This window comes from Bos javanicus, chromosome 5 (genome assembly GCF_032452875.1).
Source record: "Bos javanicus breed banteng chromosome 5, ARS-OSU_banteng_1.0, whole genome shotgun sequence".
NCBI classification, from domain to species: Eukaryota; Metazoa; Chordata; class Mammalia; order Artiodactyla; family Bovidae; genus Bos; species Bos javanicus.
The window spans coordinates 45,866,441-45,938,529 of record NC_083872.1 but is presented as its reverse complement, the minus strand read 5'-3'; the positions used below and the strand labels follow the sequence as shown (position 1 = coordinate 45,938,529).

Below are 72,089 nucleotides of genomic sequence, written 5' to 3'. Positions count from 1 at the left end.
CCGTAATGGTTGGTGGTTATGGTCCATAAAGTCTCCATGAACACTGAATTGGCAAATACGGAGCAATTGCTCTCAGGGAAAATACAGGGTTAGGTTCCTGCAAGTCTCTGGTCACAGCATTTTTATCAACATATCAATTATAACCATTTTTTAAACATGTGTTTCTGTTTAAAAACACCTTTTTTCATATATATATATAGTCGATTCATTAGCATTGAACTTGGAACCAATAACACTATAGCTCATGCTTAAATGAAACTTATCTAACTCACATATTTCACATCACATGTATTTTCTCTGTAAGGCACATCACATCAACCTTTATCTGTAAGGTCTGTAAGGTGTCTTGCACTTAGGATCCCTAGACAGGACTTTAGCACTATGCTGGGTGAGTAAGGGGCGTGTGGCGGGGCAGGCATTTTAAACTGCAAAGTTGTTAGTGTGAAGCATAAAAATTTAAAAAAAAAAAGTGGTACTAAATAGGAAAAGGAAACAAGTATATAGCACGAGAGCTTAAACAAGAAAGCAGAGCATCCCCTTGTTCTACAGTGGCTGAGAAGAAGCAAGGGGGGCAACTCATATTTTTCACTGTTCTGCGCACATTTGCAAATGACTTCAAAAGCACCATGGATTTTGGTTTAGGGGTTACAAATAACTTTTAAAGTATGTGAATTCACAGGTATGGAATCTTCAAATTATGAGGATTGACTATATATTCAGAAGAAGAAGTAGTTATTTTCAAAAGAAAGTGTGCTGTGGAAGACTGCTGATAAAAGAAGAAAATTATAACGGTGCTACCTTCCACATAGAGCTCAGGTAAAATGAAGACCGAATAAAAATCTGTTGGATGTTGTGAACATAAGGTAATTGCTGGCGTTTGTTAGAGTTCTTTCTTGGGAGTGGTTGAAGCAAGAACATGATTGCCAAGGGTTGGAGAATAATTGGAGGGTGAAGAAATGGAGAGAGTGGAGATAGAATTGTTTGAGGAAGCTTGGGTGTGTTCTTCAGAGGCTGGGGGCGGGGGGGCGGGGGGGGGGGGCGACATTCAACACTGAAATGGAAGCTTCTGAAGGTAGGGATTTTCTTGTGTTCATGGATGCTTCCTCAGCACCTGGACAGAGTCTCAGGCATGGATAGGTGCTCATTGCATCTCTGTTTCCAAGAGGGCTGGTCTGATAGAGCTGAGATCACGTGCCCACCCCCCTAACTTTACAAAGAAAACTAAAACCAAAGAGGCCTAATAATTTTTCAGTAGTCCCCCAGCAAGCTAGTGGGAGAACTATGTCTAGAAACCCAAGACTCCTCACTCTTCAGTGTACTTTTTTCCCACAGCATACAGCCCCAGATAAGAGAAGGACTGGGGTGAGTATTCTGTATCATCACCACAACAGAGATTTAAGCAAATGAAGAGGCTGGGAGGACTTCATAGGTGAAGAAAGCAAACTGCGAAACAGTGTGCATAACATGACTCTACCGTTTTAGATTAATAAAACAAAAACAATCTAGCCAGCATACCTTTGAAAAAAATTGGTTTCCTCTATAAAGTGGCATTACAAAGGACCTTCACTTCTCGCAGTATGTATTTCTGCAGTGTTTGGATATTTCTAAGAGTACATATTACTTTAGTTAAGAGAAAACTAAAACAAAAAAAAGTTTAATGCCTGTAGAGAAAAGTCCACCACTGTTAACAATGGCTAAATGTTGTCTAAGTAGATGAGTGGATCTTTAGTCAAAACACAGAGCAAGTTTTGGGAAGATACCAACCACAGCCTGGAACAACCATTGAAGTTTTCTTTAAACACCAGAGGGATCTAGGAGAATGAGAGATGACAAAAGTATTATTGCAAAGTGGGAGAAAGAGAAGGTATGGGGAGAAATATGGAGGCATTCCCACGATGGGGTGTGGTGAAGTCACCCTGAAACAAACCACAGATAATCTAGGGATTGATAACATGGGCATCTACTGAGAAAATGACTCAGAAGTTGGCAGCATTCAGAGCAGAGGGCTTCCTGCCCACTCCCACTCCCACCTCCTCAGCCAGCTCACATTCATCCACGCACGCACAACTCTGCCAGGCTCCTGCTTGAGCACAGTTCGTAAGTTACTAAACCGCTCAGAGCTAACTTCATCAAGCTATTGGAGGATCCAATGCAGTGATGCATGCAAAGAGAAAAGCGCAGCAGCAAACCCATAATAAGCTATTTTCACAGCGGCTGAATGAGAAGCAATCTTCATATTGCATATTACCTTGGGGAAACTCACAGGATTTGTTTTATGTTACAGGTACACTTTCTCTTAAGAAAATTCTGTTCTACAGCATTGTCTGGAAGTGGGAAGTGCTGGGTGTACACAGGTCCTACATAAAGATGGTGCTGGAGACTCCCATATGGTGGTTCTGCTTTATTTTTTTTTTTAAGAACATAGTGGACAAGAAATGGTTTAGGAGTCTTATTTGTTGAAGTTCAAGGGGGCATTCCCTTTTCTTTTCCAGGCTCTAAAGTAACAGGATATTTTTGAAAGTCAATGAGCAAAAGATTTAGAACTCTGAGAGACATGCCTCAAGCATAATACTTTCAACCTAGATTCTGTCTGGTAGTAATTAGATATTTCCTGTATTAGTTTCTCAGAACTCCTCCAATGAAGTTCCATAGTTGGAATTGTTTCAAACATCTGAATACACTCCACTCTTACCCCTAACCCCCTCACACTTCTCATGCCCCTCTGCAAATTAGGAGCATCATCCATTATCTAGCTCATACATAACTGCCCACTGCTGCTTCCCTTGCTAGGAGGCTAGTGATGGAAGCAACTTTGGTGCTAAGGTATGCTGCTGCTAAGTTGCTTCAGTCGTGTCCGACTCTGTGCGACCCCATAGACGGCAGCCCACCAGGCTCCCCCGTCCCTGGGATTCTCCAGGCAAGAACACTGGAGTGGGTTGCCATTTCCTTCTCCAGTGCATGAAAGTGAAAAGTGAAAGTGAAGTTGCTCAGTCGTGTCCAACTCTTAGCGACCCCATGGACTGCAGCCTACCAGGCTCCTCCGTCCTTGGGATTTTCCAGGCAAGAGTACTGGACTGGGGTGCCATTGCCTTCGACCTGTAAAAAGGTGAGACTTTCAGACTCAATATAATTAACAGGAGTGACTTTCTCATTTGAAGCACTAAGAGAAGGTCTTTCTCTCACCCCCTAAAAGAAATATTATAAATTAATATTCATATTAATTAATATAATAGAAATATTATAAATTAATAAAATGTTGTATATAAGCATAATGGAATACTATTAAGCCATAAAAAAGAATAATGCCATTTGAAACAACGTGGATGGATCTAAAGATTATCATACTAAGTGAAAAATATCAGAAAGAAAAAGACAAATATCATATGATACCACTTATCAGTGGAATCTAAAATATGATGCAAATGAATTTATTTATAAAACAGAAACAGATTCACAGACAGAGAAAAAAACTTACTGTTATCAAAGGGGATGGGGGAGATAAATTAGGAGTTTGGGATTAGCCTATACACACTGATATATATAAAACAGGCGAACAAGGACCTACTATATAGCACAGGGAACTATACTCAATAATTTGTAATAATTTATGGCAATAATATACCAAGAGTAAAGTCAAAAGATAAGTGAAACAGGGAAAGATACTTGTAACTCATTTCAGGCAATGTAATCCCTCACTCCCTTTTCAAAGAAAAGGAATATAAATGTCTTTAAACATATGAAAAGATTCTCAATTTCAGTCATAAAAATACAACTGTAAATCAAAACTGTAGTAGGAAATTATTTCTTGCTTTTCAGATTGGCAAAAATCCAAGAGTGTGACAACACATTCTACTGTCAGGGCAGAGGAGAGAGAGGCTCTTATCTAATGCTGGTGGGAGAATCCTTTGAAGGCTAATTTGACAATAACCATCAAAAGGGCATTTACCCATCAACCTAGTGATCCTACTTCTGGAAATTTATTCTACAGACACAGATGTGTAAGAGAAAAGGTCATTCATGTAGGTTTATTCTTGCAAGGTTGTTTATAATTACAAGATTTCAAACAATCTGAATATCCATTAAGTTTACCTTAATGCCCAGTTCAGTTCAGTTCAGTTCAGTCACTCAGTCATGTCCAACTCTTTGCGACCCCATGAATCGCAGCACGCCAGGCCTCCCTGTCCATCACCAATTCCCAGAGTTCACTCAGACTTACATCCATCGAGTCAGTGATGCCATCCAGCCATCTCATCCTCTGTCATCCCCTTCTCCTCCTGCCCCCAATCCCTCCCAGCATCAGAGTCTTTTCCAATGAGTCATCTCTTCACATGAGGTGCCCAAAGTACTGGAGTTTCAGCTTCAGCATCATTCCCTCCAAAGAAATCCCAGGGCTGATCTACTACTGCAGGCAGGAATCCCTTAGAAGACATGCAGTAGCCATCATGGTCAACAAAAGAGTCCAAAATGCAGTACTTGGATGCAGTCTCAAAAACGACAGAATGATCTCTGTTCGTTTCCAAGGCAAACCATTCAATATCACAGTAATCCAAGTCTATGCCCCAACCAGTAATGCTGAAGAAGCTGAAGTTGAACAGTGTACAACTTCTATGAAGACCTACAAGACCTTTTAGAACTAACACCCCACCCCCCCAAAAAAAAGATATCCTTAATGCCCTACACGCAAATTAATGGGGACTAGTTAAATAAACTATGGTATAGCCACACAGTAGAATACTGTGCTGTGCTTAGTTACTCAGTCGTGTCCAACTCTTTGTGACCCTATGGACTGTAGCCCACCAGGCTCCTCTGTCCATGGATTTCTCCAGGCAACAATACTGGAATGGGTAGCCATTCCCTTCTCCAAGGGATCTCTCTGACCTAGGGATCGAACCCAGGTCTCCCACACTGCAGGCTGATTATTCACCATCTAAGCCACCAGGGAAGCTACACAGATGTAAATAGTAAAAAGTGAATGACTTCTACATGTTAATATGGAAAGATCATCAATTCTGATATTGTTACATAAAAATAAATATGTTTTGTTCCTGCTTCCTTGTACAGAGCTCCTAAAACCCTTATAATTTCCTGGGTAGTGAGGGTGACAGGAACACCTTTTGTTATATTATTTGTTTTTTTCTGTCCCAGGTTCTTAACACAAGGGCTTTTAAGATCCTTGAGATCTCAGACTGACAAGTTATTTTTCTAAGCTGATGAAATGCCTCTTGGCTTCCCTGGTGGCTCAGTGGTAAAGAATCCACCAGCCAATGCAGGAGGGTTCTACCTCGAGTTCTACCTCAGGTTCAAACCTTTAAGATGGACTGGTTGGATCTCCTTACAGTCTGAGGGACTCTTAAGAGTCTTTTCCAACACCGCAGTTCAAAATCAATTCTCTAGCACTCAGCTTTCTTTCTAGTCCAACTCTCACATCCATACATGACTACTGAAAAAACCATAGCTTTGACTATACTTGTTGGCAAGGTGAAGTCTCTGCTTTTTAATATGCTCTCTAGGTTGGTCATAACTTTCCTTCTAAGGAGTGTCTTTTAATTTCATGGCTCCAGTCACCATCTGCAGTGATTTTGGAGACCCCCAAAATAAAGTCAGCCACTGTTTCCACTGTTTCCCCATCTATTTGGCATGAAGTGGTGGGACCAGATGCCATGATCTTAGTTTTCTGAATGTTGAGCTTTAAGCCAACTTTTTCCACTCTTCTCTTTCACTTTCATCAAGAGGCTCTTTAGTTCTTTGCCTTCTGCCAGAAGGGTGGTATCGTCTGCATATCTGAGGTTATTGATATTTCTCCCAGCAATCTTGATTCCAGCTTGTGCTTCATCCAGCCCAGAGTTTCTCATAATGTACTCTGCATATAAGTTAAATAAGCACGGTGACAATATACAGCCTTGACATACTCCTATCCCTATTTGGAGCCAGTCTGTTGTTGCATGTCCAGTTCTGACTGTTGCTTTCTGACCTGCATTCAGATTTCTCAAGAGTCAGGTCAGGTGGTCTGGTATACCCATCTCTTTAAGAATTTTCCACAGTTTGTTGTGATCCACACAATCAATGGCTTTGGCATAGTCAATAAAGCATAAATATATGCTTTTCTGGAACTCTCTTTTTTTTCTATGATCCAGCAGATGTTGGCAATTTGATCCCTGGTTCCTCTGCCTTTTCTAAAACCAGCCTGAACATCTGGAAGTTCACGGTTCATGTATTGCTAAAGCCTGGCTTGGAGAATTTTGAGCATTACTTTACTAGCATGTGAGATGAGTGCAACTGTGCAGTAATTGGAGCATTTTTTGGCAATGCCTTTCTTTGGGATTGGAATGAAAACAGACATTTTCCAATCCTGTGGCCACTGCTGAGTTTTCCAAATTTGCTGGCACATTGAGTGCAGCATTTTCACAGCATCATCTTTCAGGATTTGAAATAGCGCAACTGGAATTCCATCACGTCCACTAGCTTTGTTTGTAGTGATACTTCCCTAACCCTAACCTCCTTTCCCTCATGTAACCACCTTTTTTGTGTGTGATGAGGACATTTAAGATCTATTCTCTTAATAGCTTTCAAATCTCCTTTCTCCATTTTCCCCATGCCTCAGACCACCCTGCTGCTTTTACTGCTCATCTTATAAATTCCCCTAGCTCCTCACCTCGAGGGTGTTGAGTGGAGGGCTTGTTCTCCTGTCTTCTCTCAACTCTCTCTTTGCTGCAGACCTCAGTTTCTTAGCAATTTTTTACTTGCCATGCTTCAGGACAAGACAAACCTGATTTGTTATCTCCTGCTGTACCTTATATTGTGCAGATCTTATTCATCTTATAGCTAGAAGTGTGGCCCCTTCAATCAACATCTCCCCATTTCTCCTACTCCCCCCTGCCCTTGGTAACCACCACTCTACTTTCTATTTCTATAATTTCAGCTTTTTAAAATTCCACATATAATTCAGATCATATGGCATGTATTTTTCTGATTTCACTTAAAATGGATGGACTTTGAGGGCATTATGCTATCACAAAAGGCAAAATTTTCTTTTCATGGCTAAATAAGATTCAATCAACAATGGAATCAAACTGGAATCAAGATTGCCAGGGGAAATATGAATCACCTCAGATATGCAGATGACACTACCCTCATGGCAGAAAGTGAAGAAGAACTAAAGAGCCTCTTGACGAAAGTGAAAGAGGAGAGTGAAAAAGCTGGCTTAAAACTCAGCATTCAGAAAACTAAGATCATGGCATCTGGTCCCATCACTTCATGGGAAATAGATGGGGAAACAATGGAAACAGTGACAGACTTTATTTCTGGGGACTCCAAAATCACTGCAGATGGTGACTGAAGCCATGAAATTAAAAGACACTTGTTCCTTGGAAGAAAAGCTATGACCAACCTAGACAGCATATGAAAAAGCAGAGACTTCACTTTGCCAACAAAGGTCTGTGTAGTCAAAGCTATGGTTTTTCCAGTAGTCATGTATGAATATGAGAGTTGAACTATAAAGAAAGCTGAGCACCAAAGAACTGATGCTTTTAAACTGTGGTGTTAGAGAAGACTCTTAAGAGTCCTTCAGACTGCAAGGAGATCATACTGGTCAATCCTAAAGGAAATCAGTCCTGAATATTCATTGGAAGGACCTATGCTGAAGCTAAAACTCCAATACTTTGACCACCTAATGAGAAGAACTGACTCATTGGAAAAGTCCCTGACGCGGGGAAAGATTGAAGGCGGGGAGAGAAGGGGTTGACAGAGGATGAGATGGTTGGATGGTATCACCAATTCAATGGACATGAGTTTGAGTAAGCTCCGATGGTGATGGACACGGAAGCCTGGCATGCCGCAGTCCATGAGGTCGCAAAGAGTCAGACACAACTGAGCGACTGAACTGAACCGAATATTCCACTGTGTCTATATACCACATTTTCTTTATGCATTATTCCTCCATGGACACTTAGCTTGCTTGCATGTCTTGGCTATTGTGAGTGATGTCACTATGTACATGGGAATGCAGATACCTCTTCAAGACAGTGCTTTTGTTTCAATCAGATAAATACCCAGAAGTAGCATTACTAGGTTTTTTCCAGAATTTTGACAGCAATACCATAGACATGAATACCGCTTCTACAAGACTCTTAGGCAAGCAAAGCTTTTTATTAAAAGAGGTTGTGCACGAGGGAGAAGGAAGGAAAATGCCAGCTCCCTGAGTGGGAAGGGGTGAGTCACTTTTCTAACAAAAGGTAGAGTTTGTCTCAAGACCACTGATTTCCAGAAATCAAACATCTTTGATCAGCAGCAGGTGGCTATCAGAAACAAGTAGTACTTTTGTGAAGAAAAAGGAATGCATGAAAATTCTATTCAGGAATGCACCAGAACAGATAAGGTTAAAATAACTGAGCTTGTTGTCTTGTGGTAACTAGATACACTTGTTAGTGAAATAAAGTTAATCTTTTATTCCTGCAGGCTTTTTTGTTTCCCCCTCTGGGACTCAGGCCCCCAGGGCCTGTTTTAGCTTGTGAGACCTGTTTTGTCCAAGGCTGTTCCACAGCCCTTTTCCAAGAGGGCTGTACTCTTGTCTTCTGGTCTAAGACTGCTGGATCGTCCTCTGTGTGTGTGCTCGGCTGTGTCTGATTCTGCAATTCTCTACTGCTGAGCCACCAGGAAAGTCCTGCAGGCCATATGGTAGTTCTATTTTTAACTTTTTGAGGAACCTCCTTGCTTTTTTTCCATAACAACTGCACCAATTTGCATTCCCACCAACAGAGCAGGGGGATTCCCTGTTCTCCACGCCCTTGCCAACACTTGATAAGTGCTCTTTGACAGGGTGTAAGCAGTTTGGTTCCGCTGCTGCTGCTAAGTCACTTCAGTTGTGTCCGACTCTGTGTGACCCCATAGATGGAAGCCCACCAGGCTCCCCCGTCCCTGGGATTCTCCAGGCAAGAACACTGGAGTGGGTTGCCATTTCCTTCTCCAATAGTTTGGCTCTAGCTGCTGTATAATCCTCTTGGTTGCATCCTCTCATTCCCTTGTTCACAGTAACAGTAATATCTGTACCCTAGAGGAGACACAGTAAATGCTGTACTTGGTGACTAAGAACTGAGCCACTGCCCAGAGAAATCACTGCCTTGGCACCTTGGTGCAGGGGCATTTATCTGTTACCCGCTGAGACATCTCAAGTTCTAAGAGCCTGGTGCTTATCTTGGAATCTCGTTTAGAGAAATCCAGCCTACTTAATTCCAATGGTATTTTTATGACAATTTTGCAATTTTTCAAAGGGGAATCAAATTTAGTAAGACCTTTATTGGAATCAATGCACTTGACTGGCCTACTTTTGAAAGCAGTTTGGCAATGATGCCTTTCCAAAAAAAATAAGCATTTGCAATCAATGTGCATACAAGGATGTTTAACAAGTCCTTAATGAGACTGAAGTATCAGAAGAGGGGGAGGCTGCTTTGATCTGGAGAGGCAGAACAGAAAAAGCAATGGAGTTGAAAGAGTAACTTCGTGGTTTCACACTGAAGCCCAGAACTGGATCAACCTCACTTTAAATTCCTCCTCTACCCCTGACTAGTTCTGAGGACCTCAGAAATCTACTGCAGTTGGTTAACTCTCAGCTTGAGGGAAGGCTGTAGGTACCCTTTCCATTGCTCCATGGCAGTGGAGAGGAACATATAGGCTTTAGAGTTAAGAGCTGGGTTCAGATTCCAATTTAACCTCCATTTTCTTAAAGGCAGATGGGAGCTAAAGTCATAAGATCATTCTGAATATTTAATTAAATAATATAAACAAAGAACAAGTCACATAAAATCCATTGATTATGTTGCAGAGAAGCCAATTCTGACTCCATGTTAGAAACTGTTTCTTTGACTAGAACAATTGCTTTGTTGCTATGCTGCTGCTGCTGCTGCGTCGCTTCAGTCGTGTCCGACTCTGTGCAACCCCATAGACGGCAGCCGGCCAGGCTCCCTTGTCCCTGGGATTCTCCAGGCAAGAACACTGGAGTGGGTTGCCATTTCCCTCTCCAATGCATGAAAGTGAAAAGTGAAAGTGAAGTCGCTCAGTCGTGTCCGACTCTTAGCGACCCCATGGACTGTAGCCTACCAGGCTCCTCCGTCCATGGGATTTTTCCAAGCAAGAGTACTGGAGTGGGGTGCCATTGCCTTCTCCAATACATAATAACCTGCCTCAGAGGACCCAGACCCTCTGTTTTTGTTCAGTGGCTCAGTCATGTCCGACTCTTTGCAACCCCATGGACTGCAGCATGCCAGGCTTTCCTGTTCTTCACCATCTCCTGGAGCTTACTCAAACCCATGTCCATTGAGTCAGTGATGTCATCCAACTATCTTATCCTCTGTCATCCCCTTCTCCTCCTGCCTTCAATCTTTCCCAACATCAGGGTCTTTTCTAATGATTCGTTTGTTCGTATCAGGGGGCCAAGGTACTGGAGATTGAGCTTCAGCATCCTCTACCTGATTGTCAACGAAAGTGCTTTTGTTCCACTCATAGAGAGATAATCTGACCCTGCCTACCTGTGAATAACTACAACAAAAACAGATAAACACACCTCTTTCAAAGGCTGGCCATTCCCAGAGAGGTTTTGCAAGACTGAAGACCCTTTCCCTTTCCTTCCCCACTGCCTCTCCCTCTCTGTGCTGCCTTTAGACATTAGTTCCTCATTACTCTCTGACTCTATAAAAGAATCTGGCATCCAGACCTTGCAAGATGGTTCCTCAGTAAGGATGTAACCTTATGTAACTCTGAATGGCTTACAATTAAATAAGTTGGCAGTTAGAATCACTTTGCAAAGGAGAGGAACACTCTGATAATGAAGAAGCCTGGTGACTCCCTTGAACTTGAGGCATCTGATTCTAAATTTTCCTGCAAGAGCCCTGGGTAACTTTGATAGTGGGAAGCTTCAGCTCCAGTTTGGGAAGCTTCCCATAGAAGAAAAACTCCAACCTTTTGGAGAAAGGCTGCAGGTTTAATGGGACTGGGAAGTCACATTAATGTGACTTACACGCTGGCTAGGTTTTGGTTTATTCTGGTTACTTTGGTAACAGGCAGACATCTGGTACTCTTTCCTCTAAGGTTGCCTCTATGTTTTCTTGCTTCTTTCTTCTCTGTGAACAGGCAAGAGGTTGTGGAAGCAACTCGCTCCACGTCAACACCGTGTCTCTTGAATCCATTGGCCTCTCATGCGGTGAGCACATGAGTTTGGACTTGGTGACAAATTCTGTCATTTCCCTTCTAGTAATGGCTAGTGTTTGCTGTCTGTTTGCTGTGTACACAGTGCTGTGTAGGAATCCTCTGTGGATCTGAAACAGAGCAGGACCCTCTGTGGTCCCGATCCCCCCCACCATGTTCTCAGCCTGCCTTTTGTCTGCGGAAAACTTTAGGCAAAGAGTAAGTTTAATCCGAGAAGTGGGAAAATGTAGAAACAAAGGAAAAGAATCAAAGGAGACAGAATAATAATCATATAGTCGTTAAGCATAGCCAAGGACCTTTAGTTCCTTCTCAAAGGCCATAGATAATATCCTGAGCCATACTCTGTGAGCCGTCTTGCTGCTGCTGCTGCTAAGTCGTTTCAGTCATGTCTGACTCTGTGTGACCCCATAGACGGCAGCCCACCAAGCTCCCCTGTCCCTGGGATTTTCCAGGCAAGAGTACTGGAGTGGGGTGCCATTGCCTTCTCCAGTGAGCCGTCTTACAGATATTGAAAACCCAGGTAAAGTTAACAACATGATAACCAGACTATAGCCATGACATAAGCTGCCACAATTCTGAGAACTGGCCTCAAGAAATGAAAACAAACTGACTTTGGAACTGAAGATTAACTGTACCTAAAACAATCAAGATGTTGCTGATCAGACCACCGGTGACCGATTTTAAAGATAACCGTCAGAGCTGACTGTGCTGTTTTTGCATATAGCTCTGTCCCTCTGTCTATAAAAGCTCTTACCCTCTGCTCATCAGCTGGGAAACTTGGCCTTTGGACAGACATCTGCCCTCTCCCTCGGTTGCCAACATCCAAAATAAAGCAACCTTTCCTTTCGGCCAACATACTGTCTTTAAAGTCTTCTGAGCAGCGAGCAGCCAGACCCCGGTTTTGGTAACAGACCTACTCAATTAATCCTTTACTTTTAATGACTACATATTGAAATTAAGTCAAATAATCTTATATAAAAAACTGAAAATGTGTGTAACCAGTGGTTTCTTTTGTTAACAAAGTCTTCAAATCTAAAACAAAAATAAAACTTTTGGCAAACAAGCGAACAGAAGAACACAGCGTTGCAGCAAACACAGGCGCTCCTGTGTACCTGCCTCTCCATCTCTTTGCTGTACACCGGCTGCCTTCCAACTGCAGCACCTGCTCTCCTTGGCCTGAGGGCTTTCTTGTCTATGCAGGAGTCACAAGAATGTTGATGCTACTGATGCTTATTCACTTTCTCTCCATCCTGCATCCTTCAGTCAGTGACTGATGGGAGCTCCCTCAACCCTCAGTGCTCAGATATGAGCTCCCAGAGTTTTCCCAGCTGTGCCAAGCTCCAGTTATCTAGCCCGGTAACTGGTTTAGCAATACATTCATTTACTGGATGTTTCTCTGAATCTCCAGGGTAGGTGCATTGCTGTAGTGGCAGGCTTCAATGTGAACAGCACCCTATCTCTTCTCTTAAACTTCTCTTTCTAGTTCCATTTGGGTGGGTGGTAGAAAAGAGTCAGAGAAGAGACAGTATTCAGGGTTAAGACAAAAAAGAGGCCCATAAGTGTACTGTGCCTCTTAGGACTGACCCTCATTGGTCCTTAGGCCACTGCTCTAACTTCCTGTCTCACTTACTAATTAGAAATGTTTTAAATGCTAAATTGAAATAACTTTCATTTCACCCAACTTCCCTCATTTCCAATAAAATTGAGCAATTTTATGAAATAAAATAGAAAATATTAACATTTTTGAATTCTAACTATGTGGCAGCATTAGTGCTTCAGGTGCATGGAATTCTTTAATTCTCACAATAACCATTAAAAACTACTTATGCTTCTTACCCTACTTAATATACTCATTGACTGGAGCTCAGAAGATAGGTCACTTGTCAGGATCACACAACAAACAAGAGGCAGAACCAATATTTAAACATCCTTTTATCTGGTCCAAGAGCATAGGTCTGCTTAAAATGAATATTCAAGGGTGTTTGTTTTTTTCCAGCTTCATTGTATTCTTAATATTGTTAAAGAAAATCTATTGTAGGAAGACTTATGGAGATTGTACCATTCACCCAGAGGAAAATATGGTAATATACTCTAACACATCTGACCTTGAATCCTTGTCAAGTCTTGATTTGAGATGGCCTCAGAGGCCAAAGGAAATGTGAGTTCTAGAGAAACTGGCATCTTGGAGCCCAGGAAAACCAGTAGGCAGAGACAGGGCAAATGTTCTTTAAAGCAGCTTGATTTGGTAGAGAAAAAGCATGCAAGATTTGTTTATATTTCTTACTTATTTAGTGCACATCAAGGAACAGTAGTGTTCTAGTATCATCAGTAACACACATGCAAACATCCACGCACACACACACAACCATGTAGACCTGAACTGTTATTAGTGACTAGGAAACAGAGTTTAACAAAGGGAACGTGATGCAGAAGAAAGGAAGACTAGCTGGCTGGCTTGGAGAAGGCCACGGCACCCCACTCCAGCGCTCTTGCTTGGAAAATCCCATGGACGGAGGAGCCTGGTAGGCTGCAGTCCATGGGGTCGCTAAGAGTCGGATACGACTGAAGCGACTTAGCAGCAGCAGCAGCAGCAGCTGGCTGGCTACAATGCCTTTCAAAGAGAAGGCAATGGAAATTAGTTGTTTCAGAAAATTTGAAAATCCATAAATCATGAGTGGAAAGTGATTTTTCTCCAACTATGGAATTAAGAAAAAAACTAAATGAATAGCAAATTATTTTGTAATTTGCAATAGTGACTTATTTAATCCTAAAGAGACACCAGGATTAATATTGTGCATGGCAGAAAATTTCTGTGGAATTTTTGCATGCTGTTTAATGAATAAATAAATGAACATAATCACTAAACTTATAGGGATTGTCAGATTTTTAGGAGCTTCTCTAATCAAAAGTGTTCTGCTTCTAAGTTTTTTTTTTTAACATATTATTTAAGTAATTAAAGAACTGTACATGTTGCTATATTAATCTTTACTAATCTTTTAACTATTCAAACTATAAACACAAATCCAAATTTTAAAAATTACAAAATTTTTTCTTGGTCCCCACAGCTTCATTCTGAATGATGAAAAAAACTGATATGTTCTTAAGGCCTTGACCTGTGATGCTTTTAAAGTCTTGGCAGCTACAATTCACTGTAATTAAGTGATCAAGCTGCAGTGTTTAATGCTGGGTTATACTCTCCAATTAGTACAGTACTTTGGATGTTTCATCTTTGCAAAATTACAAGTTAAAATTATTACTGGTTCTTTACGGAACAAAAGTGTGAGCACTGTCATACAAACCTATTTTCAATTTTCTTAGGTTTTTTCCAGAACCTTAGATGTTTTGACCTGAATACAGTAATTTTTAACGGGAACCTTAACTGCTAAGGTACTCACTATGGGCAGAATTTTCCTGGATGATATGTTCAGCCTCTGACTGCAATTGAATTTACGAGTGTGGTGCTTCTACATTTTCCCATAGTGTGTGGCATTTAGGTTAGTTTATATTTCCTTCTAAAAGTTAACAAAACTGAGTTTTTAGTTAATTCATCTCTTAAAAAAAAAAGCTTGTAGCAAATGTAGAAAATCCTTATTGACTGTGCGTTCATTCAGGGACCAAGTTCACCTATCTTTCCTTTCATCAGTAATTATCATGAGTCCTCTATCTCTGCATTGTCTGACTCATACCTGATAACATCTCCAATTCATGGTTCCTCTAATACAGTTTGCATGTATCAGGTAATTGATTCCACCTTCTAGAATCGCTGAGTCACAACACTAGAGTCACAGTCTTCTTTGCTTTACCACATAACGGAAACAGACAAATCATTTCAGCACCCCTGCCCCAAACTGCCGCTGTGTGAGCTGAATGTAGGTCATGGCAGACAGTGCTGCGATAGGAGATGCCACGAAGTCAGAATACATTGTCTCTGGTTTTAAATTTAAATTCAGCTTCTCCCTTTGCATTGTTTTATATCTATATATATTATGTATATTAAGTATATATATAATACATATATACACATATTGCTGTGCAGGCTTTTCTCTAGTTGAGGCTAGCAGGGGCTACTCTCTAATTGTCTTGTGCAGGCCTCTCACTGTGGTGGCTTCTCTTGTTGCTGAGCACAGCCTCTGGAGTGTCTGGGCTTCAGTAGCTACTGCGGATGGGCTCAGTCGTTGTGCCTCTCAGGCTCCATCGCACAGGCTCAATAGTTGTGGAGCATGGGCTTTAGTTGCTCTGAGACATGTGGGATCCTCCCCGATTAGGGGTCAAACCCGTGTCTCCTGCATTGGCAAGTGGATTCCTTACCACTGAGCCACCAGAGAAGCCCCCATTCTCCCATTGTTTTAATAAAAATTGCCTTCAAAATAACAGAAGTAACATTTTCAATTGAATTGTAACTGAACCCAGGTTTGGCTGCTCGGTGCTCATAAACCAATAATTCGAGAGGCAAGTGTAGTAGAAAGGAAAGTCACTTTAAACAGAAAAGCCAGCAGTCTGGGGAGAAGGTAGACTCATGTCCTGAGACCAACTCCAAAGATTCTGCTCAGCCATGACAGTTTTTAAAGGAAAAAATGGTAGGTGGGGGGTGGGGAGAGAATCTCAGGGAATCACTGAGGCAGGAGGTTGAGTTCTGCCTCCTTCTTTGTTGAGTACAGACTGGCTGACTCTATCTTCAGACGTCTTGTCTGGATGATCTGCCTGCAGAATAGCTTAGGGGGCTGCTGTGGGTACACTCTATTGTCCTAATCATTAACTGCTTGGTTCTGTACTTGGGGGAGAGGGGCTTTTGCTTGGTTGCAGAATGACATTTGGGCAACATACATAAAATATCCTTACAGACTTTAAGTCATTTAATTGTTAAGTCTTATAGGTGAGAAGCAGACTCAAAGGAGTTTAACCAGCTTGTTCAAGGTTGAGTTAGGACTCCACTGTAACCCCAAAACCAGTGGTTCCCAAACTACCTGAATATCAAAATCACCCAAGGAAGACATATACAGATTCCCAGGCCCCATCTCTGGGTAGTCTTATGGGTGGATCATGGATAGTGTCCCTTTACATTCTAGTATCTGCGATTTGTGGCTTATTTTTATTTTCTAGGTAGACTTCAGCCAAGAAAGGAAACTAAACCACTTTATTTTTATAAGCCAAGGAAGATGTGAAAGGTTTAGTAAATCTTATAGCAGCTTATCTTGAGCTGCTCTTTTCTCCTTCCTGAAGTGGATTGTTTTCTCTATCAGGCAAATTATATGGGAAAAAAAAAAAACACAGAGATTTGTGTAGTGGCTGCCGTGGTAAGTTTATAAACTGCCTTTGGGGGTAATGGGGAGGAAACCCTAGCCCACCATTTTCAAATGGTCAATTTCAAGCTACTGATGGTTTAACAACCTGCTTACGAAAGTTCTGAATATTTAGCAATTGACCCAAAAGTCAGCTTCACTATACTACTTGGTGTAAAATATATAGTCAGAAACTGAAAAATTTCCCAAGATTATCGAAATTGTCCATTATGTGGCTCAAATTGGTTGTGTGGTTCGAATTCCCCAAACATCATTATGTCTGTTAGCTTCCTGCTCTGACTTCCAGAAGAACCCAGGTGACCCCATGCCTCTCTCAATTGCCAAGAACACACTTCAATATGGTCCTGAGGAGTAATGGGTAAGGAGCATTTAGTGGAAGAGAAGCAGATTCCATTTTTATATATAGTCATTTTTAAAAAGAATTCTTATTTAGTTAATTTAGAACTGTGCCGGGTCTTCGTTGTTTGTGTGGGCTTTCTCTAGTTGCCGTGAGAAGGGCCCACTTTTGGTTGAGGTGCTCAGGCTTCTCATTGCGATGGCTTCTCTTGTTGTGGAGCACAGGCTCTGGGCACTCAGGTTTCCGTAGTTACAGCTCGTGGGCTCAGTAGTTGTGGAGCTTAGGTGCTTCCCAGCATGTGGACCAGGTCCACATCCCTGGACTAGGGATGGAAACTGTGACCCCTGCATTGACAGGCAGATTCTTATCTACTGCACCACCAGGGAATGGATGCCAGGTTTAGGATGACTACTCTTTCTTCTTACCTGTATTATAGCAGGTGTAGTATAGCAGGAGAGCTGTCCTCTGTTTGAGAGAGGCTGCTACCCTTAGCAGGACTTGTAGGATCAGGTGGAAATGAAATATGAAACAGAGTTTAAGACAGTTTGAATCTGGAAGGAACAAAAAAGGCCGGAGCTTTCTATGCCTCCATTCACCATAGGAGAAAGATGCATAAGGTCAACTCAGATTACAGGATCACCATTAGTGAAGATACCACTGGCTTGCTTTTAATTCGATTGGCTAGACTGCAGGCTCTTTTCTCAGGCAGGGCACAACCCTAGCTCATCCAATGACAGGGACTGTTCTGCCTGTGGTAGCCTTTGCACCACTGACTCATTTTGAAAGAGCGATGATGGCAGCGATGACAAAGACTGTGCCCTGAGCACGCCATCATGACTAATGCCACCACATGTAAAGGTCCTAAAACATATTCCAAAACCAAACATAAATGATTCTAGGATCATTCACCATTTTAGAGTATTTGTTCCCTTGGTAAACTTCTAGAAGTTGTGATAAATATTTTGGGGGTGTCTGCAACTGCAATAGAGGTACATAATCCATCCTGAGCTCCCTGAGTAACCAGCTGCAACACTACTTATATGAGAACTAGTTTGTTTTGAATGTTAACTCACTTTTATTCTGATTGATTCTACCAGTACAATAACTTGTTTCCCATATACTTTTTTATCTGACTAGAAAGAAAAATGTTTATCTTCTAAGATGATGAAGTAAAAAAAAAAAAAAAAAAAAAAATTGACTTCCAAATGAATCAACCAGGGAAAACTGAATCACAGTAGGACTCACAATTTTAGTATAAACACTCCAGAGTAGGCAGTGTGGATAGATCGAATAAGAAGACCTAGATCGAACCCACCAGCTATCAGGTTTTAGTCCAGCCACTTAAGAGGGTTTTCCCATCTGTAAAATGATAATATATATACTTAAATCTCGAGGTAATACATTCCAAGTACTAAGCATGTTTTGTTGTTGTTATTTATTCACTAAGTCATGTCCAACTTTTTGTGACCCCATGGACTGTAGCTCACCGGGCTCCTCTGTTCATGGCATTTCTCAGGCAAGAATACTGGAGTGGATTGCCATCTCCTCCTCCACGGGATCTTCTCAACCCAGGGATCAAACCCAGGTCTCCTGCTTGGCAGGCAGATTCTTTACCACTGAGCCACCTGGGAAGCCCCACTAAGCGTGTTTATCATGTTTTACCCTTAATCCTCAAAAATCATCCTTGAAGAGTTCTTAACTTGGGAGTTCAGACTCCCACAAGATTGAGATGAGATTCAACATGAATATCCATTCCCATACATGTATACAAAATTTGAATTATATGTATGTGCACTTGTGTCTGAGCTCTCAACCAGGGACATATGAGCATCTCAGCATCTGGGGTGAAGATAGGGTCAAAGAACAGAGGCAATTGGTGTGCTACTTCCGTTGTGATCCTGATGTTTGTTCCCCTGTCTAGTTTGAGATACCAATTTCAACAAAAAAACCAAATCACCAGTTTATAATAGGGTGTACCATATACTTGAAGTTAAAGATAAAAAAAATTGAATTACCTAGGATTTTCCAGAGAAATGAAAAATCTTATGTCTATACAAAGATTTGCACAGTAGACTTGATTCATTATAGTCCCAAGCTGCAAATAACCCAAAAGTCCACCATAAGTGAGTGGATTAAAAGGGAACATAGAAAAATAAATAAATAAAAGGGAACATAGGTGCCCAACACATAGATGACCCAAAAACATGCTGAGTGAAAGTCAGATAAAAAAGATGGTTCCATGTATATAAAATTATTATAAACTGACAGAAAGCAGATTAGTGATCTCCTTTGAGGACTGGGGTGGGAGGGATGGATTGAACTGCAAAGCGAAATGCAGTGTGTCTTGGTTGTGGTGTTGGTTTCGCAGATGTATACATTCTTTCCAAACTCAATGAGCTGTAAAATTTTTATATGCTTTTGTAAAGATTGTTTTATGTGGATCATTTTTAAAGTCTGTTTTGAATTTTTTACAGTATCATTTATGTTTTTGGTTTTTTGGCCACAAGGCATGTAGGAGCTCAGCTCCCCAACCAAGGATCGAACCTGCACCTCCCGCATTGGTAGACAAAGTCTTAACCACTGGACTACCACGGAAGTCCCTGAACTGTAAAATTTTTAATAACTGCAGTTTATTATACATAATTGTGCATGAGTCTTTTTGAATTCTGATTTTCTCAGGGTATATGCCCAGTAGTGAGATTGCTGGGGCTTAGTAACTTTTTAAATCAACAGTTTTAAAAGGTCTGTGGAATGTAAGCAAATAGTTTGTATGCCTACAGTTCTTTATAATCTCATGATAACATAAGACCTTTAAGGCCCTTACTGTGAACCAGTGATTTGCAAAAGCACTCTTGACCAAATTAAGCACTTTAGAACACAGACTATACACTTGTTTTCTAACCAGCAGGCATCAATATTCTGTGTATTATCTTCAGTAACTTCTGTCTATTGTAAATATTTATGTAAATATTTTATGCATTATATTTTATGAAATCCGTATTTTTTAGAAAATTAAGCAAATGATAAACAAGCAAGATAAAGAGTAAGATCACAGAACACGTCCTAAGAGTTAAAGAAGTATAATCAAAAAGTTTATGTCAAATTTTAAAAAAATGAGTCTGCCTTGGAAATTCTATGTTTTTTCCTATATTTGTGCAAAAACATTGTGGACTCAGTTTTGCTGCATTTGGATAAATGCAAAAGAAGTATGAAGTGCTTAAGCTGTTGTGAGTAAAATGTTTTTAAAAGATAATCATCTGTTCCATGTAATAACTCTCTAGAGAAGCCAAACCCTTGAAACGCTTGAAACAAACAGAACTGAAACAGTTGATCGTTTTATTTCAAAATATCTACAAAGTTTTAATTTTCCATTATACAAATTTTTCAAAATTCAGACATTATTCAAATGTAAGCCAAAATCCTTATACAAACAGAATACACACAAAGATAAAAAATATATTCTCTCAGCAAACTCTGTTACATAAATAAGAAAAGTATATACAAAAGCTAGTATTTTCAATATGAAGTACAATTATTTTAACACTGCAACCACAAACAGAAGGTACTAAAATAAACACCACAGCAAAAGGTAAAGGAACAACAAATTCATTTTATGACATCTACAATTGTAAAGATACATAAAGCCACTCTTCAGGTAATCTATATTCACATTTAGATTTTAACTTCTACTTTACTTTATTCATATTTATGAATATTCTCTGGATAGGGGAAATTCACAATTCTACCAGCTAGCCTTGACACATTATACAAATTAGAACATGTGAAGAACTACATAATCTATGTCTTTATACTTTGGGAACAGATGCAAAAAGAATCCTTCAAAAGTTAAAATTTCATGAACCTGTGTTAAAAATTTTCCAGTAGACTGAATTGAGTATTGCAAAAAAAAAAAAAAAACAACCAATTCTTTTTAAGTGGGAAATGTTAGCAAAAAATCCAAATACTTGAAGTCTTAACATAGTAAAGCAATAATGAAAAAAGTATGCCAATGGTTCCCCCAGATAAAAGCAACTCAACTAGGTGTCTGCCTAGTTATGTTTTGCCCCAGAAATTCTCCTTCCTTTTTTGAGCTCGTGCCAGAGTTTGAAAAGCCTGAAGACTAGAAGCTGCAGAGCGAGCAGAAATTTCAGATAATCTGTCCTCATCTGCAATGAAAGAATTATATTCAGTGCAAAAAATCTCTTATAAAAATACTATGTTTCAAAACATCAAGAGAAAATTAAAAGCATCAAGCTCTGTAATGTCAATACTGACTATCAGAAACACATAATATATTAAAATATAAGATTAGTATTTTTAGGATCATTCACAGTAATTTTCCAAGTTTATCATATTTAGAAATCAAACATTTCAATATTAAATGAGCATTCTGTTTTTTTTCTGAAATCCCGCTATGTCATTAACACAAACACATGGCCTGTGATTTTGGTATTACTTGGAAACAATTCATCATCATACTATCTTGTCCTACTTTAAAAAGCACAGCTGTTTGAGCAAAAGAAACGCTCACATTTTAAAAACAAAATGTCATACCTTCACATGGTACCCACATCACATTTCTAAAGTAATTTCACTTAATATAGAAATGATGTGACTTTAATATGCTACCCTTCATTATTACTGAAATTTCTCATTCTGAGTAAGCAAATCAATTATCAAGTTATTTGTAAACACTGTTTTTCCATTAAAAAGAAAACAAGATAGGATTCAGTATCCAGATATTGGCATTTCAAAACATAACAACTTGATTTCTAGCTCACTGAATTCTGAAAGGAGTGTCAAACTTGCTAAGAGGAAAGAACCATCAATGTGTGTGAAGCCATAATACATAAAGTATTCAAATTTACTTTCAAATTCAAAACTTATAAACAGTAATTTTATACTTCTTAGGTTGCATTAAAATAGTAATTTCAATTGTTCAACATCAAGAATTCAAAATTCCTCCTGCCACCATTATCAGAAACCAAATTTTTCAGAATAAAAACTACACAAGAGAAAAACACTCATTTTCCCTAATCATGTATTTTTTGAGAATATACAGACATTTGAAGAAAATGATGGATGTAATGCTAAGCCGATTCCTGAGCCACCAGTCAGCCAGGGTGGAAAACAGAGTACTGATGGTGGGTGTGATGCATCTCTTGCCATCCATTTGCTTTAAAACAGATTCTTCAAGGCTTAGTGCCTAGTTTACTCATGTATAAAATGGGGATAGTTTACCCCCTTCACAGAGTTTTAAGGATCTAATGAAAAGACATCTATGGAAGTACTCTGTAAACTATAAAGTGCTAACTGAATGTCAAATCATTATACTATTATAAACTATCTAATAAAATATACTGTTATCTTGTGTTATTTGACTATTGAAATACCTTCATCATTAAAGGCTTCATGCTGATGTAACTGGAAATTGTTCATCCTTGATTTTCCCACTTTAAAAAAAAACAAAAGCCATAAGAAATTATCCTTCAAAGCCACCCAACAATGTATCTTACAGTCAACTTGAAGAGAAGGTAGACTGTCAAAAAGTTTAATTTTATACCTTTAATAAATTCCTGCCAAAGGGCCATTCATTAATTTATAATATGCTTAGCAAATATGTAAACAAACAGGGGATAACCTCCTGGGATTCTTCTCAATGACAATACTAATCTAACTTGAAGGAAATATAATAAGCTTCTCTTTAAAGATTATAGTTGGACTATACACATGTACAAAAGCAATATAAACCTAGGAAAAAGAAAATGGGAAACAAGAAAACAGAAACAAAAGTTTGAAAAGTGGAAAGCAAATGGAAGGCAGTGAGTGTGTGGTTATCATAGCCAATGGAGCTGAATCCTAAGGCAGCAGAGAAGGGAAACCAAGAAGCAATCAATTTGCTCCCCTGATGGCTGGGTGGTTGGGAGTACTGAGTACCACTGAAAGTTGAAGGGAAGGGAAAACTGAATCAGGAATCTAATTGTCTTTCTACAAAATAGTCTACCAGATCCATCTTTAATTTTGCACAGCAGGGTAACAGCGCATCTTCCAAAAGAGGAATTGAGGTCTTATTGCTAAAGAAGGTTTATCACAGCTACTTTATGACTGAAAGACACCAGATTCAATTAGGGGAAAGGAGAAACCATATTCCAAATAGGGGCATTATATATATGTATCATTTATCTCCTCAACCAGGTAAAACATGCTATCCATGAAATAATAAGAGAATGCTTATATAAAAGGAGTATGCAATGTTTTTAAAAAAAACTTAGAAATTTAAAATGTAGCAACATATTTTAAAACTCAAGTAGAAGATAAAAAATAGTAACCCTTTCAAATTAAAACAAAAAGACAGAGATGGAAAATATGACAGCTAAGATAAGAAAATAGCATCTTCAACATGTCCAACATCTGAAAAATAACAGTGCCAGAAGGGAGCAAGAGAGACTGCAGGGGAAGAAATTACTGACTAAATAATTTAAGAAAATTTCCCAGAACTGAGGAACATGACTTTTCAGATTGAAGAGCTTTACTGAGTACTAGCAAAATGAATGAAAAGGGACCCACCATAAAATTTCAGAGCACTAGGAATAAAGAGAAGATGCTAAGAGCTGTCAGGGAAAAAAAAAGTCATACACAAAAATCAAAAATAAAAAGTGCATCAGATTTCTCAACAATAATAATGGACATAAAAAAAGAGCAAAGCAATAGCTAATAAAACCGAAGGAAAATATTTTATGACTTGATTCTATATCCAGGTAACATTTGGTAATGTCTGAAGACATCTTTGGTTGTCATACCTGGGGAAGAGGTGCTCTGGCATCTAATGGGTTGCCTATACATTTTTGGAAAAGAACGTCAGAGACATCTCACACTTAGACCAAAGTGAACTTGGGTATAGCACAACTTAGTGTGTCAAAGATGAGGGTTTTTTTCTGTTTAAAGAGATCTACTATGTTGCTGCTACTGCTGCTAAGTCGCTTCAGTCGTGTCCAACTCTGTGCGACCCCATAGATGGAAACCCACCAGGCTCCCCCATCCTTGGGATTCTCCAGGCAAGAACACTGGAGTGGGTTGCCATTTCCTTCTCCAATGCATGAAAGTGAAAAGTGAAAGTGAAAAACTCAATCATGTCCGACTCCTAGCGACCCCATGGACTGCAGCCCACCAGCTCCTCCATCCATGGGATTTTCCAGGCAAGAGTACTGGAGTGGGGTGCCATTGCCTTCTCCGGATCTACTATGTTAACTAAAACTAAATAAAATGGTATACTTACAGCCTTTGTATCTATCAATATAGCACTTTCCTTTTAATAGACAGAAAATTAAAACCTAAATAATTACCATTATGCTGGAATTCTGGATCTCTCAGGGAGCCCTGAATTCGACGAGAAGGATGCCAGTAGGATGTGGCGCAGGGTGGAGAAGCAGATTTCCCAGGTGTGTTAGGTGGGTATTCTGGCATTTTTGAAACGGGAAGAGTTGTCTCAACAAATTTGGGGATATTGGGTTCAGAATCTTCCCTCAAAGGCAAGGGATCAACTGTTTTAATACCAGCAGCTGGAGAAGTCAGGAGGGATATAGCACGACTTTCTTTCTAAACGACAAAAAAAAAAAAAAGCATATATGTGGGTACACATATATAAATAAAACAAACATTTAAATACACAAATAACCATAAATGAAATAGGGAAAAATATGGGGACAATTTATGAAACCTTCATGTGGGGAAGATTTTATAGGACTAACAACCAATATAATGATATTTAGCTAAATAAAAACAATATGTAAATACTTTAAAAAAGAAAAAGAAAAATGACAAACTTGGGGAAAATACACAACTTACTGGATTGACAATGAATCACCATTGTTACATAAATATTTCTTTAAAAGTAGCAAGATAAACCTAATTTAAAGGTAAAATAAGGACATATATCAACAATTCATATACAAACTACAAAGAGCAAACACATTCTACACCTCACTCATCAAATAATTTCAAAATACAAGTATTAATATAAGTACTAATTTTTTACTTAACAAATTATAAAAATAAATTTTAAGAAACAAACTATAATACCCTGAGTTGACAAAGATGTAGTAAAACTGGCGCTCTCATCAGTGTTACCGGTAGCACAACCTCACAGGGGAGCTGGTAAATCACAGCAAAAGCCTTAATACTGTGGTTCTCTGACCCCAAAATTAATACTTAAGGAATATTTACATAAAAAGAGGTAACAACAATAAGAACAAAAATGTAGGTAAAGGACAGATGATTTCTTTACAGCATTTTTCAAAACAGGAAAATTAAGATATAACAATAGGCATCTAGTTTTAAAAAATGTTACAGCAATAAGCATGTAGCCTTTAAAAAAACCACAGTATAACTACAGATATCATATTCACAATTAAAAATCAAATTATAAATTAATGACATGGAAGTACATTTATAATACACTGCTAGGTGAGGGAAAATATATTATGAAAACTTATCTACAGCATAATAAACAAATACACTACAATGGCTGTTTCTACAGTAGGTATGACTTTAACTTTTTTGGTTTGGTCAGTATCTTCTGTTTTTCCACAGTGATTATGTATCACGAGGGTCAAAATCCCTGTATAACTTCACTTTTAGAATAATGTAAACCAGTAAAATCAAATATAGCTCTAAATTTTCCTGATTACTCCTTGTAATTGTTGCCTTTAGTTATTAACTTCGAGTTTATCAATGCGATGTTCAAAACACTACTTTCTGATCTTAAGCATCATTTTCTACAATTAGAAAGCTTGGCTTATTGCTTCAAAGGGGAGATAGCCTGAGGTCTCACCAAAAAAACACAAATTTTTAAAAATCAAGATCTATTAATAAGATAAATACAAATCTTCCACTTGCTTCCCTTTTTAATCATGAAGATGTCTTATGAAAACTGATTTTTTTTCTTTTTGTACATATTTATAGAGAATTTGGAATTTCTGTCAAATTGGTTTTATTATTGTTAAAACCTGAATTAAATCCGTAGAATACTTGTAGTACATGGGGTCCCCAGGTTTAATTTAACTGACTTCATGATCTGTTCTTGAACCTAAAAACCTCCTTACTGGCCTCACTGCTTCTACTCTCCCCCAGTATAACGTGCTCTCCACTAAGTAGCCAGTAATTTTATTTATCAAGTGTATCAGAGATTTATATTTAATAGCTTGAAATCCTCCAAGAGCTTCCCACTGACATTAGAGTAACATCCCCACTCCTTACCCAGCCTCCCTTCCCACCTTCATTCCCCACCTCTCCTCTGCCTCCTTCCTCCAGGCTCCACAGGCCTTCTCACTCTATGAACCTGTCACTGTTGTACACATGCCCCTGCTGTCCTTTCTATCTAGAAAACAATCTCTGGCCCACGTCTCCGCACTGGGCACCTCCCTCATTAGCCAGGTCTTGTTAAAATGTCACCTCCTCAGAGGTGCCTGTTCTGATGACTTAAAAACAGTCTCACCCACCCCTTGGAGGTTGTCTGCAGTTTTATTTAATTCACAGCACTCACTACTATCTGAAATTCTTTAAAAAAAAAAATCATTTGTCTATTCTGCCAATGAAAATATAAGTTTCATGACAGCAGAGATTTTATCTTGATTATCAATGAATCCCCAGATCCTAACAGTGCTTGGCACATTGTAAGAGCACAGTAAATTGTGGACTGAATGAATGAAAATGAAACTCCTGATATTCCCCTCCAAAGATGGCTGTGGTGCAGAGTTCTCTTACTCAGTGCATAGCACTCTCCATCAATCCTGCTGGGTAAGTCAGAAACCTAGGAGTCATTATCCAACCCAGAACCAGGCCTTGATGTTGTTCCCCTCACACAATTCTTTAATTTCACTCATGTCTGTGCCCACCTTCCTAGTCCAAGCTATCATAGCTCCTACCTGGACTATTGCAATGGACCTTCAGAGGTATCCATAGTCTCTTCTTGCCTTCCACGGCAGCCAGAACTTGCAAAACATGAATCAATCACAACATTCCCATATTTAAAATATTTCAATGGCTTTCTACTTTACTTGAGGTGAAAGAAATTCTTACTATTGCTCTCTTTTCCAACCTCATCTTGCATCTGCTTCCTGCCACACACAGGACTGGCTTTTGTTTCTTAAAACCCTATGTCCTTTCTCTCCACAGATCCTGGCATATGCTATGCTTCTCCCCACTCTTTTTATCTAGTTAGCTCTTCTTCCTCTGTATCTCAACTCAATTATGACTTCTTCAAAGAAGCATCCTTGACTTTCAAGAAGCTTCCTGATCTCCATTACTGGGTCAATTTCTTCCAGAATAGCAGTATATACTTCTCTGAAACAATTACTAGTTTTAATTTTACTTTTTGGGGGGTGTAGGTTCAGTAAAATCAGGTACCATGTTTCAAAGTGAAAGTCACTCAGTCATGTCGACTCTTTGCAACCCCATGAACTATAGTCCATAAAATTCTCCAGGCCAGAACACTGGAGTGGGTAGCCTTTTCCTTCTCCAGGGGATCTTCCCACCCCAGAGATTGAACCCAGGTCTCCTGCATTACAGGCAGATTCCTTAGCAGCTGAGCCACCAGGGAAGCCCAAGAATACTGGAGTGGGTAGCCTATCCCTAGCGGATCTTCCCAACCCAGGAATCGAACCTGGGTCTCCTGCATTGCAGGTGGATTCTTTACCAGCTGAGCTACATGGAAAGTCCAATGCACCATGTCTACTTTCGCTTATTATCACAAGCACAGAATCTAGCATGTAAGTAAATGGATAAGAAACATCTGCTGAATAAAGTGAGCTAACAAACACTTGGGTTTTTAATATTATTTACAAAATGTACAGATGGTACTTGACAAACCAATACCATGAAAATTCTACTCTCAAGTCTTACGAGACAGTGCTGTTTAAGAGTTAAAAATGTGGGCTCTGAGAAGAGACTGCCTGGGGACAAATTCTGCTTCACTGTTTGGCAGCTGTATCACCTCAGTTTCACCTAAATGGGAGTATTAACAATATTTACTTCACAGATTCATTATGAAGACTGAACAAATTAATACATGTAGAGTACTTAGCACAGAGCCTAGAACATAGTAAGTGTTCAGTAAATGCTAGCTATTATGATCATCTGCACGTAAGTTTCCCAAATTGCTGCTGCCCCATAATACTCCCACAATTCAAGGTTATGTCATTAAAAGTTACCAGCAAAAAATATTTCTGGATATTATGATAGTAATTCTTGTTAACTCCTATGGTAAAAAAGATAGAATGATATTAAACAATGGCAACTGAATGACAGGGATAATTTATTGCTAACTGAATATACTGCTAATTCAATTGCTAAATGAATTACCGATATCAATTTATTGATAATTTAATGACTTATGGATTTAATGTTATGATAGTAGCTTTTTTAAGGAAAAAAAGGGGGGGAAATCATTGTGTATAGCAGGTTTAATGACTCCTCTGCCTACCAGCAACCAAAGCGTAAACAATGGGGGAAAAAAAACAAATCTAGCTCCTGGTATGGCTACCTAATATTATGATTCAAATGATTGTCACCTCTTTCCTGGATACTGTAATTGACTAGTTTCAATTACATGCTCTTGCACCTCTATTGTCCATTCCCAATACAGTAGCCAGAGTGACGCTTGGAAAAACCTACGTCAAATCATATCATTCCTCTGCTCCTCCAAAGACTTTGCATTTTATTCAGAATAAAATGCAAAGTGTTTGCTATGACCGCTAAGGCCCTACACAATTTAATCCCTCATTACGCCTCTGACCTCACTGCCCATTCTACTCTCTCTCTTGCTCTCATCTCCAGCCATGCTGACTCCCTGCCTGTTCATCAAGGAATCAGGCACCTTCTCAACTGGAGGACTTTGCACCTGCTGCTCTTTTTGTAAAATGCCTTCCTAGATATGCATATAGGTCAGTCCCTTACCTGCTTCAGATTCTGCTCAAATGCCACCCTCTCAGTGAGAACTTCCCTGGCCAAGTCCCACTCACTTCCCCTGCTTTATTCTTCTCCTTAGCCCCTATCACTATCTAAAATACTGTGTATTTTACCTAATTATCCTGTTTACTGTCTCCCTCCTCCTCTAGAATGTGAATTCAGTGAAGGTCAGGATTTCTACCTTCATCTTTCACTGCTACATCTCCAGTTAAATCAGTGCCTGGACAAAACTGTCAGAGTAGATCCTGTTTACTGTCTCCCTCCTCCTCTAGAATGTGAATTCAGTGAAGGTCAGGATTTCTACCTTCATCTTTCACTGCTACATCTCCAGTTAAATCAGTGCCTGGACAAAACTGTCAGAGTAGATGCACAATCAACAGTATAGTTTTTCTTCTCTCTCTCTCTGTTGTCACTACTGACAATATTTGAAAGTATGCAGTCAAAATACAATGGCACTACCCTCAAGAACAATTCAATGCCTTTGCCTTCTCAAAGTAAGTTAATAACCTCCACATATGACGGACAGAATTTTCTAAAATCTGAACCTCTCATGTATTTATTGCATGTGACTAAAATAATCACTTCCTAAAGAGATGTTTTTCTCCAAAGTGTAAATATTTACCTTCCTAAAGTCATTCTTCAAAGTTTCTAAGCCATCCTGAGAGGATATTCTTTTCCTCTGTTCTATGACTGGAGGCTTCACTTTAGATGGAGACACTAAAACAGCACCACCTGGAAAAATACAGAAGATGCCACTGTTTCAATTTAAACTAAATTATCACGTAGAGGAAGCAGGTGAAATAAGAACTGTACGGTGTCCGCCTATTACCAACAGCTGGAGTGGTAAGATCATGATGAGTCCTCTGGATTCCACCCAGTTCTCTCAGCTTTGGAGTAGGAAGCCTGCCTCCTTTCCCTGAAGACATAGAAGACGACTCCGACCTACAAATTAAGACAATTATGAAGCATGTCCTCTAGAAAATATTAAAAAAAAAAAAATACTGTGCCATCATTATGCAATTAAAGCATAAACCTGTAAGAGAAGCCCATTTTGCTTCTGAAAAAATAAGAAACAAATCCACATGCAGTTAAGAGAAACTGACTACTGGAAAAGAAGGGAGATCACTGCAAGTAAGCAACATACTGGAGAATTCTTCCCCTGAGTCAGAGCCTAGCTTCCATTAGCTGCAAAAGTCGTGAATGAATAATAAGGGGGTTGGACTATGGACAAAAAACACCATAACCAATGGTAGAGAACCATTCCCCAAAACAACTGGCATATAAATCAAGAGAAATTAGCTATTCGCAGAAATCATTTATTTTAACATCACAAAAATTCTTTCTTTTTCCGTATAACCATCTGATAGTAAAGAATATTAGTTATTTTTCCTTAAGTCATAAAGGAAGTCATTCTTTCAGAGATACCTAGTTAATCATATCTTGAAAATCATAATTAGTAGGATATAAATAAAAAGAATACTAACTACTTCCTCCCCAAGTAATTCAGTGTTCAAGTGTTATTCCCAATTAGTGCAGTGGGACTGATTTTGAGTGACTCAAATCCCTGAGTGAATCAAATTATATAAACCATATAGAAATGTCTATTTCATGACATTAAAATAAAATCTGCTTTTTATTAGTCATGAAACCAAAAATGTAAACCACTATCATTAGTGACAAAATGAAATACTTATTATCTGTGAACAATAATGCGTCTAAATACTGATTAATTTTAAACACTTACTCTTCTTTGATCTTGTCTGCTTTAGACTTTTCCTGTACTTCCAGCTTCTCCAGCTCTTCCACGTTAACCTGCTTGTCCCCCTCCTCCTTCTCCTCCTCCCCCTTCTCCTCCTCCCCGCTTGGTTGTTTCTGTACGTCTTCAGTGGTGTCCTCAGCATCCCACGCCAGACGCCTTCTAACAGGTATGGGAGCATTTGACACACCCAATTTCTCTGTGGTAGTTTTCTGGGGCTGTTCTTCCAAAACAGTTCTTTTTTCTTCTAGCTGTGTAGAAGGACATTTCTGCAAAGTCTTATGGCTTGTAGGATCTCTGTGTAACAAAATAAGTTTTATTTTAAATTTAGTAGTTTTGAGGTTTCTAGTTGATACTCATTAAGTCCGTCATTTCCTTCCATGGTTCACAACTATGTTTCCCACTGATATTGCTTTGCCCAGATATTGAAGGAAAAAATCAAACTAAGAGTTCATTTTATAGAAGTTACAATATTCTAAAATAAATTTATGTCCTTTTACTCCTACCATCACACATATATGCCTGTACTCCTGCTGACAAAACTCCTATGTATCTTTCAACTGATAAATGCATACATAAACTAGGACCCCCGAGATGGTTTAACTTGTTCAGTTACTCAATTAGGGTTTGTGCACAAACTCGTGTGTACTTATACACCAAATAAACTAATTCAAATTTTGTATTTTAGATTAGGTTAATCTTTTTGAGTCACCGTTAAAGAACAAATTTTGTGGACTTTTAAAATCAGATGTCACATAGTTAGAATTTACAGTTCAATTTGGTATGTATGATCATACTAATACTCTATGAAAACAGAAAACTATTTTATTTGATGCAAATCAATGTGCTATTCCTGTTAATAGTTTGTGTTCACTTTAAAACCTAAAATAGAAGTGTTTCACAGAATCAGGGCCAGAATTCCATATTAATCACAAAAATCCATTAATGAATGATAATGGATATGTACTAATAGCTAATATTCTCTAAGTTTTAATTATTGTTGTCTTTTTGTTTTACTTTTAAAGTTTTATGTCTACTGCTAGTCATCCCCATTTTACTCTTAATTGCTAACAAGGAATATGATAAAATCTAAACTTCCAGATTTAAATTACGCATTATTTCTACACAGGTGTGTAAAGCAAGTATGTATAGCTTTACTTTTCACAAAAAATAAACTAAAAGTAGTTAGTGGCTGATATATTTCCATTTGACTATACAAAATTTGAGTCTTCATATCATGTTCCTATGTAATTCTATGATCCACATTACTCTACAACATACTTTTCCACTGTCCACTAAGAACATCTCACCCAGCAAGATCTAGTGCTCTGATGTTGCTGCTAATGGTTCCTTCTGAGCTCGTGGTTGAGGAGACATCCCAACAGCGGTTGTTTTCAGACAGAATCTGATTTAGATGGTCCCGAGAAAAATGGGTTCCCTGAACTCGTTTCCTATAAAACTCAGCCTTCTCTCGGAGTTCTTTAACCTATGCAGGAGAATTGAGATACCACGTATTATTTTAAACGCTCCTTGCAAATACCACCAAGTAGCATATCCAAGACACTGCACAAATACAGCCAGAAACCAAGGAGAAAGAAAGGCAAAAATAGCCACATACATTCATAAGGCTATGTGCATTTTTAAGCAGAAATTAAAATAGTCAAGCTTAAGCACAATGCAATTATTTTATTTCAGGCCAGCAGGCAGGGAGAAATTTTACAGCAGCTAAGAAAAACACTGACACCTACTTCTTTCTTCAACTGAAATTACACAAGTACTCTATGCATTATTACAATTTTTAAAAACATGAAAGCAACCAACCTCCGCATACCACATGGCATTTAGAGAAGCCTAGGGGAGGAATACAGAAACATACTTAATGACAGGTTAATGCCATAACTGAATATTAATGGCAATCAGTGAAATATCTTATTATTCTTCCTTCTAAATATATACCAAAACTTGTCAATCAATATTTTTTATAGTATTTTTAACAACATTTAATTTGGTAACCAAGATACCTTAACATTGCCTTGAAAACCAATGACATTCTTGCATGAGTGGAATGCTGTCCACCACAAGGTAACCTAATGACTATTTCCCCACCTCTGGAATAGTACTGACATGCCAGAAAGCCCTAGCCTCAGTCATTACTTCTTGGCTTACGTACAGCTGCTACTACCACAGAAGCACCACTGAGACAGTCTCATGACTTCCCCCTCCAAATTCCTCAACATTCCCTTGTAATCGGCCAAACCAGTATTAAATACATAATTTAAAAGACTATCACAATAATAGATGTAATAAATTTGACAAAGTAACAGGATACTCCCCCAAAATATTCTGATGAACTATATATGAGGTGACTCACATATTAATTCCCTCATATGCAAATAATATATTTTCACATGAAAAGGAGTCTCTTATACTCACTGAAACTCTTTCATTTTATACATTATACTGCCACCTTCTGACTTTCTTAAATACAATTCCACAATGTAAAAAAACTAAGTTGCAGCTTAAAATTATTTTCAATAATCTATTTGATTTATTCTCAAAAAACTGTGTAATTTCTTCCTAACATAAAGACAGAGTATTAGCCTGAAAAGGCTATCTGGATGCTGTCTGCTAAAGCTGCTCTTCTCTCACTTGAAGACAAAAAAGCATATAATGAAATTAGCACTGTGAAAGCAACTGGAGAAACATATCCTCAGCTCCTTAAGGATACTACTGATGCAGAGGAAGGCAAGCGCTACGTCTAATGAATCAGCCAAAGCAAAGGACAGCACCTGCCAGGGCAAAAAAAAAAACCCACGAAATCCCAATAGAATCCTATTGCTCTAATGAACCAAACCTGAAACATTCCCAAAGGATAATTCAAAACATAGTTTTCTTCAAATGTTTTCTTCACTGTCAAAAAAAATTGAGCCATATTCATTTACCATTTTTTTTTAACTTACAGAAAATTACTAGTTAACGTTTTTTTTATTTAACAGGTAGAATTGAGACACATGGATTGAGTCTGAACTCATAATCAGGGTATTCTGAATGCACAGGAACCTTGTAATAAAGTGCCTTGATAGAATCCAGATTTTATTTCTAATAAGTCCCTGCATGCTTCAAATGTATCATGGTCACCCTGATTTATCATCACCTGCATGATAAAATCTTCACGTCTTAGGATCACTTCCTCCTCTGCACTCTCAAAGCTCTTCATGCATACCCTCATTAGTACTTATTTCATTTTTCTGGAATTATTGCTTGTGTCATTCTCCCCTACGAACCTACAAATCCCTTGAGGTAAGGGATAATGTAGCCTTTCAACATTGATTCCACAACCTGTTCCTGAGTGTGGACTAAGTGCTAGGCCTGAGCTACACGGCTGGTAGCAAACAAAGCTAAGCAAGAAAGGGCCTGCACTCAGTGAACTCACAATCTGGTAGAGGAGGCAGACTTCCTCCTATATGATAAGTCATTATCATAACACTGGTATGATCTATGCCATAATAAACAAATGAGATATACACTGAAGGAAGGTTTCAAAGGGGGTCCTACCAGTCCTGAGTTGAGTGAGGGTCGAGCAAGAAGGAGCCACGGAGAAGGCTGCATTCTGTCCATGGGGGAGGACATCACTGATTGATGAATGAGAGGATGGACAAACATCCCCTCCATGTACACAATGACCCAGTTTTATTTGACACTGATTCTTTTTTAAAAAGGGAATGGAGATACAGAAATTCTGTAAAAACTTTATTCAGCTTTGTCTGTTACTGACATTTAAAACTCAGTGCTTTAAATTGACTTTATCTGCAATCTTTGTTAATAATCTTCATGCTAATGTTGCAATATTTTGCAAATACATAATTTTAAACTTCTGCAATCCTAAACTAATATGAAAAAATAGGAGGCTGATATTTTCAAAGTAAAGTGTTTGTTCCGCTAGAAAGTGTAAAAAAATCAGTGGCTTGAACTCAGTGTTAAAAACAATCCTCACAGCCAAAAACCAGAGTCACTAAAAAAGATATGAATAAGCCATGCCAAACAATTAAAGCAATACATACACCCCTTCCCAAGTCAAGTAATACAATCAGATTACATGACATAAATCCTATAAATGTCTTCCTTTCTGAATTTCTCTTTGTAAATTAAGAACACAACTAAATTTGTTTAAAATTTAAATGTAAAAATTCAAACTCAGAAAATTGGGGAATAAAATACTTCTTTTTTCCAAAATTCATCCCCTGAAAATGAAGAGTCATCTTATACCTAAAAGTGCTTAAAAGTCTGTCAAATTATAGAACGTCTCTCAAAAGTGGCACTTCATCTTGAAACAAAGTCCAATTTCTGGAAGCACATCAGAAAAAAATGATGTCAACCAATGTAGTTGGGATGATAAGAAGACTACCTAAAAATCAAGGGAAAAAGGGATTTAACACAGATCCAGCAGTTAATCTGAGGATGGGACTTAATTGCAATTGTTGGTTATTATTAAAAAAACAACCCTTGAAGTGAGCATTTTAAAGACGAATAGTGCCACTGCTTATAGTTTGGAGGCAACAAACAATTACTGGACCAAAAAGTCAACTACCTTAATGTTACGTGAATATGAACTTGGGACTTGGTTTAAAATACCTAGTGACTAGATTATTTATAGATTCAAAAAGTACAATATCTCAAAGAAGAAAGAGGGAAATGAAGATGACACATGGACTAGAAAACTGTAACATGACTTCAATTGAGTTAATACTCAAATAATAAAGTTACCAATGTCCAAGTGCATTTGAAGAGTGTGAATAATATTCCATGAAATGTTAGGAGTAGGATAATGTGGGTATACCTAATTGTTGGTACACAAAAAGCAGCCACATAAAGTATCTTCCAGGGAAAAAAATGTATATAAGATTTAAGTAAAATATTAAATGTCTATGACCTGGTCAACTAAAACTGTTATCACCATCAGTGATCACTAATCTCATAACTAAAAATTCTTATTCTTTTCTAACTCCAATTTGCTTTTTGAATGATTTTGACCATGAAGTTAAAGCAAATTATTCCACTAATTTAAACACTTTAAACCACCAGTAGTAGTTAATAAAACAAACACCCCAGAAAAGTCACATTACCATAGGAATCTTAAAGAGAGAAATCTTAAACAGGAAATCTTAAAGAAAGATCTTAATTTAACAACAAAAACAAAAATGTCCTCTTCCATGAGGGCAAGAATAAGGATTGTTACCTTATCATAACTTCAGATGTAACAATCCTCGGAGTCCATTAAATGTTTAGATCTAAATCTTAACTACGTTAAAGCCTTTGACTATGTGGATCACAACAAACTGTGGAAAATTCTTAAAGAAATGGGAATACCAGACACCCTTACCTGCCTCCTGAGAAATCTGTATGCAAGTCAAGAAGCAACAGTTACAACCAGACATGGAACAACAGACTGGTTCCATATTGGGAAAGGAGTACGTCAAGGCTGTATATTGTCACCCTGCTCATTAACTTATATGCAGAGTACATCATGAGAAATGCTGGACTGGATGAAGCACAAGCTGGAATCAAGACTACCAGGAGAAATATTAATAACCTCTGATATGCAGATGACACCACTCTTATGGCAGAAAGCGAAGAACTACAGAGCCTCTTGATGAAAGTGAAAGAGGAGACTGAAAAAGCTGGCTTAAAGCTCAACATTCAGAAAACTAAGATCATGGCATCTGGTCCCATCACTTCATGGGAAATAGATGGGGAAACAGTGGAAACAGTGACAGGCTCCAAAATCATTGCAGATGGTGACTGCAGCCATGAAATTAAAAGATGCTTGCTCCTTGGAAGAAAAGTTATGACCAACCTAGACAGCACATTAATAAGCAGAGACGTTACTTTGCCAACAAAGGTCCATCTAGTCAAAGCTGTGGCTTTTCCAGTAGTCATGTATGGATGTGAGAGTTGGACCATAAAGAAATCTGAGCACAAAAGAATTGATGCTTTTGAACTGTGGTGTTGGAGAAGACTCATGAGAGTTCCTCAGACCACAAGGAGATCCAACCAGTCAATCCTAAAGGAAATCAGTCCTGAATATTCACTGGAAGGACTGAATGTCAAGCTGAAACTGCAATACGTTGGCTACCTAATGTGAAGAACTGACTTACTGGAAAAGACCCTGATGCTGAGGAAGATTGAAGGCAGGAGGCGTAGCCAACGACAGAGGATGAGATGGTTGGATGGTATCACCGATTCAATGGACATGAGTTTGAATAAGCTCCGGGAGTTGGTGATGGACAGGGAAGCCTGGCGTGCTGCAGTCCGTAGGGTTGCAAAGAGCTGGACACTACTGAGCTACGGACACTACTGAACTGACTGAAACCCTAACTACCAACTCATCTTAATTTTAAAAAGTCTCAGGCCAAGAGATAATCTTTCCAAAACAATTGAGCTAACAGTGGTGCAGTCAGACAAACCAATCTTGAAAAATTAATCAGTCTTCACTTGAGAGTGGAGGTCTGCAGATTATAAAATAATCAAGTCTATAATGCTACAATTCTATAAACTGACTTCATTAACATAAACAGTTGATTTGAAAAACATTTTTAACTTTAAAGACCTTGTAATTAATCTCTAAGGAGCTAGTTGGTATTTAAAAAAAAAAAGTAAATACACTGATAAATAATATCCAACTGATACTTCTGGTGCTATCACCGCATCATATATCTTCAAATTGTAGTCTCTACTACTAGGTAAAACTATTGAAATTTAACTGAAGTAGTATCAGAGAAAATGTGGGTTTACTGAGCTTATATACTCACCTGATTTGGTATGTTTTCCTTCACACGTGTCCAAGCCCCAGCTTTATATAAATACTGGGCTGGGCTTAGAAATTTTGCTCTATATTCTGAATTCACCTTCCTAACAGAAATGAAATGAGAGTAAATATTTTAATGAAATGAGAGTAAATATTATGCTGATCAGCTAAATACTATGATATTTTTCTTACAAAATACATACCCAAGCCTTTGATGTCTCCAAGGAGTAAGTTTCTTTTTAGGCTGGTTTGAGTTTTTTGATTCCATCTCTGCTTCTGATTTTAAAGGATCATCTGTTTTATTACACTAAAATGAAAATAATTTGAACTTTTCATGCTCCATTTATGTTATACATTAATGTGACAATACAGATGTCATAAAGTATACTTGGATACTGAATTATAATTGCTTTTAAAACTAAGATTTTACTACTAAGATAATGCAGAAATCACAAGTCAACAAGCAAGTTCTGAAACTAGTATATCTGGTTAGTTTCTTTAAGTATATAGCTCAGGATATGGTTTCATTTTCTAACAGTAAAAATTTTACATACTTGGCTAGGAAAAATGTTTTAATCATATCAAGTTTACTTATTTAGATGTTCAACTACCTTTTGAACATTGGTCTTACATTTTCCCTTGATATTCTAAATCTACACTTGTTACAATAATTAAATGGAAGGTCCCAAAAAGTAAGTTAGCACATTGCTTTAGTGAGTAACTTAACAATTCTTTTTCTCTTTAAGAATACCGTAAGTCCAAATAAAAAAGTATTATACATTATTATACACATACATTATATATAATATATATGTATGATTTTTATAATACATATATAACTATAATACGTTTATTATATATATATATATATAAATCATTTTACTTTTAGTCATATAGTTTTCACTCTTAGAATCCATAAAATAGGTATGACATTCCAGGAGATTCAAAAATAGGACCTATCCCTGATCTACCCATAATTTACAATAGTTTTAACCTGATAATGCAATTCAAACAGCTGTAAATTTTTTACAGAAGTAGGTGTTTGTACGTACTGAGTTAAGTCGTGTGAATTATACTGGCTATAATTTGGTATACTAAAGCTCTAGTTTAAAATAACATGTGTGTATGTGTATTTCTGTCTTAATTTCCATTATTTAGTTTAAAGTATGTGTTTCTATCACCACTGTAACCCCTGAAGTTCACAATACTGTAAGGCCAATCATTTGATATTAGGCATAGCAGACTTACATGCTGTATTATTAAGCATTCGTTGCACTGTATTATACTTAATTATTTACATCTCTGTCTACCCCAGGCAATAAGAGCTCATGGCCCAAGAGCTGCTTAAGGCTTAGTGTGGTTATAATTGTATTCTCAGTACCTACCAGTGCCTGGCTTCTACCAAGGGCTCAATGAACACTTGACATTAAGTGAACAAACAAATTAATGAACTAGCTAAAAACAAAAATCTCAAATGGAAACTTATAAAGTTGCAAATGGTGGTAAGTAAAAGAAAATGTGATATTGTAAAGTAACTAGCCTCCAACTAAAATAAATAAATTAAAAAAAAAGAATTGACAAATACCTTCTTTTCAGGAGATATTGTTTCAAAATTTCCGTTTTCCTTCAAATGACTTCTTAATTTTGGTTCTTTTACTGGGGATAAGCCCTTAAAATTTCTTTTGTATTCAGTTTCATGGATGAATGAGTTACCTTTGAATTGTGGAATAAATTTGCTTTTATTGTGGAAAACCTTAAAACAAAAATTACTTTAGTTTAGTTTTCTTTGTTAAATATGTAGAACTTAGAACTTCAATTGCTTAAAGCATTCCACATATAAAGCTGAATCATCAGGATACAAAAAAGGGAAAATTATATACGACTATAATTTGATTTCACATGGCTAATTAATAGCCATTGCAACAAAAGCAAAAATAGGCAAATGGGATTGTGTCAAACTTAAAAAAAAACTTCTCTACAGAAAACAATCAACAGAGTGAAGAGACAAACTACTGAGTACAAGAAAATACCTGCATACATCTTTTAAGGGGTCAATTTCTAAAATATTTAAAGAAATCAAGGAACTCAACTCAATAGCAAAAAACAACCTGATTAAAAAACGGGCAAAGAGGCATAAAAACAGACACATAGACCAATGGAACAGAATGAGTCCAGAAACAAGCCCATGCATATATGGTCCATTAATTTATGACAAGGCAGTCAAGAGTCAAGAATGTAAAATGGGGAAAGGGTTTCATCAATAAATGCTGCTAAGAAAACTGGATAGCCACATGTAAAAGAATGAATCTAGACCACTATCTTATGCCATATATAAAAATTAAATCAAAATGGATTACAGATTTGAATGTAAGCCCTGAAACCATAAAACTCCTAAAAGAAAACATAGGCTAAGCTCCTTGACGTGAATCTTAATGATTTTTTGGATTTGACACCAAAAACAAAGGCAACAAAAGCAATCATAAACAACTGGGACTACATCAAACTAAAACATTTCACACAAGAAGGGAAAACATCAACAAAATTAAAACATAACCTATGGAATGGATGGCATCACCAACTCGATGGACAAGAGTTTGGGTGAACTCCAGGAGTTGGTGATGGACAGGGAGACCTGGCATGCTGCAATTCATGGGGTCGCAAAGAGTTGGACACAACTGAGTGACTGAACTGAACTGAACTGATAGAATGGGAAATTTTGCAAATCATATGTGATAAAGAGTTAATATTCAAAGTAGAACTCATAAAACTGAATAGAAAAAAAAAAGCTGATTAAAAATAAGCAAAAGAATTTTTTTCCAAAGAAGACATAAATGGTCAACAGGTACACGAAGGCATCACTAATCATCAAGGAGTAAATCAACATCAATGAGACTTTACCTCACATATGTTAGAACGGGCATTGACAAAATACAAAAGATAACAAATATTGGTGAGGATGTAGAGAAAAGGGAACCCCTGTCCACTATTTGTGGGAATGTAAATTCATATGGAAAGCAGTAATGAGGGGTCCTCAAAAAATTTTAAATATAATTATCATATGATCCAGCAACCCTATTCCAGGTATATATCCAAGCGATATGAAATCAGTATCTCTAGATAATCTACACTGCCATGCTCATTATAGTATTCACAATAGCCAAGATACAGAATCAATCTAAGTGTCCATGGACAGATGCATGGATAAAGAAAATGGAATATTATTTGGCATTTAAAAAGCAAATCCTTTCATTTGCTACAACATGGATGAACCTGGAGAACATATGTTAAGTGAAATAAGCCAGGCACAGAAAGACAAAAATACTACATGGTTTGATCCCACTTATATGTGGAATCTAAAAGAATTCATAGAATAGTGGTTGCCAGGGACTGGGAGATGGGGTAAATGGAGATATGTTGGTCAAACGGTACAAAGTTTCATCTGTGCAGGATAAATAAGTTACGGAGAGCTGAAGTATAGCATGACTACAGTTAAAATACTGTGAAAAAAGTGAAAGTGTTAGTCGCTCAGTTGTGTCCAACTCTTTGCAACCCCATAGACTATAGCCCACCAGACTCCTCTGTTCATGGAATTCTTCAGGCAAGAGTACTGCAGTGGGTAGCCATTCCCTTCTCCAGTGGATCTTCCCAACCCAGGGATCAAATCTAGGTCTCGTGCATTGCAGGCAGACTCAACCATCTGAGCCACCAGGGAAGAACTCAGTAATACTGTACTGTAACTTAAAATTTGCCAAGAGGGTAGATGTCAAGTATTTTTAAGTGTTGTACATTCACACACACAAAAAAATGGTAACTATGTGAGGCAACAGATGTGTTATTTTGCTTGACTGTAGTTATCATTTCAGAATGAATGCATATATCAAAACTTTATGTTGTGCATAAAAATTACATTAATTTTTCTCAATTATACCTCAATAAAACTGGAAGGAAAATCCAAAGGTCAACTTTTGATGCTCATTACTATGTTCTGAGTAATAGTTATTACAATCAAAATAATACTTAAGTCAAGAGAAATAATAAATCATATCTGTTCTCCCCAAAGTTCCCTACCACTCTGTTAGTTTGGCAATAGGATAAGTAAAATGGGAAAATTTTAATCACATGAAAATACACATTAGCTTTACAAGGCAACTTTGTCAGCAGTTTTTTCCTCCTTGACAGCAACTTTTTTATTCCTGCAACAAAATATTCTTAATATTTTCAATATCTGACATGCATTTGTTCATTTTTTCTTCCTTTGCTTACTTACTTTTAGCCTGAAGCAAGGAAAAAAATCAGGTAATTATCATGTTTCTATTTATAAATGTTTCCTTTTATCCTTATTATTCCATGATATGGTTTCCATTTTATGGTATATTGCCACTGATTACAAAGAAAGTAACGGAAAAGATATGGAGTTCAAATAAGGTGTTTAATTGCTTCATAATGCTGAATAATACACCTACACTTCAAAACCAAACAGTATATCTTTTTAAGTACAGTATAATCTCAAGAACTTTTCTGTCATAAATTGTTCTTACTCCTTTATATATAAGACATCCTTTCAGAAAACACGTGTCTGATAAAACAGAAATGAATAGCTCCTTTAGGAATTTCCCCATCAACAAGCATGGAAAAAATTTCTATCACACAACTCTCCAATCCACAGACCTGAAACTGATTATACGTTTTAACTAACAGAGCATTTCTTTACAAAAAATTATCTGAAGTCTTCACTAATGAAAGCAATAAAGCTAACAGTAAAGGTATTTGCTAGTGACTTATACTTCTTGATACTATAAAAAGAACATTTCTACACGATGCTTTTCACTGAAATATGTAAAAGTTGTCAATAGGGCTTTGATTTGAATTACCTCTAGCTTATATTCCATAAAAACTAAACAATCACAATTTTCAGGCTGTATTTTGTGGTACATTTTCTATCTAAGAACACTTGTGAGCCAGCAAAAGAAGTATTGATTCTATTCACTAGGTTTATAAAGGAAATGTATTGCTTTAGGTTATTTCTTGTGTTCCTAAAATGTTATATGTATTTCAGGTTTTTCAAAACTGAATAACAAGTAAGCCTAAATCTGCTACAATTTATAACAGTGGAAATATTATCTTAGTATAAGATGACATGTTATTGTCTTTCTGAATCTAATTATCCTCTCAGTTTCTGGGGATGTATAAAGTACACAGGTGAGTGAGAAAGAAAAAACTAAGCTGCCATGAACCTTTGGGGATATTCTAAATGGAAGTATTTCCTACTTAAACCTAGGAATATGGTTAAGAACATAAATGAGAGTTAAGAGCTAAGAACTTTCTAGAGAATTATAGTAGTAAAAAAAAAAAGTATATTTTAGTAATGGTAGCCCAATTCTAAAACTGTGTGAGAATACAATGAAACTTAATATCACTTCTAGTTACCATTTTAGCTTTTGAATTTTATAAACATAAATTGACAATTCCTATCACTGTTCATTTGATATAAAGACAAAATTATACATCTTGTATCACCTCAACCTATTTTTTACTTATTAAATATCCAAAGCAGTTGTGCCTTTCTTAGACAGAAAACATGCAATATATTAGTCAATGAAACACAACAGTTCAGAATAAAACAAATTTAATAATTTTTTAATAAGTAAAAAAAATTCACAGCATGCAAAAACTTACCAGTCCTCAAGTTTTCATTACCCTGTCTCATATTTAGTATATGTGATGGATCTGGCAACAATGATCATCAGTAGCCTAGGACAGTATAATATTACTGCTATAAATCAGAAGTAATAGGATGATTTTAGCAAAACTCTCATTTTCACTTTTCTAGAACCTACCTCCAGATCTACTATCTAATTTCTTTCTATGTAAACTGCAACACTAGATTAGATAATGGCACTCAAAAATGTATTGTATCCATTAAACTACCTGATTGGCTGCAAAAGCTGGAGCAGGTTGTTTAGGGGTCTTCCAAACAAACTGCCTTTGATATTCAGAATTCCTCAAGACATTATGTGAAGGAACAACCGTCAATCCAGCTTTCTTCTGCAGAAGTCTATTCAACTGTTGGGGGAGGAAAAAAAAACAGAACATTGAAAGTTATTAAAAATTTCTATTCAAACTTATTTTTTTTAACTGTGATTTTAAAAAAACATCCAATATAAAAATCTACACTCCTAACAAATTTAAGTGTATAGTATAGTATTGTTAACCACATGCACATTGTTATAGAGCAAACTTCCAATCAATAATGTTCCTTTTAAATTGTGACTCTTTAAAATTCCTTTCTTAATACTGTCAAGGAATTATTGTGCATCCCAGCAAAAGGTAACATTTCTCAGTTCCTTCCTACCAATTATGCATAAATGGATCTACTAGTAAGTCTACTAGTAAGAAACAACAGCACATCACCTCATCCACACCTTGCTTTTTGGGACACCTCTTCCCCTGCCCATCAGACTTACATGTTACCTCCCTTGATTCCCTTGTGTCCCCTGGTTTTCCAACACTTCTAAATGCCTCTCCGTGGCTCCAGTCAGTGGTGGACATGAAATGGGAGGAAGCAGTAGAGTGGAGAAAACTGTGGAAGGCAGTGAGGTGTCTGCACAGGGCCCCGCAGCCTCTGCTTATGTGCTTGCAGGGGCCTTCCACAGGCCAGCTGTGACATAAGAGAGCAAACTGCAAGATCTTTTGAGATCCAGCCAGACCCCTCCTTTCTTTTGCATTTTGCCAACTGAGGCTCTGTTTTTTTTCCTCTGGTATACAATAAGAAATTGAAAAGGGCCTAAGTATAAGTCAGCTCACCATCCCTGCCAGAAGTAATAGCCTACTCCCCTTCTCTGTCTCAACTTGATCTCTCCCTTAGGACTCAGGTGCTGATATATGATAAATGAAATCCAGAGGCAGACTGTCTTCCCAATGAAGGGATATCTGAAAATAACCAGTACAAAATGGCAACTGTTAAGAATAGAACTAATTCATAATAACTAAAGTCAACTATCACCTTATAGTCTATTCTACAGACTTTGAACAAGGAAACAGCAGAAAAAAATTAAGCACAAAATGTAATATTACTGAAATGATGATAAAATTTATAGAGAATTCTATGCTTCTGAAAAGAAATACAGTGAATACACATACCCTATCATCTACATTTTCTGAAAGAGGCTTGGTAGAATGTTTCAGCTCCACATTTTCATTAGCTGGTACATCGTTTGCTTTTATATCCTCCTTATTTTCTACAATATCTGAAGCCCCCTCACTTCTAGAGTCTGCAGAGTGAGATCTGGTTCTCTTGGGACCCCTGGAGGCTTCTACTGCAAGAAGTCTTTCTTGGTTAACATCTGTTTGTTCTGCCTCCTGTGATTCTGGTGTTCTAGGAGCTTCAGTTTCTGGTGATAGGACCACATCATTTTCTGAGGTAGCTGCATTCCACTCAAGAGATTTTGAAATCTGTGGGTCATGATGAGGGACTCTTCTTTTCGAAATAAAACTTGGCTCTCTTGTGATTCCTACAAAATATAATATGCAAAATTAGCAGAAACCAAAGCATAAAGCCAGAAAGACAACTTTGAATCACATGTATGAGAGAAGAAATGGAATTTAAAATTCACTTGAGATACACAATATCCTTCCAGTTACAGGATTTAAAAAAAAGTACAGTTTTTCAATGTAAAATTTCTAATTTTGCTTTAAAGAAATAGTAAAAGTTTGACCATAAATTTAAATTGGGGTCATGATGTTCAAGTTATCCTAACACAAGTCACTAGAATTGCAACGTGATGGACCTGGCAAGCCAGGCGGAATGTGTTGCCTCCGTTTCTAATTACTCTCCTGTGCTACTTAGCAGAACAATGGGCCCTGGTACTGTCAAAATTTGGAACTTTTCACAAAGCTTCTCTTATGCAGTGCAGACCAAGATGAGAAGGGATGAGATGTCATTATGCTGGATCTTGGCTCTATATCTGCCTTGAGTTCCTGAGAAGTTAAAGAGAATGAACCCTTTGAACCAGAGCTAAGATACTATTTCTCTATATTTCTCTCTGGAAAGCAAATGCCCAAAAAACTTAACCTTCTACCCAGGTAAGAGGAGCTCTGCAGAATGACAGCCACTGAGATACTGCCCTAGTTTGGAGCTATTCTTTAAATAGAAGATGGTGTAGGATGGAGAAGAAAGATTAAGACTAGAAGAGAAGGGAAGGTGAAGAGACAATCTGGCATTTGCTAAAATCAGAGCTCTTTGGCTTCTATCATGGATGTTTTGGCCATTGGACCCAAAGTCTCCACTGGTGCAAGTCTCCCCTAGACCACGGTCTTCACACTGGATGCATATATGTCTGGAGGCATATAAAGACATCCGGGTGTGGGGTGCAGAAACGGCAGCTTGAGGGAATCACTTTCCAGATCCTCACTTCCATATGTGCCACTTCCTGACACTGATCTGCCTAAGGGCTTCATCTGCCATCTGTAGTTTCCTTTCTCACCGCTCCTTTCATAATCACCCTTTGCCCACTTTACAAAAGAAAGACACGCCTCTCAACCACCCTATGGAACTAAAAAAAAAAAAAATTGTCATAGGTGGGGAGGACAAACAAAGGAACAATTCAAGAAAGCACAACTCCTGACACGGAATATTTGACAGCAAAGCAAAGAAGGCAGAGATTAGAAATAACAAAGGAACAGTACCTTATTTTATCTAGCTCCATGCCTTTTCCATCTACCTATCTTAAACTAAAATTCAAGTGTAAGAGAGTCATTATGTGAAATGCATATATGCATATTAATGTACTTATGTGAACCAAAAAATAAAGTTAGACTTTCTTCTCATGGAAAATAATTCAAATTTTATCTGATTAGTTTTCCAATGAGGACTGACTTTACCAATTAAATGATGAACATTTACCATAAACTGAGCTAAACTAGCAGCTCCAAAGTTAACAAAATACATGTAAAACGTGTATGATATTTGTGTATACACAATAAGCCAGAAAGATATCCTTTGATTGTACTGTTCATTACACTTTTTATTAAAAAAATTAAATATTAACTTTAAAATGTGAAGAGAGAGAGACTTTCTAAATTCTTTTAGCAGGTATGAAACCAAAAATACTTGAAGACCACTGCCCTAGATGTCCCTCTTTAACAGAGCAGGGCTGGTGGAAGAAGAGCAAAATGAAAAGGGAAGCTTCTCAAGTGGTCCACCCTTGTCTCTCAGCACACACTAGCAGGAAAAAGACACAGAGAATGTCTAGCCAGTTTCAGGTAACACTGCTGCTGTTCCTTGCTAGCTTTCCACCTCCTTTTTGAACAACCTGGAGTTCCCACTCTGCCCCTCCCCCTAGACATTCCTTTCTCATTAAGGTATCATACTGCAAAGTGGCTCTTTTCCCATAGTCTCATTTCATCATTACCCTTTCAAATGTAGCTGATCTAAGCTAAAATGTTATGTGGTTAACCAATTGGCCAGCGTCATAATATCCCTTAAGGCCCTCGATGGGCTTAGCTAGCTACATTTCAGAGATTTATGTTGGGATATTTAATCTAATAGAGTCGCAAATTTGTGGAATTCTGGTCATCTGGAGAGGTCTCTGAGAACAGAGCTCTGTCTTCACCACCGTGTTCCTGCCCAGGACCTAAGATAGGGCCTTGGCACATTTTAAAGCTTATTAAAACTCTCTTTTTTAAAAAATGAATGCATAAACCTGGGTTTGAATCCACATTTGATGGACAAATTGGGCCTGTTTCACCAAGGTGTTTCTTAAAGCACCACCCTGCCTAAGATGCAGGGACACTAGGGCTTTGAAGCCAGGCTCTGGGCAAAGGAGCCTGACAATTCAGAGGAATATTAAAAGAACCACCCACTCTAGTCTACTCTTCCCTTTGTTCTCCAAACCTAATCCTGGAAATATGCTCTTCTTACTAGTTTCCAGACTTGGCACCCCACTCTTTAAGTCTTTTACTGGCTTCAAACATCTAAGATTGGAGGAAATTATATCCTACACATCTGCACTCTCACAGGGGTCACAGGAGGAGCTCCTAGCACAATCTGTGTAGAAGTACCTAGCCCTTAACAGGAACATCTCATTCATCACTCCCAACAATCCTGGGCAAGGGGCTTCCCAAGTCCCGCTTGGGGAAACAGGCCCAATTTGTCCAAAGTCACACATCAAATGTGGATTCAAACCCAGGTTTATGCATTCAATTTTTAAAAAAGAGAGTTCTAATAAGCTTTACAATGTGCCAAGGCCCTATGTTAGGTACTGGGCAGGAACACGGTGGTGAAGACAGAGCTCTGATCTAAGAGATCTTATATTCTACTGAGGGAGAATTAAGCAAGCAGGTTGAATCAAGTCAGTCTCTCTCTCTCTCTCCTTCCTTCACACTCTGGGAAACCACATATTTTTAATCATTTTGCCCAAGGTTTATTCAAGTTATAATGACAACTAATTGTTCAACTCACCTAATTGATCTGATCTAAGTCCAGCCCATGGGTGTCTTCTCCCCATTGATGAATTACAGGACTCTGACAAATACGACTTTTTCCACAGAAAATTTCTCTGATATTCACTCAATCCCTGTAATGCAAAGTACAATTTAAGTTCAATGTAATTAATGAAAGTTGTTTTAAAGTATATATCATTTATATATATATATATATGATATATATATATCATAAAGTAAAAATCATTTCTGAACCTCTAAAAAGTGGAAATACTTAAGACTAATTAAACACAGAAGAGCTCCTTAATAATAGCTCCTAATATTTACGCAACCCTGTGCTAAGCAGTTCAGTGTTATAACCTTAATCCCCACAACCACTTGAGGCAGATGCTACTAGGAATCTGAGGCTCAGAGTGGCTACCCTTTTGCTGGATGTTGGAATCAAAAGCTTGAGCTTTGGTCTGAAAATCGGTGGCAATTTAAATCCTCATCACTATAATTATCCTAACTAATGAAGTTCTCACTGAGTACACAATATTATATTGCAATATTATGCCTAGTTCCTTGTGAAGTTTTGTAAAGTCAACCAAGAAAAGAAAAATTCCCCTCCCATTCTGAATACAAACCCTCAAGATAAAAGAAGACTGCAGGGCTTGTGGAGCACTGTGGTCAACTGTTATGTTGCAGGGTGCTTGACCTTGACAGCTACCAATTACCTGGAACTATTAACAAACCTTAAAGAAATGCATGATTATGAATAATGTGTTTCATATAACCTGTCTTTAATCTTGTCAGGGTCCCATTTCTCAAGCCTTTAAAAGACATAAAACACTCTGAAGTTTTAAAGGGAAAGGGTGTTAAGTGCTAAGCTGTGATGTGGTCCACAGGTGCCCCAATCTGAAGCCGCCACAGTTCCCATTAGAAAGCGCCCACTATGTACACGCCTCTGAGCACCTCCCCCCACTCCCGCCCCAAATAAATCCATCTCAAACCATCTAACTCTTCCACTCGACAACTCAGAACTGAGTGTGAGCTGAGAGGGGGCTAGGTAAGAGGAGATGAGCATCCTCCGGGATAGTGACAGGTAGGCTCGGGAGCTGACAGCTTCTACGGGGCCGAGGGGCGCGGCCCAGAAAGCCAGTGAGGCTCCGGCACGCCGCACCCGCCCCGCCTTAACTCCCCCCATCAGGCTTCGGGCCCGGGGACCCCGTCCTCACCTTGAAGCGCACCGGCATGTCGGCCTGAGCTGGAGCCCCCGCCACCCCGACAGTTAACGGGACAAAAAGCTCCGAGGGGGCGGGGCGACAACAGTACGTTCCCTAGCAAAAGCTTCGGCCCAGCGTCCTCGACTACGCGCCGGCGCACTCCGCGATTCCCTCCTTGAGCCCAGACGCTCTGCCTTTCCCCGCCCATTCTGAAGACTAAGAACCAATTGAGACTCGAAAACCCCATGCCGTCATTAAGATTCGACCAATTAGTGTCGGAAAGGTAAACGCCCGCCTCCCGAGCCAAATCCCGCGGGCTGGTAGAAGTGGCGGGCGGAAGGCCGGCCAATGAGGCTCCCGGACCCGGAGTGGGCGGGGCCCCGCGGGAGCTTCGTCCTGAGGAGATCTTGATGGCGTCTGGTTTGTGATCCCCTATGCAACAATGGTCTAACTGCTGGGATTCGTTGAGTCACCGACCTCGCTGGGCCCTGATTCTTGACGTCATAAACAGCACGGTGTGTTTTTAATTCCAACGTGTATGACAGAACCGAATGTTTCTTTTTATGAAGTGAAAATATTCAGGTCTGTTCTTTGGAATATCAATTCCTGCCACGGACAACCATTCTACACTGTTTACTATCACATCAAAAGGAAGAGGCCAGAAAATAAATATAGCTTGCTGCTGCTGCTACTGCTAGCTGCTAACTCGCGTCAGTCTTGTCCGACTCGGTGCGACCCCATAGACAGCAGCCCTACAGGCTCCTCTGCGCTTAGGCAGGCCAAAGCCCATTTTTTTATTGCGTCTCGAAAGGCAAACTGCTGACTTCCAGGGATGTTCTTGCCTCTCACAGCCCCTTCCCCTAGAAGATGTACATATAGCTCCTAGATTAGGACGTGTTTATTAATGGTGGTTGTGAGTCTCAACTCTCAGAGCCTCAGCTTTGTTTCTCCTCTCATCCTTTTAAAAAATGAAACTTCGTTTGATTTTTATGAATTATTGCTATCATCATCAATAGAATCTCAAAGATTCTACCTTTGAGAGAATGCCATGCTGACCCTAACAACGGAAAAGAACTAAATTGTCCAGATAGTTCTCTAATATGCTTAGGGAGAGTGAACATATATTTAGTCAGTAATAGTACAATGTATCGGGAGAAGGCAATGGCACCCCACTCCAGTACTCTTGCCTGGAAAATCCCATGGGTGGAGGAGCCTGGTAGGCTGCAGTCCATGGGGTTGCTAAGAGTCGGACACAACTGAGCGACTTCACTTTCATTTTTCACTTTGATGCATTGGAGAAGGAAATGGCAACCCACTCCAATGTTCTTGCCTGGAGAATCCCAGGGACGGGGGAGCCTGGTGGGCTGCCGTCTATGGGGTCGCACAGAGTTGGACACGACTGAAGCGACTTAGCAGCAGTACAATGTATCATGTGCTAAATTGCCAAATAAGTGGTATTAACAACATAGGAATTGGAGGAAGGAGTCATCCCTAAAAGTGATGGATAGAAAACAGTTCAGGAAGAAAGATTCAGACTCTGCCTTAAAGATTAGAAGAACTAAAATGAGTAAAGAAAATGGAACAGTTAAAGGGTAGATGTCTGGATGGAACGCTGCCAGGCTTCTTCCAGGAACAACAAATGCAGTCTCATTTTACTTTCGTCACTTGTTAACTGAAGAAAAGGATACCCTCTTGTAAACTTTCAAATATTAATATTAATCCTTGATGCCCTCCTTTAAGCATTTTCTGCAGAGGCTTGTCTTCTGAATCCTAATTGATATCTCTATTCTTCTTCATCATCTGAGATACTTAAATATTCATTTGAAGGAGCCACCTGATATCTGAAACAAAGAGAATATTAAATTAGTCCCTGTACAGCCATGCATCCAGGGGGCCCTTGATAAATGTTAATTGGTGATGACAGCATCTCTGTCGTGTAAATTAAGAATGGCACAAACAAGATGCAATGAAACATAAAATCCTCTGCAGGAAGGCAGACCAGATCTTATAGGATAGGAAAGATACAGCTCTGATTGTACACAAAGCTTTGTTACTACTTAATGCTAAGGTGAAATAAGTATGTATGTAGAATGTAGCCTATCTGCCAAACAAGGACAATAACTAATCTGGCTCTGCTGAGCAGAAAACAAATGACAAGAAAACCAAACAGCAGACGGTAAAAAAAAATTACTTCATCACAACCTGAATTTGCTGAGATGTGTTATTAAGGACCCAGGGAAGAAGAATGTTTTACTCTGTTATTTTTAAGAAAATCCTACTTCACTTTGGGGTTTCCCTGGTAGTTCAGCTGGTAAAGAATCCACCTGCAATGCAGGAGACCCTGGTTTGATTCATGGGTCAGAAAGATCCCCTGGAGAAGGGAAGAGTCGCTAAGCAACTAAGCACAGCACACACAGCACAGCTACTTCAGTTTATGAACCAAAGATATAGACATGAAAAAAAGGACAACCTTAGTAAATGAGAGTTTTGTAACCAGTTTTTTGTTTTACCAGCTTTTAACACTTCACTGCTGCAGGCAGCAGACCCAGTTCCCTACAAAGTTCCACCCATATGTTCTGGGGAGTCCCTATGAAGTGTCTCACATGTGCTTACAGCTACCACATGTAATTTGCCCAGCAGCACTGTCACTTCTTACAATAGTCACACATCTCTAGGTGTCACTCTTCTTGTAGACACTAACATTTACTGGGGACTGAGTCACTACTGGGCAGACAGCTTGGAGTTTCCTTGGCCTGCTCAGCCCTGCTGGCAATCTGTGGCAAAGCACCTCCCTACACTTTGTGTTACCCCTCTTATTGAAGGAATACCAAAGTGTCTTACAGAATTCTTCCACTTATGTTTTAGCCTTCCTCCTCTCCAAAGGGCTCAAAGTGAAGTCCATAATTCAAATCTAGGCCAGAAAGTAATTATTTTAACGGATGGGTAGCCTTCAGTAAGATAAGGGTATCACAGCTGGCTCCCTCTTCCCTTTCTTGATTTCTCTGTTTCTCCTGCAGATAGATTCTGTTTTTGCATATGAGCAACTAAACCAATCAGATCAGATCAGTCGCTCAGTCATGTCCGACTCCTTGCGACTCCATGAATCGCAGCACGCCAGGCCTCCCTGTCCATCACCAACTCCCAGAGTTCACTCAGACTCACGTCCATTGAGTCAGTGATGCCATCCAGCCATCTCATCCTCTGTCATCCCCTTCTCCTCCTGCCCCCAATCCCTCCCAGCATCAAAGTCTTTTCCAATGAGTCAACTCTTCGCATGAGGTGGCCAAAGTACTGGAGTTTCAGCTTTAGCATCATTCCTTCCAAAGAAATCCCAGGGCTGATCTCCTTCGGAATGGACTGGTTGGATCTCCTTGCAGTCCAAGGGACTCTCAAGAGTCTTCTCCAACACCACAGTTCAAAAGCATCAATTCTTCGGCACTCAGCCTTCTTCACAGTCCAACTCTCACATCCATACATGACCACAGGAAAAACCATAGCCTTGACTAGACGAACCTTTGTTGGCAAAGTAGTGTGTCTGCTTTTGAATATGCTATCTAGGTTGGTCATAACTTTCCTTCCAAGGAGTAAGCGTCTTTTAATTTCATGGCTGCAGTCACCATCTGTAGTGATTTTGGAGCCCAGAAAAATAAAGTCTGACACTGTTTCCACTGTTTCCCCATCTGTTTCCCATGAAGTGATGGGACCAGATGCCATGATCTTCGTTTTCTGAATGTTGAGCTTTAAGCCAACTTTTTCACTCTCCACTTTCACTTTTATCAAGAGGTTTTTGAGTTGCTCTTCACTTTCTGCCATAAGGGTGGTGTCATCTGCATATCTGAGGTTATTGATATTTCTCCCGGCAATCTTGATTCCAGTTTGTGTTTCTTCCAGTCCAGCGTTTCTCATGATGTACTCTGCATATAAGTTAAATAAACAGGGTGACAACATACAGCCTTGACGAACTCCTTTTCCTATTTGGAACCAGTCTGTTGTTCCATGTCCAGTTCTAACTGTTGCTTCCTGACCTGCATACAAATTTCTCAAGAGGCAGATCAGGTGGTCTGGTATTCCCATCTCCTTCAGAATTTTCCACAGTTTATTGTGATCCACACAGTCAAAGGCTTTGGCATAGTCAAGAAAGCAGAAATAGATGTTTTTCTGGAACTCTCTTGCTTTTTCCATGATCCAGCGGATGTTGGCGATTTGATCTCTGGTTCCTCTGCCTTTTCTAAAACCAGCTTGAACATCAGGAATTTAAAAGGCAACTTGGTGATGCTTTTCACCCAGCAATTCCACTTTTATAAATTATCTTACAGATATACTTACCCATATGTGAAAAACCAATTCATTTAATGTTGTTTACTGCATTGTTTATAGTAACAAAAGTTGGAAGCAACTTATATGTCCATCTGCAGGGTACTAGTTACATACATTATGGGTCCTCCAGGACCAGAGCAGGAACTGGTCATGCAACAGGTCTGCACAGCAGTTCAGGCTGCTGTGTTCCTTCTGGCTTTCTGACTCAGCAGATGTCAAGTACATATTATGTGTATCTGTCAGGGTCTGGTAGGGAAAATAGAAACTACCAGGAGCATTTCAACAGAGAAAATATAAGCTATGGGTTATTGGAAAACTTAAAAAAATCTAAAAAGAGAATGAGAGCATGGTAATTCCAGGAAGTGCCTCACATCCTGAAGCTGGAAGAACAGAGGGAAAATTTTGAGGTTACTGGAGCATAGGGTTTTCCTGGTGGCTCAGACAGTAAAGAATCTGCCGGGAATGTGGGAGAAATGGGTTGGATCCCTGGGTCAGGAAGATCCCCTGGAGAAGGGAATGGTAACCCACTCCAGAATTCTTGCCTGGAGAATCCCATAAACAGAGGAGTCTGGTGAGCTACAGTCCATGGGGTCACAAAGTCAGATGTGACTGAACGACTTATACATACACACACACACACACACACAATGGGGCACAGCTCCAGGTTGGCTGGAGAAATTTCATGGGAGTTGGTCAGACTGCTGAAAAACAGTCATTGCCTAGCTGGTGCTGGTGCCTCTGAGGGGACAAAATGAGGCTGCCAAAAAAAAGAGGGAAGGAAACAAGGAGACTGTACCAACTGCCACCACAGAGGTAAAGGTCATTGTTAAGGAGCCGCAGAGAGGAAAAGGTAGCAAAAGAGAATTTTCCTATTTCTCTAGTGTCCTCTCTTAGCAGACCTAACAGGGAACTAGCAGAATCCAAAGGGTCTATAGGTTCCAAAGGGTGAGACTAGAATTGAGACAAAAGTTATTAACTTACACACTCCCATACAACTCTTAAAAAGAAATAAGCATTGTTTTGAGCTGACTTGGAATGATTCTCCCTCATCCCCTCACCAAAAAAAGGCAAGTTGTAGAAGAGTGTGTGTGGTATACCTGTTAACTGGGATAAAAGAAGGACAAAAAAAGAAAAAAAGAAAGATGGTATCATTCATAAACACTTTTTTCTTCACAAATCTAACTCCATTAGTAGCAGCTATGAAGATGAATGTTTTATTCATAGTTTTCAATATACGGAAGTTTTATGGTGTTGATAGCTATCATTAGGGCTATCCTTCTACTTAAAATGACTCTTTCCATTGAGCCTTTCTAGAGTCACTTTGATTTATATCTATCCCAATACGGCTCTTGATTCTTTTGGAGACAAAAACATATCAAAATCGTTTAAAGCAATTATTTGTACTTGAAGTGTAAATATGCTGCTCATTTTACTAAGAACAGGAAGTCAATCATCTTCACAAAGCTAGCAACATCCCATCATTTTCTTGGTAACAATTGAAACATTAGAGAATTTGTATTTGCCTCTAACTATATTTTCATTTAACCAACAAATGTATTATCTACAAGCAAAACGAAAGACAAAACAAAAAACAGAAGTTGAAGAAAAATGATACAAAGATGAGTAAGACACAGTAGGACAGACATGTATACAAAGACCACAGGAACTGATAGAGAAGGAAGCTAGGAAGGGGCTAATGTGAGCACCCTGGTATTCTGAAGATGCTTTATAAATCTAGAGCCAGAAACTTTTATCTAAGACTGGGAACTAAAGAGCAGACAGGCTAAGGAAGCTGCTTTTATAAGTGGTGCTGCAAAAACTGGTCAACCACTTGTAAAAGAATGAAACTAGAACACTTTCTAACACCATACACAAAAATAAACTCAACATGGATTAAAGATCTAAACGTAGGACCGGAAACTATAAAACTCCTAGAGGAAAACATAGGCAAAACACTCTCCGACATAAATCACAGCAGGATCCTCTGTGACCCACTTCCCAGAGTAATGAGAATAAAAGCAAAAATAAACAAATGGGACCTAATTAAACTTAAAAGCTTTTGCACAATGAAGGAAACTATAAGCAAGGTGAAAAGATAGCCTTCAGAATGGGAGAAAATAATAGCAAACGAAGCAACGGACAAAGAATTAATCTCAAAAATATACAAGCAACTCCTACAGCTCAATTCCAGAAAAAGAAATGACCCAATCAAAAAATGGGCCAAAGAACTAAACAGACATTTCTCCAAAGAAGACATAGAGATGGCTAACAAACACATGAAAAGATGCTCATCATGCTCAACACATGAAAAGAAACATCACTCATTATTAGAAAAATGAAAATCAAAACCACAACGAGGTACCATCTCATGCCCATCAGAATGGCTGCTATCCAAAAATCTAAAAACAATAAATGCTGGAAAGGGTGTGGAGAAAAGGGAACCCTCTTACACTGTTGGTGGGAATGCAAACTAGTACAGCCACTATGGAGAACAGTGTGGAGAGTCCTTAAACAACTGAAATAGAACTGCCATACGACCCAGCAATCCCACTGCTGGGCATACACACCAAAGAAACCAGAATTAAAAGAGACACGTGTACCCCAGTGTTCATCGCAGCACTGTTTATAATAGCCAGGACATGGAAACAACCTATACATCCATTAGCAGACAAATGGATAAGAAAGCTGTGGTACATATACACAATGGAATATTACTCAGCCATTAAAAAGAATACATTTGAATAAGTTCTAATGAGGTGAATGAAACTGGAGCCTATTATACAGAGTGAAGTAAGTCAGAAGGAAAAACACCAATGCAGTATTCTAACGCATATATATGGAATTTAGAAAGATGGTAACATTAACCCTATATGTGAGACAGCAAAAGAGACATAGATGTATAGAACAGTCTATTGGACTCTGGGAGAAGGTGAGGGTGGGATGATCTGAGAGAATAACATTGAAATATGTATATTATCATATGTGAAACAGATCGCCAGTCCAGGTTTGAGGTATGAGACAGGGTGCTCAGGGCCAGTGCACTGGGATGACCCAGAGGGATGGGATGGGGAGGGAGGTTCAGGATGGGGAATACATGTACACCCATGGCTGATTCATGTCAATGTATGGCAAAAACCACTACAATATTGTAAAGTAATTAGCCTCCAATTAAAATAAATAAATTTTTAAAAAAAGAAACCAAAAAAAAAATTCCCTGAATGAGTCACAGTTGAAATATATTAAAACAATGTTTTTTTCAACTGACCAGAATTTTAAAAATTTATAAATCCTTGTGTTATAAAATATCTGGAATTATAACTTAACAAGCCGCCATAGAATGTTTGCTCTTAAAACAAGTAGGTCTTGCCCAGGAAAATAAGGATTTTATTAAACAAATGAATAAATCTGTGAACTTAATACTCATAAATAAATAAATAAATTCCATCATGGGCAACACCTGATCTAAAGGATGTTTCGCTTTCTCTTTTGTTATGCCCTCAGGGAGCTGAATCCAGGCCAGAGATCAGGAAGATTTTAACTAACTTTCGCTCAAGATTCTTGCCGCAAAAGGTAAATTACTTGCTGTCTGTTGTCTCTCTTTTATTCTCTTACTGCTTCAGAAATGAGAGTAAACTGGTTTAGAAATCATCATTTTAGCAACATGGTGAGACATCATCCTCACATATGTATATGTGTAATTTTCTCTGAAATACCTTACAAGGTAGCTGAAATTCCAGTTTCCAGGCTCAGCAATGCTCTGGCACTTGTAACTTCCCCTCAGGTCACACTTACAAGGGCTTCCCTTGGTAAATCTTGAGCTCAGTTCAGTTCAGTTCAGTCGCTCAGTCGTGTCCGACTCTTTGAGACCCCATGAATCGCAGCACGCCAGGCCTCCCTATCCATCACCAACTCCCGGAGTTCACCCAAATTCATGTTCATCGAGTCGGTGATGCCATCCAGCCATCTCATCCTCTGTCGTCCCCTTCTCCTCCTGCCCCCAATCCCTCCCAGCATCAGGGTCTTTTCCAATGAGTCAACTCTTTGCATGAAGTGGCCAAAGTATTGGAGTTTCAGCCTCAGCATCAGCTCAGCCTTTGCCAAAAAGCAATCAGTCTGACTACTGCTTTCTTTGGCATTTTCCCATAGGTATTAACTGCCTTTTCCTCATATGAATGAATTTCTGATTGCACAACTGAAAAAAAGTAAAAAATATTAAGTCAATGGATTCTGCCTTAGAAGCAAAATTGCTGATGCTTCACGATTTTTGTCAGCAAGAACCAAATAAACTGTGATTAAGGCTTACGACTGAGCCAAATGCAATATGTCCTTCAGACTTTTAGCCCCGTATGCCTTTGTTGACAAAGAAGTGTCTAGCTTTTGAATCAGTGGGGCACCTTTTGGAGGGACTCCAGTTTCTTCTAACAACACAGACTTTTGTGTGTGAAAGCCTGAGGGACTCCTTGCCATACAAGGCTGTGGCTGAGTACAGTAATTCTCAGTAAGGCATAAACCACTGCAAGCCTTACATACCATAATAACATTGTGCCTCCACTGAACAAGGTGCAGAGAACAAAATGGGGGGGGATGAAATTCCTTCCATTTTAAAGCCTTCACAGTTTAAGATCCTGTTATCTAAGAATTACCTTCTCTTATCTTCACTGATTACTCATCGTCTTGTCACCATCCCTACAGATTTTTCTAGAGTTGCTAATTCAGCAGATTTGGAAGCTTTAATTTTCTAACCACTTAAACCAGATGTCATATCTTAAAGATCAGATCAAAGGATGCTACCCACTTGCCTTCCTTAGAATCTTGTAAATTTCTAGTCTATGCCCACATAAACTTTGAAATGGTCTTTTATCACATAGTTGTGTATATACCTTGATAATTACAGATCAAGACCAAATATTGTTTCTGAAATCACTGTTCTTTCTATTAGCATTGCTATATCAAGTATCAATAAGGGATCAAGAATTTCTCAGCACATAAATCAGTTTTCCTCTCCTTAGTGACTGATAGTTGTTGGTTCCCTTAAGAAATTGTGTTTGAATTTTGCTGAAGCAATGAGTTCACAAATTCTTGGTACTGTGTTGTTCATCCTTTACTCTTAACTTCTGTTTATTGAATTAATGGTGATTGACAGTGTAGTGAGTGATATGCCCAATTGTGAAATACACTGAATTTAAAGAAGTTGTTTTAGTATTATTGAGAACTACCTGAATTTAAAGAAGTTGTTTCAGTATTATTGAACTACCTGAGAAATAAGTTGTATAATCCTCACTTTAGTTAGTCATAGCTGTGGCAGACACTCAGGAGGACTTACTCAAAGTCCATTCCAGCCTCCCTCTCATGTCCTGCAGAACTAGAAAGCTAAAACTCCCTTTGACCTTAGATGGCTTGTCTGAAATTCAGGGAACCCAGATTCAATCCCTGAGTTGAGAAGATCCACTGGAGAAGGGAATGTCTACCCATTCCAGTATTCTTGCCTGGAAAATCCCATGGGAAGAGGAGCCTGGCGGGCTACAGTTCATGGAGTCACAAAGAGTCAGACACGACTGAATGACTAACACTTTAGAGGGCTTTGCAGCTGAAGTCCAGTTAAAACTTACGTTCTGCTCATAAAAAGCATTTCATCATTCCTTCCAAAGAAATCCCAGGGTTGGATCTCCTTGCAGTCCAAGGGACTCTCAAGAGTCTTCTCCAACACCACAGTTCAAAAGCATCAATTCTTCGGCACTCAGCCTTCTTCACAGTCCAACTCTCACATCCATACATGACCACAGGAAAAACCATAGCCTTGACTAGACGAACCTTTGTTGGCAAAGTAATGTCTCTGCTTTTGAATATGCTATCTAGGTTGGTCATAACTTTCCTTCCAAGGAGTAAGCGTCTTTTAATTTCATGGCTGCAGTCACCATCTGTAGTGATTTTGGAGCCCAGAAAAATAAAGTCTGACACTGTTTCCACTGTTTCCCCATCTATTTCCCATGAAGTGATGGGACCGGATGCCATGATCTTCGTTTTCTGAATGTTGAGCTTTAAGCCAACTTTTTCACTCTCCACTTTCACTTTTATCAAGAGGTTTTTGAGTTGCTCTTCACTTTCTGCCATAAGGGTGGTGTCATCTGCATATCTGAGGTTATTGATATTTCTCCCGGCAATCTTGATTCCAGTTTGTGTTTCTTCCAGTCCAGCGTTTCTCGTGATGTACTCTGCATATAAGTTAAATAAACAGGGTGACAGTATACAGCCTTGACGAACTCCTTTTCCTATTTGGAACCAGTCTGTTGTTCCATGTCCAGTTCTAACTGTTGCTTCCTGACCTGCATACAAATTTCTCAAGAGGCAGATCAGGTGGTCTGGTATGCCCATCTTTTTCAGAATTTTCCACAGTTTATTGTGATCCACACAGTCAAAGGCTTTGGCATAGTCAAGAAAGCAGAAATAGATGTTTTTCTGGAACTCTCTTGCTTTTTTGATGATCCAGCAGATGTTGGCAATTTGATCTCTGGTTCCTCTGCCTTTTCTAAAACCAGCTTGAACATCAGGAAGCTCACGGTTCACATACTGCTGAAGCCTGGCTTGGAGAACTTTGAGCATTACTTTACTAGCGTGTGAGATGAGTGCAATTGTGCAGTAGTTTGAGCATTCTTTGGCATTGCCTTTCTTTGGGATTGGAATGAAAACGGACCGTTTCCAGTCCTGTGGCCACTGCTGAGTTTTCCAAATTTGCTGGCATATTGAGTGCAGCACTTTCACAGCATCATCTTTCAGGATTTGGAACAGCTCAACTGGAATTCCATCACCTCCACTAGCTTTGTTCGTAGTGATGCTTTCTAAGGCCCACTTGACTTCACATTCCAGAATGTCTGGCTCTAGGCTAGTGATCACACCATCGTGATTATCTGGGTCATGAAGATCTTTTTTGTACAGGTCTTCTGTGTATTCTTGCCATCTCTTCTTAATATCTTCTGCTTCTGTTAGGTCCATACCATTTCTGTCCTTTATCGAGCTCATCTTTGCATGAAATGTTCCTATGGTATCTCTGATTTTCTTGAAGAGATCTCTAGTCTTTCCCATTCTGTTGTATTCCTCTATTTCTTTGCATTGATCGCTGAAGAAGGCTTTCTTATCTCTTCTTGCTGTTCTTTGGAACTCTGCATTCAGATGTTTATATCTTTCCTTTTCTCCTTTGCTTTTCGCTTCTCTTCTTTTCACAGCTATTTGTAAGGCCTCCCCAGACAGCCATTTTGCTTTTTTGCATTTCTTTTCTATGGGAATGGTCTTGATCCCTGTCTCCTGTACAATGTCACGAACCTCATTCCATAGTTCATCAGGCACTCTATCTATCAGATCTAGGCCCTTAAATCTATTTCTCACTTCCACTGTATAATCATAAGGGATTTGATTTAGGTCATACCTGAATGGTCTAGTGGTTTTCCCTACTTTCTTCAATTTAAGTCTGAAACTCCAGTACTTTGGCCACCTCATGTGAAGAGTTGATTCATTGGAAAAGACTCTGACGTTGGGAGGGATTGGGGGCAGGAGGAGAAGGGGACGACAGAGGATGAGATGGCTGGATGGCATCACTGACTCAATGGACGTGAGTCTCAGTGAACTCCGGGAGTTGCTGATGGACAGGGAGGCCTGGCGTGCTGCGATTCATGGGGTCGCAAAGAGTTGGACACGACTGAGCAACTGATCTGATCTGAATGAATTCGATGGAAGAAGATGAATTAAGCAGAAGAAAGGGAAAACATAGGCATCTGCTATCATGACATAAATCACGGCAGTAACAGCAGCGGTATGATTCTGAGTTAACAGCTTCCTGATTACAGGAGAGGTGACAGGGCTCTGGAAACAGGGTTTGTAGCAGGGGCTTGTTAATTTAGCAGGGAGTCTCCTGCTTCTACAACTTCATGACTTTAGTGAATCTGTCATGTGGCATGGATCCAGAGTCTACTTCTTCAGATGTCCCAGTGAATCTTTAAGCCACTTGTATCTGTCACCATAATAATGTTGTATAGCAATTATTTCTAAATGCAGCAACTTAAAACAATAACCGTTATTATTGCATGAATCTATCAGTCAGCTAGCCAGTTCTACTGGTTCAGGTTGAGCTTGGCTGATCTTACTGAGCTTGCTCACGTGTTTGTGGTCAGCTGATGGGCTAGCCAGAAGCTGACTGGTCTCAGATGGCCTCAGCTGGGACAACTCATCACTGCCCCATGTGGGCACTCATCTTCTAGCAGCCTAGACTGGATTGTTCTCATGGAGTTTCAAGAGAAAGAACAAGGTGTACAAGGCTCTTAAGGATTCGGCTTAGAAACAGCACACCATTACTACCACATTCCATAGGCCAAAGCAAAGTTCAATGAGAAGGAAACAGACTCAATCCTTTGATGTGAGGAGTCACAAAATCACATTGTAAAGGAGGAATGAAATAATTGGGGCCATCATTGCAATAAATCTGCCTCAACACTGAATGCACTAAAAATACTTTTTCTGTTTTGAATTGCTAGAATAAATTATGTTCTCTGCAATTTAACTCCGAATTGCACAGTGGTGGATTCGACACTTTCATTTATTTCCTGCTGCTGCTGCTGCTAAGTTGCCTCAGTCATGTCTGACTGTGCGACCCCATAGACGGCAGCCCACCAGGCTCCCCCGTCCCTGGGATTCTCCAGGCAAGAACACTGGAGTGGGTTGCCATTTCCTTCTCCAGTGCATGAAAGTGAAAAGTGAAATTAAAGCCGCTCAGTCATGTCCAACTCGCAGCGACCCCATGGACTGCAGCCTACCAGGCTCCTCTGTCCATGGGAGTTTCCAGGCAAGAGTACTGGAGTGGGGTGCCATTGCCTTATCCTCATTTATCTCCAGTCCCTCTTAAAACTCTAAAAAATGACAGTAAATGAGGAAAACAGGTATAAACTGAAAAGGTCAAAGAGAAAGGCAGAGGCAACAATGGCGAAATAGAGATATCAACAATACTGGTGATATGAAGAGCAGTCTGTGGCAGACTGGGTTCTCTGGGAAGCAGACTCTGAGATGTAGTTACGTGTGTCAAATGTTTATTAATGAGGGCCCTGGGGTTCCACACCTGTGGAGGGAGATCAAGGGAGCAGGAGTGAGCAGAAGTCCAGCTGCAAGACCAGCCTCACCACAGCCTCAGCCAACTCCATAGGGAGTCCAAAACTAGCATGGCCCATCAGAGTTGTCCTGCATTGGACCCTATCGGCCTCCCTAGGAAGTGTATGGCCTTGGACACAGTGGCTGTCTGCAGTGAAGGTAATCCTTAATGGGGCTGAAAGCAGGATATAGCCTGCTGAGCTATATTATTGTATTATTATATTATTAATACTTTATAATTTAATTTAAAATATAATTTTATAAATTATATTTCAAATAAATTTTATTTTAATTTAAAATATAATTATTTGATTGGGGGCAAGAGGAGAAGGGGACGACAGAGGATGAGATGGCTGGATGGCATCACTGACTCGATGAACATGAGTCTGAGTGAACTCCGGGAGTTGGTGATGGACAGGGAGGCCTGGTGTGCTGCGATTCATGGGGTCGCAAAGAGTCAGACATGACTGAGCGACTGATCTGATCTGATCTGATCTGATACTTTATACATTATTATATTTTTTATATTTATTGAGCCAAGCTCAACACAGCCAATAGCAGCAGGATATGGACAGTGCATCACTGTAAGCATCTTTCCACTACATAGTCAGTGTTCTAACAAGTAGCATATATTTGAAGCCATAGGCCAAAAAATGTCTGTTCCCACTGACAACTAGTCTCAGTGCAGCTATTAGAGTCTTAGACCCCAAACCTTCAGGAGTGAAGAAGGGTACCTGCCAACACTTGGCTCCCTTCGTTCAGGCACTAGGCCTGGATTTTGCTGTGCACTTTTCATTCCCTATGCTGATCTCCCCTGCCTTACCATGTGGCATGGTATTATACTTGACCTCCACAGAATATCACCCATAGCCTTGTATTTCCAGAGATTCAAGCAGAGTTGGTGCAAGGCAATTAGATAAGCCAGATCCAGGGGCCAGCAGGACATTCTGATGTGGGGAATTGGACAAAAGGCAGAAGAAGGATGGGAATTAGACATGAGAAGAGCACAGGAACCCCTACTCTAGAGGGGAGCAAGGAAAACAGAAATAATCTGAAGATCTGGGCCCAGAACTCATCTTTCTACCTATAGGTATGTAAACCACAGCATTAAGGAAAATTATCAATATTAGTGAGCCCAAAAGAGAAAAAATATTGGCTCTCTAAAATTAATTACAACTATAGTCATTTATAAACTTGTACTACCATTTATGCCTAATTCCCCAGTGACTCAGCGGTAAAGAATCCACCTGCAATGCAGGAGCCACAGGAGATGCGGGTTTGATCCCTGGGTCAGGAAGATCCCCTGGAGGAGGACATGACAACCCACAGCAGTGTTCTTGCCTGGAGAATCCCATAGACAGAAGAGCTGGCGGGCTGTAGTCCATAGCATTGCAAAGAGTTGAACATGACTGAAGCAACTGAGTACCATGAAGTACAATAGCACATATACATGTCATAACGTGTGTGTTCAATATATTAATTGGAAAGCTAAACTCTGCAACTCTGTAGACAGTTGTTAGTATTTGTTACTACTTCCTTGTGATCCAAGGCTCACACCCTAGCACTAGGGAACACATGAGCCAGAGGGCAGCTACATTCTCTTCTGATGAGAGAGAACTCTGTGGAACACATTCATGTTTTAAATAAGTGTTCTTTTTCCAATATAAATCACTCTGTCATTGTAGTTGTACTATTCTCTTGATCATGAGCTTTTACTGTTAAGAAAGTAAGTGTTTCAAATATATGCTTTATCTTAGACAAATGCAGTAAGGTATGTGTAAACATGTCGTGAATTGAAAAGTGTTATAGAAATGAGCAGTTTTTGTTATTAGGTATTAAGAATGGTCTCCTTTTATACAACTTCTCATGTTTGCTGTTACCTAAACAGTAGAACTCACATGGTTTAACAATTTTTCTTTTTTCTTATTGATATGTAATTGCCATATAACATTACATTAGCTTTAGGTGTACAACATCATGATGTGATAACTGTATGTACTGCAAGACAATCACCACAATAAGTTAACATCCATCCCCATACATAATTGCAAAATTTTTTATCTTATGATGAGATCTTTTAAGAACTACTCTTTTATCAGCTTTGAAATTGCAATATAGTGTTATTAATTATAGTTGCCATATGGTGCATCACATCCCCATGACTTATTTTATAACTAGAAGATTGTAAGTTTTGACCCCCTTCACCCATTTCTAACATCATTAATCTGTTCATCTCAAATTTATTGTAAACAATACCTTTTATGATTAGTGTTACTATTATTGTCTAATATTTAGAGTGCTTGATACATGTCTTAGGACTATATATACTGTATCAGAATGGTTCTGTCAGGGAAACAGAGCCACTATAAGTGGTATAGGAATAAGGAACTTCATATAGAAATGACAGCTTACATAAATAGAGAGGAGCTGGGGAAGTAAAGGTCTAGAAGGTGGCAGCTGTAGGAATGGAGAGTCACTGGTGACTTCAGCCTGAAGCCCTGGAGTGTGGGTAGAGAATTTTAGCTCATGGGAGAGCTCTGAGAATGCTGCCAAAACCACAGAGTGCGAGCTCATGAAGAGGGCTGTGAGCCCCTGTGTCTGGTGAAGCCCTGATGAACCTCGGCAACTATTATCCCCAAAACAATGGACTCCCTTCATATACCTTCCAAGTCTTGCACAAGTCACAAACTCAAAGTCTCACAAACTCTAACCTGGAACCACTAGGAAGGGGGATTCTGGGAAAGTTAGTTCCCAGCCTTAGATAAAAATGATGTCCGTGGTGCCAACTTACCAATAGGCAATGCAGCACACAGACTACTGGATTATCTACAAAGCACACATTGCTGCTAACATCTAGGGGCAGTTAAAATTGGGGTCACAAAGAATCAAACACAACTTAGCAACTGAACAACAACAGCAAACAATTATGAGATGCTCAGTAATTTGCTTGAGGTCACATACTAATAGGTGGCAGAGCTAAAACTCAAATGGAAGTTTGTTCTGATAACTATTCTCTAATGGCCCCTCAAAAAATCAATAGAAATACTGATTATCTGTCATAATATTTCTTTTTGTATTATTTCCTGTCTGTATGAGTACCGGAGGCATATGTTATGCCTAGTCTAAAACATTGTGGGTAAGAGATACAGATCTCAGAACTAAAGTGATGTGTCAGGGCTGCCTGTCTCCTTGCGGCTAATGGGACATTTCTCCTGGCTGCAGTATCAAGTGAACTGCTAGGCAGCTTCCAGAACTACATTGTCAGAAATTTTCTTTTCTTCTTCTGATTGGAGAAAAAATAATATCTACGTTACTCAATTCTCCAGTTTTCTCCACATGCTATGTTCTAAACAATGTACCTTGAACCTGCTTTTGGAGAGAGGCAATGCTTTCCATTACCTCAAGATGAGTGAGAAGAGCTTCAAGGGAACATTTGGAGAGCTTGACGTGGAGAGCCTCTTTGGACTCTATGACACAGAAAGGCTATTGTCTCATTTCTGCCTGGGACACACAAAATAGTGAAAGATTACAGTTAAGTTTTCTGGTTTAATGGCAGAATGATGAGAGGCGGCTGCATCAGGAACAGACTACATTTCTGCCCACAGTACGGCAAGACTGTTTGAGTTTCATAGTGAGCCAAGTTGAACAGATGAGAGGGAGCCAATTGACAGTCGTCATGTTCACTCCTACCTAAGATTGGAGGGGAAATGTGACCCAACAGTGGATGGCCAGAAGTCCAGGCGCTGAGGGTGGTATTGCGGTGGCTACTGCTGTACAGCCCCACCTGCACCAAGAAAGCTGTGGTCAGACGTGGGCACACCTCCAGTACATCCCTTGAGGGACAGAGCCTGCAATTGGGCACCTGCTCCATCAGAGGAAATCATCAGGTTACAAACTGCACAAGCTACAAAAGGTTTTTTTTTTTTTTTCATTTAATCCTCTCTCCTTTTGGGCCTGGCCCTGAAAAGGTCAGAAACAGCATCTAGAACATAAGGAAGGGAAAGAAGGTACAACATTGAAGGAGAGAAATCAGTTATGCGTCTCTCCTCAGTCAGGCACATGTCTGGGTGGAGAGAGGCAGGAGGAAGGGAAAAGGGAAGTGAATAAGAGTTTTGTATTTCGTGAGAACTTTAAAATCACTCATTGGAGGCTGGTTTGTGACTAAAAGCAAACAAGGGATTTTTTTTCTGAGTGACTGAAAAAGTTTGGGACCTAGATGAGATTCTGTCCAGAAAGAGGATTTAACAGGAAGAAATGGGAAAGAATAAACCTGATTTATGCTTTATCCTATTCAGTCCAGCTTGTAAGTAAAATGATTATACCAATACAATGGGAGAACATAAAGAACTCATAGAAACTCAAGACATTATAGCAGAATCATAAAATGCCATATAAAGAGCTAGAAAATAAAATTGAGGACACCTCCTGGAAGTTGGATCAAAAAGAAAAATCCATGAAATGACATAAAAGACATAAAAATCTACAGTCATCAAAGAAGTCCAAAATCTGACATAATATAGGAGTTGAAAACAAGAAATAAAGGAGAAGAAATGTAGAGGAAAAAAAATGTTAGAAATATTTTCAGAAATGAAAATACGGGTTTATAAATTAAAAGTGCATATATTAATTATTTAGCAAATATTTGAAAATATCTTATGAGCTTAGTCATATTCTAGAACTACAGCAAAGACTAAAACAAGCAAAGTTCTTGCCAAGGGGCTTGCATCCTACTGGGAGGAGATAGGTAATAAACAATGAAATAATAACATGATATATCAGAAGGGTATAGGTGTTATTAAGTAAAATGCGGACAGAGGAATATGGAACAATGGGGTCGTGGGAAGGGATTGCTGTTTTAGATCAGGTGGTCAGCAAAGCTGTGCCAAAGAAGTGATAAGTGCAGACATGTTGGAAATGTAAGCAGAGCAAGGGCAAGATTCTTTTTCCATTTGTTTATGATAAGTCCCAGTTACCTTGAATAGAATAATAGGAACCCAAACAATTGAATGAATGAATCAAGGCATAGGAGCAGCATATGCAAAGGCCCTGAGATGAGAACATCCTTGGTTTTTTTCGGAAATGCCCGTGTAGCTGGAGTAGAGGAAGCCTGTGGGGAAATGATAGGTGTGACCTTGTAGGCACGGCAAGGACTTTGCATTTATTCTGAGACAGACAAGAATTCATTGTAGGATTCTAGACATCAGAGTATCATTATGCAGTTGACATTGTTAAAGAACTACCCTTGTTACTGTGAGGAAAACAGACTGTACAAGGTCTAGGGTGGGTGGAAGCCAGGAGACCACGCAAGTCCAGGCAAACATTATCGGTAGCTTAGAGTAGGATAGTATCAGTGGAGATAGTGAGACATGAGCCGATTATTGATAAATCTTAAATATATATTGGACAAGACTTGCTGATATATTGGAGGCCATATGTGAGAGGAACAGAAACACTAAAGTGAGGCCAAAGGTTTTAGCCTAAACAACTAAAAGAATGGAGGAGGAAATTCTTAGATGCAAGGTGCACATGCAAGGACTAGATGCAAGGGTGAGAAATTGGCGGTCATTTGGATTTATTAATATTAAGATGCCTGCTGCTGCTGCTGCTGCTAAGTCATTTCAGTCGTGTCCGACTCTGTGCGACCCCATAGACGGCAGCTCACCAGGCTCCCTTGTCCCTGGGATTCTCCAGGCAAGAACACTGGAGCGGGTTGTCATTTCCTTCTCCAATGCATGAAAGTGAAAAGTGAAAGGGAAGTTGCTCAGTCCTGCCTAACTCTTCGTGACCCCATGGACTGCAGCCCACCAGGCTCCTCTGTCCATGGGATTTTCCAGGCAAGAGTACTGGAGTGGAGTGCCATTGCCTTCTCTGATTAAGATGCCTACTGCTACTGCTAAGTCACTTCAGTCCTGTCCGACTCTGTGTGAGCGCATAGACGGAAGCCCACCAGGCTCCCCCGTCCCTGGGATTCTCCAGGCAAGAACACTGGAGTGGGTTGCCATGGCCTACTCCATTGTGTGAAAGTGAAAAGTGAAAGGGAAGTTGCTCAGTCGTGTCCGACTCTTAGCGACCCCATGGACTGCAGCCCACCAGGCTCCTCCATCCATGGGATTTTCCAGGCAAGAGTACTAGAGTGGGGTGCCAGGAAGATAAACTTGAACATGCCACACCCCTCCCCAAATTTATTTATTTAACAGAGAAATACATGTGCTATCTCCACTTATATGTCTCTCTAAGATGCCTAAGAGACATATAAGTGGAGATAGCACATATATTTCTCTGTTAAATAAATAAATTTGGGGAGGGGTGTGGCATGTTCAAGTTTATCTTCCTCAATACCCTGCATCTATCTCAAGGACTAGACAAGTGACCAGATTTTAAGGACCATTTCCAGTCCTGAGACTTGACAATCCAATAGTCCTCTCCTCACACTTAAGTAAAAGCCATTGATTCTCTTCTTTTAAAACTCCTGTAGGATCTTTTCTTCCCTATGTGTATGCCCTTCCTTTTCCACATTACATTCTTCTTATTGCCTCTGGCTTCTTGAAGTATGAAAATGAAAGTCGCTCAGTCGTGTCCTACTCTTTGTAACCCCATGGACTACATAGTCCATGGAATTCTCCAGGCCAGAATACTGGGGTGGGTAGCCTTTCCCTTCTCCAGGGGATCTTCCCAACCCAGGGATCAAACCCAGGTCTCCCACATTGCAGGCAGATTCTGTACCAGCTGAGCCACCAGGGAAGCCCAAGAGTACTGGAGAGAGTAGCCTACCTTCCCCAGGGGATCTTCCCAATCCAGGAATCAAACTGGGGTCTCCTGCATGGCAGGTGGATTCTTTACCAGCTGGGCTGCCAGGGAAACCCTCTTGAAGTATAAGTCTCTCTTATTAGTCTCTCTTATTTTGGAAAAAAAGAAAAGAAATCCTTTCACTTGACCATCCTGCCCTTTCTTCTTCATTTCCCTGACAAAACTATCATTTCTCCATTTAGTCTCTGAGGAGCCTTTTTCTCCTTAGCCCTGATTTCTATCCCTAGACCCATCCCTGAACCAGTCCTTTCAAGGCTAAGCCAGCAGCCTGTTCTCTGGTCTGTTCACCCTCACGGAGGCTCTGCACGCTCTGCATGTTCCAGTGCTCGACTTCTCAGTGTGGGCCTCCCCCAAGATGCATTCTTGGCCATCTGCTCTCCTGTCTGCCTGCTTTCTGCTTCAGAAAGCTAATCCACTCTCATAACTGCAATTAACACCTCTATGCTGACAATCCCAACTGTTGTTTTCAGTCTTCACTTCCTGTCAGTTTGGACTTCCTGAGAGAACTAAGCACAGTGGTGGTCTAGCGCAAGCACTAGAATCAGATGGCTTGGGTTTAAATCCCTGTCCAACTGCATAAACTGTATTAACTATTCATCCTCTTGTCCTTCATAAAAGGGGAATAATAAAAGTACCTATCGCAAACAGTTTCCATGAGGATTAAATGAATTTACAGTGTAAAACACATAGTGTCTAGTACACAGTAAATGACAAGTATCAGCTATCATTATTGGAGGTCATATTGTCATTGCCAACTATATTTATACAACACCAGGCTCCTCATTTGCTTCTCTCCTCTTTTAATCAATTCTCCTCCAGTTTTCTGTGGGATCTCTAATTCCCAGATCTCGAGATTTGAATATTTGTAATAACCTTTGACTTACCTCTACTTCATTTCCTCAGTCCAGTCAGTTAACAGATAGGCCTTGCTAACTTGCCTAATTTTTCCTCAAAATGCCACTTCAGTCTTTTTCTTTCCTCTTCTTCCCTCTGCCATGCCCCATACTGGCCCCCATCTCCTCACACCACTACAGCCAGAGCAACCACCTCCTCAGTGGTCTTTACAGACTTAGCCTCCAACCTCTGAACTATGAAAATCTTCTCAAAGTCTTTGTCTGTTGTTCTGTTCTTCACTCAGAAATTTGCTGTTCTCCTGTTTCCACTCCATAAGGTAGAGAATCCTCTAAGTACAGAGGACTTTCTGGAACTACCATAATGAAGCTCCATTCTGTTCCACTCACCTGCCTTGCCAGCTCTGTCTCCCACTGCCCCAAGACCAACTCACACTCTTTCTGGTCTCTCTGCTTTCTTGCATGTTGTTCTCACCTGGAATGCCCTCCTCACTTTGCTTTGTCCAACTCATTCTACCTGTTCTTCCACTCAGCTCAAACTCAACCTTCTCCCTGAAGAGCATAAACCCATTTAATCTCATTCTTTACTGCTGCTACTGAAACCAGCATTTGATTCTGATTACTTATTGTAGCATGTTACTCCATGTAGTTTTAAATATGTCATTTCTTGTGTGTATTAGATTATAAGATCCTGGAAGGTTGCAATGTTTCCTAAACTGCAGTGTTCCTGCCCCATCTATCCCCTACTGCACTCCTAGGGAAGTCATAAGTAAATCGTAAAGATTCAGAAAACTCTGATAATATAAAATAATAGTAATAATAATAATGCACACTATACTATATGCCAAGTACTCATCTAAGGAGTTTTACATTTATTAACTTTTTTAATCCTCATGATAACTTTATAAAGTAGAAATATTATTACCATTTTATTGCCAAGAAAACTGAGGCACAGAGGGATTAAGAACATGCTCATGATTGATTGCTGACCCAGAGTAATCTTCACATATGGAGATATGTGAAAGAATGCAGAATATAATCTAGGAAGATTATATTATAGAAAATATATTGAGTACCCAAGAAAAGAAATTCTAAGATTCATCCATTCATCCTCACTTCAGTTATGCAAAAACTTCATTTCTGGGATGTGAAGGGAAAGGAATAAATAAGGGATCACTTAAATAAAAAGAAGCAATTTGTCTTCCCTTTATTTCTTCAATTCTAAATGAATCACAGAAGAGACCTAAAAAACATCTCATCCCACCTTCCACCTCCCCACTCCCATTTTATAAGTGAGGTCACTAGGATTGCTTTGAGAGTTCACCCAACCATAACCATCAGTCATTATGAAATAAGCATCTGTGTAAATTGGCAACTGCCTTGCCCTAGAAGGAGATCCATGTTCCATGATGTGCTGTGAAAGTTACTTACTCTCTTCTTTATCTTGCCAAGAGGAACAGTTTGGACATATCCAAATAATGAAGCGCTGTATTAACTTTGTCTGTTTGAAAATCAGTTAAGTATTCCCCGTGAATAACATCTCATCCACACCTACCTGGACTCCAGGTCTTCACTCCAGAAGAACACAACAGGGCTGAGTGGTTCCTTTATGACTGGCCGAACAGCCCTTACTCTTAACACTGAAAGCACCATTTCCTGAAGCTAGGCTCTCCCCTTCCCCCAACCCTCATCACCTCCTGTGTGAAGGAAAGACTGCAGATTGTTTCCAGCACACAACTAAGGTGGTGAGTTGAAAAGTTGAACAGATCAGTCATTTTCTGTGGCCTAAGTAGGAATCTGTACCTCCTGGCTTTTTGTTAGAGGAGGGAAAAGCAGTGGCCTGTTACCTCAGAAAACTCTGCCCCGTAAGAGGCTGGCCATTCAGAGGATCTGGCCTGGTAATCACACAGGTTTTGCAGACCTGGTTAAAAAGTTCTTGAAATGGTTATCTTTGCTTACAGTACTAAGTTAAAAAAATGAAA

General features: G+C 39.3%; 1 protein-coding gene across 4 annotated transcripts; it reads right to left on the bottom strand.

The window, feature by feature from the left end:
• Positions 1 to 20,155: 20,155 nt before the first annotated feature.
• Positions 20,156 to 49,101, bottom strand: MDM1 (Mdm1 nuclear protein). 4 transcript variants are annotated; one of them, XM_061416551.1, is made up of 15 exons: positions 49,016 to 49,101; positions 47,818 to 47,932; positions 44,499 to 44,869; positions 43,287 to 43,421; positions 38,944 to 39,111; positions 37,562 to 37,665; positions 37,363 to 37,462; positions 32,375 to 32,404; positions 31,864 to 32,039; positions 30,542 to 30,850; positions 29,627 to 29,739; positions 29,420 to 29,529; positions 24,177 to 24,429; positions 22,227 to 22,286; positions 20,156 to 20,999 (listed from the first exon to the last, which is right to left on the bottom strand). In XM_061416551.1, the coding sequence occupies exons 1-15, from the start codon at positions 49,031 to 49,033 to the stop codon at positions 20,887 to 20,889; spliced, it is 2,175 nt and encodes a 724-aa protein (XP_061272535.1). In that variant the 5' UTR covers positions 49,034 to 49,101; the 3' UTR covers positions 20,156 to 20,886. The 4 variants fall into 4 exon arrangements, 3 of the variants coding, with proteins under 3 accessions (XP_061272535.1, XP_061272537.1, XP_061272538.1); XM_061416553.1 differs by lacking the exon at positions 32,375 to 32,404; XM_061416554.1 differs by lacking the exons at positions 44,499 to 44,869; positions 47,818 to 47,932; positions 49,016 to 49,101 and adding an exon at positions 44,163 to 44,238.
• Positions 49,102 to 72,089: the final 22,988 nt, after the last annotated feature.

Coding starts and splice junctions, on each gene's coding strand:
- MDM1 (XM_061416551.1), bottom strand. Junction 29,740..30,541: donor GCAGACAAGATCAAAGAAGA/GTAAGTGTTTAA, acceptor CTTAATTTGTAG/GTCGGAGTCGTCTTCTATGT. Junction 22,287..24,176: donor TCCAGAATTCCAGCATAATG/GTAATTATTTAG, acceptor TTTTTTTTAAAG/TGGGAAAATCAAGGATGAAC.